The 71,259-nt window shown below is 45.9% G+C and overlaps 2 protein-coding genes and 1 long non-coding RNA gene across 6 annotated transcripts in view; 1 reads left to right on the top strand and 2 right to left on the bottom strand.

Moving 5' to 3' along the window:
* The window catches only part of ELP4 (elongator acetyltransferase complex subunit 4), a 152,455-nt gene extending 147,565 nt beyond the window's left edge, over positions 1-4,890 (top strand). For all 3 annotated transcript variants that reach the window (XM_088653799.1, XM_035117904.3, XM_035117893.3), the window contains one exon: positions 3,053-4,890. In XM_088653799.1, the coding sequence (XP_088509925.1) occupies positions 3,053-3,184 (132 nt within the window). In that variant the 3' untranslated portion in view covers positions 3,185-4,890. The remainder of the gene's footprint in view (positions 1-3,052) is intronic.
* Positions 4,891-16,625: 11,735 nt separating this feature from the next.
* On the bottom strand, positions 16,626-43,984 carry PAX6 (paired box 6). Of its 2 annotated transcripts, XM_035117980.3 has the most exons (11): positions 43,934-43,984; positions 37,871-38,001; positions 36,852-36,893; positions 36,542-36,757; positions 35,412-35,577; positions 25,680-25,838; positions 24,690-24,772; positions 23,753-23,903; positions 23,496-23,611; positions 18,293-18,443; positions 16,626-17,718 (listed from the first exon to the last, which is right to left on the bottom strand). In XM_035117980.3, the coding sequence occupies exons 1-11, from the start codon at positions 43,941-43,943 to the stop codon at positions 17,633-17,635; spliced, it is 1,311 nt and encodes a 436-aa protein (XP_034973871.1). In that variant the 5' UTR covers positions 43,944-43,984; the 3' UTR covers positions 16,626-17,632. The 2 variants fall into 2 exon arrangements, with proteins under 2 accessions (XP_034973871.1, XP_034973878.1); XM_035117987.3 differs by lacking the exon at positions 36,852-36,893.
* Positions 43,985-44,216: 232 nt separating this feature from the next.
* LOC132592701 (uncharacterized) lies at positions 44,217-59,323 on the bottom strand. The gene is made up of 3 exons (XR_009558233.2): positions 59,175-59,323; positions 48,649-48,794; positions 44,217-44,293 (listed from the first exon to the last, which is right to left on the bottom strand). It is a non-coding gene; the product is annotated as an uncharacterized LOC132592701 (long non-coding RNA).
* Between the last annotated feature and the right edge of the window lie 11,936 nt (positions 59,324-71,259).

Genomic DNA, 71,259 nt, shown 5'->3' with positions numbered 1-71,259 from the left:
TCCCATACACTTCATATACCGTAGATGTTAAATAGCATTGGGGACAAGATGGTACCTTGCAGCATGCCATAATGTAACTGCCTGGGAGCCTTATAGGTGTGCAGTGTCACATAATGATCCATTTCCCATAAGATGGAGTTACCTGGGCAACACCCCGATTCCCCACAACTAGCTTGAACCAGCCATGACAGGGAAGGGGCAAAAGGGCATAAAGTCGGCCAAACAGCTACTAGCGCTTTGCCATGTTCTCAGGCCTCAAAAGCTAAAACTGGTTACAACAATGGTGTCCAAATTTTCAAAGAGGTGAGCAATGTTATCCTCAGTGTGTCTTGGGAACTTGTCGTGTAATTTTGTTAACAAATGCGTACTGTTGGTAGCTCTGCTGGACAAGTATTTGAGAATGCAATGGAGGCAGCAAAGTGTGCTTCCTTTGCTGTCCTCACTGCCGTGTAGTAGACACGATTTCATGCTCGAATGCATATTGTGTTATCTTCATGATAAGTTCTACACCAGCCAGCATCCCGTTTGTGTCATGGTCCTTAGTACCTCAGAATGTTGAAGAGCAATGCAAGCTCCAAAGTGCTGAATAGGGAGATTTGGAGCAACTAAGTTCCCTGACACGTTGCCATTCTGTTGTCAATTTTCCTCATAGGAGAGTGCCTCCTGATCATTTTGGCTTCCTTTCCCCCCCCCTAACTCTACAACAGGGGTGAACAGAACTATACACAGTATTCCAAGTGTGCTTGCATCATAGATTTGCATGAAGGGATTACAATATTGGCCATTTTATTTTCAATCCCTTTCCTAATGATCCCTAATGTAGAATTTGTCTTTATCACTGAATCAACATTTTCATTGAGCTACCGACTAGAACCTCAAGATCCTTTTCCTGATCAGTCACTGCCAGTTCCAACCCCTTCAGTATATATGTGAACTTTGGCTATTCCCCCCCCCCCCCGATGTACTTTACATTTAAAACCACATTTTGCCTGCATAGAGCCTAGAGGACTCTTGGTGCTAAAGAAATAAATAGCAGTAGCAATCAATTTCATCATAGTTGTGGCTGTTCATGGGAAGAAGTAGGAAGTGCTTGCAGTAGGAAGCCGTGAACTGCAAATGGGTGAATTAATTATGTGAAACCTGAACCCACAAACATCCCATTTTATAAATACTCTGGATAAAAGTTAATCCTTAAAAAAAGAAAAAGAAAAAAACTACTGGCTTGGAATGCAGCCTGACAACTTGTAATGAGTGCAAATTACAAATCATACACTACTGAGTAGTAGTAGTAGTAGAGAAGCCCAGAAAATGTCTTAAATAGAAGACTATACCAATACAGCTCCAGGATTAATATTTTTGGATTTCAATCTATCTAACATCTTTGCTAAGTTTCCTCATCATTGGTATGAGTTAAACACTATGGTTATTAACAGTTTCAAACAGGCATTTTAAAGTTTAACTTACTTAGGCTGCAATCTTTTACATACAGTACTTACCTAGGAGTAAGTGCCACTGAACTCAATAGGTCTTGCTCCTGAGTAGACATGTAGAGGGTTGCACAACACAGAACGTAACACTCTAGCCCAGGGATAGTCAATGTGGTGCCTAGATGTTGAGGACTACAACTCCCATCATCCATTACTATTGGCCGTGGTAGCTGAGACTTAAGGAAGTGGTAGTCAAACTATCTGGACTGGAGGATACCGTGTTAGCTACCCTTGCAATAAGACTATTAATAAGGCATGAAATGTTTCATTGTTAGCTGAAAACAGTTGTCTCTCTGTTGTGAAGATTATTGTGTTCGTGTTGACTGTTGTGTTAAAAATAACATAATGAGTGGGATTCAGCTCAGCTGTTGCAGACATGCAACAGATATGAAACAGGACTGTGCCCCCCATGCGCCCCCTAAATCTGCTCTGGAGAGCTGGGTGACCCAGAATGGTTTTAGTGATGCACAAGGGTAGAAGGCTGGGGAAAGTCTTGTGGATGAGTAGACCACTTGGTGTATTCCACACAATATGTATAATTAATTTTTGTTCACAGTATATACTTTGGCGAGGATCCAAAGAGCTACTGTAAATGTACCCAGATGCTTAGGCACGCACAACGGGAATTTTGGCCTTTTTTTCATTAAATAACTTGCCTCCATGTTAAGTCACAATCGGCTTTTGAGAGTCCCCTCAGTTTCAAAAGTGGCTTGCCGTGTGGCATCAAAGAGACGCTGTTTCAACAAATGGAAAGCCCCTTAGGCATACGGAACTGTTCAAACTAATTAGTTATTTTTAATGGGAGACAGAAGATGTAGGAGACGAGGTCTCTGGAGATAACAAAATCAATGCAGGAAATGTGAGCTTGGATCAAAGATCTGATTTGGCTCATGGAAACTATTTGTACTAACTCAGTGAAATTTTGGACCTTTTTTTGGAAGACAATTTGCCATTTGGTATAGGAGCAGGAACGTTGTTTGAGAAAAACAAGTCACTGCAAACCTATAAATGTCTACTCAGAAACAAGTCTCATTGAATTCACTAGTGCTTAGCCCCCCCCCCCCACAAATAGCTGCAATCCTATACTAGGTAAGCCCATTGAGTAAGTGGGACTTACTTCTGAATAAACATACCTAGAATTGCATTACAAGGCCACATTTCTGTATGCACCTACCATGGAGTAAGTCCCATTGGATTCAGGAAATTACACATGGGTAAACATGCCTAGGATTGCAGTGTAAATACCCCTTTTGGGGCTCATGGGGGTAATTTTGATTTATTTGGGTCTTGGCCTTTGATTTCTATTTCGGACGTACTGATGAAGAGAGCTGAATTTGATTTGAAAAATTCCAATATCCTGTTGATCAGTATATGAAATATGGTTTTTAAAAACTGTTCTAATATGTATTCGTTATGCTGTAATAGGTATTCACTGGCAGGGAATAGTACTATGTTTTTAAATGTGTAAAATCCAAAGCAAATCTAATTACAACTATGTTCTCTCTCATCTCTCTCTCTTCTCTGTCTCTCTCCTCCCCCGCCCTCCCTGAAATCTCCTGCCATAGCAATTGCATTTGCCTCCAGACTTGTCAGACACAGTGAGCCGCACAAGCAAACAGGATCTGGCAGAATCTGCCAAACTGCTGAGCTCAGGATGTACTGCTATGGCCACAGGCAAGAAGCACCTGGACTTCTAGTGATTTCTACTTAGCAGTTTCACTCCGATTTATATGACACTCTAATTATGACTGTTAATGACTTATGTAAATATTTTTCTTAATGATTGTGACCCAGTAGTCATATATACATACATACACACACACACACACAAACACACTTGCAAGGTGTGTGCCTTAATTTTCCATTCTGTTTTTTTAAAATATTTGCAAACGTTGTATTGGATGTTTCTACAGTTAACAAACACGTCCTATATTTTGATGCCATTTTAATGACATAAAATATGTTGCCATTTTGAAGCTGCAGAATTTTCTGCATAGCTGCCAAGTTATCCCTTTTTTTAAGGGATTTCCCCTTATGCTGAATAGGCTTCCTCGTGAGAAAAGGGAAAACTTGGCAGCTATGATTTTCTGTTGCCATCAACTTTACTGTTATTACTAAAGTTCAGGTAATGAATGAGAAATGGAAAAATTACACTTTGCATGTTAAACACAAGTATTGTATGCTGTATATCAATATTATGTATATTAAATAAAATCATAATTTTTTAAAAGTGGGTTATTTTAATATCAGACAATCATGGCCCTAGAAAAACATCATTAAAAATGACACCTTACTTAGTACCACATATACTGTAAGCATTAAATTTCTGTGTATTTTCCACCTGTTCTGTTATCAGTAATATGATAAAATATTTTTCATGGTGAAATACATTATAGATAATTACTTTGCCTTATGGGCTAATAAATATATTAAATTGCTTGAGTGAAACTTACTAAACATATACAAAGAATTGCTTTTCAATATAGTTCAAAACAGTAATCCTAAACAACTGAAGTCAGCAAAATGAAATTATGTCAGCAGACATTATTCAAGATTGAAATTCAAACTGACAGCTACATTAATGCTAGAAAACCAGGGGAGTGCATTGGAGCTTAGGGAAGACATATCATAGAAAGAAGTGTATGGAGCAGCAGAAAACAAAACCAATTCAGGGTTCCATACTATTCTGTATATACTATTTGTAAACATATGAATTTTTCCCTAGGTAAAATGTATAAATATTTATCAGCAGCAAGATTTGCATATTTGTATTAGAACTAATGTACAAACCATGTGAATAGGTGGCTATCCGGAAATGGTTTTCAAGTGGGACCTGAAAATTACTTTCTATATAGTTCTATTTTGAATTAGCCTTGATAGAACTTTCCACTAAGTTCATTTTGGATTGAAACTTAGGTCTTTAAACTGTCATTTTATAGAGTTGGGCTGAATACAGTAAATGCTTACTGTAATAATGTTAATGTATTTTGATGGGATTAGAACTAAAGTGTTGGTTAAATGATTTACTTTTTATAACGCTGTGAGTAAAATGGAGACATAGCTTTTAAAACTGTCTAATGTGATGAATGTCAATCATTTAAAAAAATCCACTGTACCATAAACACACACTGTATACAGCTTTTATTCTGAATTAGAATAATTGAATCAATGACAGTGATTTGCCAGGATGTCAAATCTATCCATCATATCCTGTCACTACCAGTTTATTTTTCTGATCAAAATCAAAAAGACTACTGTTTTGTCACCCGCTATTTCATTAGAGGTAACAATTGAGTTTTTTTCTCTCTTTTTCAAATATATGTCTGTTTTATTTTTTATTTTTACTATTTCTAAAGACGCAAATCCTTTTAAAAATCTATTCAAAATAAAGTTTCAGAACTGAGCTGTCAGTTTCATAAAGCTAATAGACATCTACATTCTTATACCCATATATCGCTACAGCTTTCAAATCATTTCTCCTTTCGCCTTATATATAATATGAAGCAAAACTTCTCAACACAATTTGAATGGGGACTTGTGCAGATATTCAATAGATCAAATATAAAAGGATTAACACTTTAGTTACTCAGTTATGTTTTTCATGTGAATAAGCTAGGAAATCATATACTATTCATCTATAAATTCTAAAACCTTTAGGCATTATTAAATTAGCTTTTTTACAAGATATTATTATTAATAATTGTAAATGTCCTTAATGGGGTCTAATTTAGTACATAATCTTCCAAATATCATTAAAACATACAACTCCGTGGGTGAGTACAAACTTAAATATAGCATGCATAAATATAAAGTACACTGATAAGAACAGCCTTTGAAATAATAAGATCGAGTTGGCATAGAAACCCAAAGAATATATTTTCAACAGCAAAAAGGAAAGGGGGAGATCATTCAGTGAAATCTATATTAAAAGGTTACAGGTAGGTAGCCGTGTTGGTCTGGATCGAAGTAAAATAAAAAAATTCCTTCAGTAGCACCTTAAAGACCAACTAAGTTTTTATTTTGGTATGAGCTTTCGTGTGCATGCACACTTCTTCAGAAGAAGTGTGCATGCACACGAAAGCTCATGCCAAAATAAAAACTTAGTTGGTCTTTAAGGTGCTACTGAAGGAATTTTTTTATTTTACTCTATATTAAAAGTTGTTGTTGTTTTGTTTCACATGCTCTGTGAAATAAGTGCTGCACCACACACATACCCAGTGTTCTACACCTAAGGTGAAAAACCTATTATTTTACTTCTAGATTATTGTTTAACCAGCAGTAATTTGATTTAGCAGTCATTTTCCTTATCAGGTAAAGGTAAAAGACCCTTGACAGTTAAGTCCAGTCGCAGGTGACTCGGGTTGCGGCGTGCATCTTGCTTTACAGGCTGAGGGAGCTAGCATTTTTCTGGGTCATGTGGCCAGCATGACTAAGCCGCTTCTGGCGAACCAGAGCAGTGCATGGAAATGCCGTTTACCTTCCCACTGGAGCGGTACCTATTTATCTACTTGCACTTTGATGTGCTTTCGAACTGCTAGGTTGGCAGGAGCAGGGACTGAGTAACAGGAGCTCACCCCATCACAGGGATTCGAAACACCGACCTTCTGATCGGCAATCCCAAGAGGCTCTGGTTTAGACCACAGCGCCACCCGCGTCCCTTTATCAAGGAAAACTGAATAGTAAAATGATTACACCCTATTTGATAAATAAACAGATATTCTGTAGGATACATTAAGTAGCAGGACTGTTTCTTCAGATTAAATGAAATAGCTCAAGCTTGGCATGAAGTTTCCTCATTCCATTATGACCATTTCCTAACTGATATGAAACCTTCAACGGTCTAGAGACCTACATTTTACCTATTTAATGTAATTCTTTCCAGGTCCCATAGAGCAAAGGCATAATCCACCCACACAGGTATGGAGCTGTTTATGTGCTGAAAGGTCGGCACTGGGTTGACCAGGGCCTTGTTTCCCTCATTTCCCCTCCCCTTGTAGAATATAGTCTTGCATAGGCAAGAGGGAGAGATGGATTGGCTTCCTGTTCCTAGCAAGTGCATATGTACCTGTGCATACAAAAGGAGGAGAAACAGGGCTCTTACGTCAGTCCCACAGCAAGTGGCTGGGCCTGATCTTCACATGCATGAGGGTGGTAAAATGGAATGCTCTACTTCAGACTGCAGGGGGGTGACATCTTCATTGTTCTCTTGTTGCTGCTGTTTATTTCTACCCTGCCTTTTATGGCAAAACCAAGGCATATTAGAATTGAAACATTAAAATCAATACAGTCATACCTTGGATCCCGAACGCCTTGCAAGTCGAACATTTTGGCTCCCAAACGCTGCAAACCCAGAAGTGAGTGTTCCAGTTTGCGAACGTTCTTTTGGAACCCGTACGTCCGACGTGGCTAATGCAGCTTCCGATTGGCTGCAGGAAGCTCCTGCAGCCAATCGGAAGCCACACCTTGGTTTCCAAACATTTTGGAAGTCGAACGGGCTTCCAGAACAGATTCCGTTCAACTTCTGAGGTACTACTGTACAAGTTTGGGGAACACATTATCCTAGCAAAGTTCTGGAATCATGCACCTGGAGCATAGATAAGACACACACAACCTTAACACCACTTAGCACAGAAACACATCTGATGCATATACAGTACACTGACAGGCATGCACATGCTTACACACAGGTTAATGAAATGGCAAAGTCCTCCACTCAAAATGGTTTGTGTTTTTGTTCCTGACACACCCACACACCAAGAAACAAGCATTCAGAGTATTCACCCATTTTCCAATTGTCATTTAAATCCACCCATGGAACTAGGAAAATAGGAACTAAAGTACTGCCCGTAAGAACCATTCTGTCTACCTTCCCTGGCTTGCCCATGCTTAAATTGTTTGATTCCAATTTATTATAAAAGCATTTCTATAAAAGCATAATATTTAAGATCTCTAAGCAGCATACTTAGACCCAGGGACCCAGGTGGCGCTGTGGTTAAACCACTGAGCCTAGGGCTTGCTGATCAGAAGGTCGGCAGTTCGAATCCCTGTGACGGGGTGAGCTCCCGTTGCTTGGTCCCAGCTCCTGCCAACCTAGCAGTTTGAAAGCACGTCAAAATGCAAGTAGATAAATAGGAACCGCTACAGCGGGAAGGTAAACGGCGTTTCCATGTGCTGCTCTGGTTTGCCAGAAGCGGCTTTGTCATGCTGGCCACATGACCTGGAAGCTATACGCCGGCTCCCTCGGCCAATAATGCGAGATGAGCGCGCAACCCCAGAGTCAGTCACGACTGGACCTAATGGTCAGGGGTCCCTTTACCTGTACCTTTAAGCAGCATACTAAAATCCAAACATAAAAACATTAAAATGGTATCATAAAGCACAGATAAATATATACTATAATGATAGGGTCTTGTGTGTCAGGGAAGGCCTTGACAAGAAAATAAATTTTAACAAACAGCTGAAGTGAATGATGTTTCATGTATGGCAGAGGGAAAGACATTCCAGAGTGCAGGGGCAATTCTGGAAAATACCCATTTTCAAGTGGTATTCCGTGGGCCATAGTACGATGAGTAAAAATCTTCCCTGGTAATGTAAGTCAACTTTAGAAGTCTATACTGGCCTCATCTACAAACTGATTCTACACAGGTTAGATATTGCATCAAGCACCTCACCAGGTCAAGTGGGGTGACCAACTGGGACTCACAACGGATATGAGGAACCTGGTTTGCGGAGTCAGGAGAAGAATGAGTGGAGTGCTTCAAAATACAGCAGCTCTTACTGCTGACAATTGCTGCTTCCTGGCATCCCCAATTACTGCCAAGAGAAGGGGGCGTGAACATGAGGTCAGCAAAGTGCTTCCAGAATTGAACAAGTTGTTCTGATCCCTAACCATAGGCTCCAACTCCTAGAGGGCCAGGTCCCTTCAGCCCCCACAATCAAACATTTGAGGGGATCATAGAATCATAGAGTTGGAAGAGACCACAAGGGCCATCCAGTCCAACCCCCTGCCAAGCAGGAAACACCATCACAGCATTCCTGACAGATGGCTGTCAAGCCTCTGCTTAAAGACCTCCAAAGAAGGAGACTCCACCACACTCCTTGGCAGCAAATTCCACTGCCGAACAGCTCTTACTGTCAGGAAGTTCTTCCTAATGTTTAGGTGGAATTTTCTTTCTTGTAGTTTGAATCCGTTGCTCCGTGTCCGCTTCTCTGGAGCAGCAGAAAACAACCTTTCTCCCTCCTTTATATGACATCCTTTTATATATTTGAACATGGTTATCATATCACCCCTTAACCTTCTCTTCTCCAGGCTAAACATACCCAGCTCCCTAAGCCGTTCCTCATAAGGCATCGTTTCCAGGCCTTTGACCATTTTGGTTGCCCTCTTCTGGACACGTTCCAGCTTATCAGTATCCTTCTTGAACTGTGGTGCCCAGAACTGGACACAATACTCCAGGTGAGGTCTGACCAGAGCAGAATACAGTGGTACTATTACTTCCCTTGATCTAGATGCTATACTCCTATTGATGCAGCCCAGAATTGCATTGGCTTTTTTAGCTGCTGCATCACACTGCTGACTCATGTCAAGTTTGTGGTCAACCAAAACTCCTAGATCCTTTTCACATGTACTCCCATCCTGTATTTGTGCCTTTCATTTTTTTTGCCCAAGTGTAGTACTTTACATTTCTCCTTGTTAAAATTCATCTTGTTTGCTTTGGCCCAGTTGTCTAATCTGTTAAGGTCATTCTGAAGTGTGATCCTGTCCTCTGGGGTGTTAGCCACCCCTCCCAATTTGGTGTCATCTGCAAACTTGCTCAGGATTCCCTCAAGCCCATCATCCAAGTCATTGATAAATTGGGATTGGGAGCCCCAGAGATTATAGACATTGTTACCTTTCTTTTCCATGTTTGGACTTTGTTTCCCAACAAGCGAATTTGGCAAGAGAGCTGGGATTGGTAAAAAAAAAAACAACAACAACAAAAACCTCTGACATCATTTTTTATGGCCCTAATGATTGGAGCAGGGAGAAAGAGAAAAAGAATGCAAACTGCTTGCTCTGCGGGACAGGTTCACAGAGCTAGGATGAGAGAGGAAGCGGCTCTCGGTTACTTATCATTTAAAAAAATTAAACTAGAAGTGCCTGATTCAGATGACTTGGAAGTTAAAGCTCTCCACCTGTTGTTGTTGTTGTTGTTGTTGTTGTTGTTGTTAATAATCCGCCCTTTACCCCAAGGTCCCAGGGCAGGTTACAACAATTAAAACACAGCATTTAAAAGCAATTTAAAACTTACTGTCACAGAAGTGAGGTGGGTCCTAAAAATATGACCAAGCAGGCAAATGCATAATTTTGCAGCTAGCCCTCATTGATTTGGGGCAGAGGACGCAACCCTAAAAACTTGGTTTTGGAGAGAGTTGGGTTCAAGTCCCTTTTTAGCTTTACGAATTCATAGTAGCCCTGGACCAGTTGCTGTTTCTGAGACCAGTCAACCTCACAGAGCTGTTTGGCGGATAAAAAGTAAGGGTGGGAATATACCTTTTCATGAGCACAAGGTTGCTAGCAGCTGCTCACAACAACTTGCCATAATTTAAGCTGTGTTTCCAATAGTCATAGCAGTTTGTTTCTCTTCTCCACCCTGCATACCATCCTTCCTGCCATCCTTTCCTGCCAACTTTTCCGCAGACTAAAAAGCCACTGTTTTCCATATCTTTGTATAGTGGGCTATATTCCAGCCAAATAAAGCACAAGCTGGTTACTGGGAGGTAGTGGGGGGGGGAGGCTGTGGCCCTTTAGATCTTAGAATCTTAGAATTGTAGAAGGGGCCACAAGGGTCATCTGGTTCTACCCCCTGCACTGCAGGCATAGTTCACCCAAAGTGGGGCTCGAACCCAGAACCCTGAGATTAAGAGTCTCATCACCAACTGAGCTATGTTGCAGCTTCAGCTCCCATCAGCCCCACGCCAAAGTCAAGGATGATGGCAGTTGTAGTCCAGTGACAGCTAGAGGCTCACAGGTTTCCCCATCAAAACTTAGCATGGATGTGCACTCATACTCACTTCCTCCAGGCAGGCAAAATAACATTTCAGCCAGGCAAAAGGACTCATGGAGGGTGTAGAGCAGGCCCTTCAGGAGTTGTTGCCTGGAGAAGATGCAGAGCTCACAAAGAATCCTGAGAGACTTGGCCACATTTGGCCTGAGGTTCCAGAGCAATTTTACAGATCAATGAAAAACAATCTAAAATAGATGACATATAAGGAAAGGGGAATGGGGAGGGAGGAGGAAAGGAAGAAGCTCAGGTACTAGTTTTTCCTTATAATGACCAGTTGGGATGGAAACTGTGCAGGGAACTTGATAGAATGAGTGCTGCTAGATGACAGTTGCAGAACAGCCAAAGGCAGCTCTGAGTAGCAATGATAGAATAACCCAGCTTCCTTTCTTTCTCTTTCTGCTCCGCAGTCTGGGGGAATCTTGGCATTTGCTCAGTACCATGTCTGTCTATTTCCAGCATGGCCTGCTTTAAAAATGTTTCAGTCTAAGCCCTGATGTTTAATCCCTAGTTTCATTTCAAGTCACACGGTGTTGTGCATCTTCAAACAGCATTCTTATACATGCATCTTTTGCTCATTGTTTTTCTGCATTCTGACTGCGAACGCAAGAAAAATGTACTAGGGACACAGCTTACGGCCAGATATTCACAGGCACTGTGCGAGAGCATGTAATCACGTGAATGTTTGGTGCACAGTGGCGGCAGCACAGATAGGATTTGTGTGTAGGGCTTACTCCTTAGCCTTTTCTTCTCCTAAAGATAGCCTGAAAGGCTTAAGATTGGAGTTTTCCTTCTCCTGGATGGGCCCCATCTGCCCTTCCATGTAGGGAAGTGTGTGCACATTTCTTACAGTGCCTCTCTGTATTTAGCAATCCTGCTCCTTCTAGTCCTCCTGTATATGAAATACAATTCTACCAGTCCAGAGACGCTGGACTGACCAGCTTGGTACTGTACTGTGCACAGAGATATCCAATGTTTGGGGATGTTCCATATCTGCAGCCTCATAGAATAGAAGAAAAGGCTCTGGGCGGCTTCCAACAAAGATTAAAATACATTAAAATATAACACATTAAAAACTTCCCTAAACAGGGAATGTTTTCTAAATGTCAGGTAGTTGTTTATCTCTTTGACATCTGATGGGAGGGCATTCCACAAGGCGGGCACCCCTACCGAGAAGGCCCTCTGCCTGGTTCCCTGTAGTTTTGTTTCTCGCAGTGAGGGAACCACCAGAAAGCCCTCAGCACTGGACCTCAGTGTCCGGGCAGAATGATGGGGCTGGAGACGCTCCTTCAGGTATACTGGACCCAGGTCGTTTAGGGCCTTAAAGGTCAGCACCAACACTTTGAATTGTGCTCGGAAACGTACTGGGAGCCCAAATGTAGTCCAAAGCTTTCCAAACAATGCTGTTGCTATTTAAAAATCATAACTATTACCCAGTCAATTCATTTAAAAAAATGCCTGTTTCCCACATGCAATCTACAATGCAGTCCTTTGGACTCTTTTCCTTTAAGTATCCAGAACGATTGACTGTCATAGCTGCCAAGTTTTCCCTTTTCTCGCGAGAAAGCCTATTCAGCATAAGGGAAAATCCCTTTAAAAAAGGGATAACTTGGCAGCTATGTTGACTGTGGAAAACTGAGTGTTTCGCTTTTGGAAAAGAGCTTCTTGCCCTACAAGCAACTCAAACAGGTGTAGCAAAACATGTGCCTGTTTTTCTAGGTGAAAGCTATATGGCTATTTAACTCTTGTGAGCATTCCACACAAATAAAAACAGAACCAAGAGGGAGGACAGTGTTAAGTGTATGTCATCATAACACCAAACTGTAAAAAGAGCTTATCCCCAAATTTGCACTAAACCCTGCGGGTGTTGCCTGGAGAAAATTAAATTGCACAACGTGATTGGAAAAGGGCAAATCAATCAAAACAGAGCAGTCACCAGGCCATGTATGTATGTGCCCATCTGAGATAACCTGAGATGTCTGGCTGTTATATTTTGATTGATCTGTCCTTTTTCAATCACATTGTGTTATTGGCGGGCAATTAAATTTCACGAAGGTCTGAAAAGTCACTGGTGGACAGCACTTGTAGATGAGTCTGGAAATGGGTTGCCTTGCTGCACACAACAGGAATCACTTTTTAACACAGCAGATGGGTTAGTCCTCTGCAAAACATGCCCTGGAAGGCCACATTTGAAGCCAAATAAAAGATTGCTCATCTGTAGTCCAATGGAAAAGACTGCCATTTTTTATTATTAAAATGTTATTACTCTTTTGTAAGAAAAAAACCCCTCTCATGTAAACTGATAATTTATACATAATAAATTATGATTTAAAGTATTGATAGCATTCTTGTCAATTACCCAGTTTTCCCAATTCCATTGAGAGAAACAACTCTTTAAGGCAGTTAAACTCCTAAGCAACATTGAAAAGAGAAACTAGCATTTGAGTTGGGTGCAATGCAATTCCACGCTGCATATATTGTGCAAACCCATTTAAGCAAATGATCTGAAGAAAATGCAAAATTTCTGGATGATTGAAAGTTTGGATTAAGGTTTTCATGTGACTTTCTTTTCAGAAGAACGTTTTTCTCAATCAAAGTCATAATCCATGAGAATGGGTTTTCCCATTGACTAATGTATCTTTGTAAGCTGTATTCCTTCATAATTCTGATTTATTTCAATAGCACTTAATCAATGGGGTTACCTGGTACACTTGTCTTTAACAGCCCCTAGACAATTTTTCTTGGAAAAATGTAAACTATGTGGCCTGTTGTTTTATATATATTTTCAGTGCCATCAGCTCTGAACTCCTTCACAGAAAACGTTTCCAGTAATAATACTATTTAAAATCATGAAAAATAAGTTTTAGAAACAGGTCAATTGATTCCACCATTCCTACTATTTTAACAGAATTACATTGACATGGTAGTGGGTAAGAATTTGGCTACTTAAAACTTGAACAGGAGGAATTCTGCTGTAAGCCTGTGGATATTATTGGCATCAAAGCTATGAATACATAATCCAATTGTTTTATTCTCCCTTGCAGAATATTGCCTAGAACGGAACATTTGAAATAAAAGCTACAGCATGAGTGAACGAAAGCTTACACATTTGTTTCTCATCTGTGTGCCTAGAATGTACTATGCCTCAAGGCTCTGTAGGATAACAGCAAATATAAGATGGAAAACACACAACAGGAGATGCACACTGCTGCATCCAATATGTATATAAAAAATGGCATTCTCCCAGAAAATCAATGGCAAAAAAACCCCAAAATTGAATGGAAATGGGTTCAGTGTCACAAACAGATGCAAAAAACACTTAATGGTGGTTAATAAATAAATCAAGCCTGAGTGCAGTTGATCAGGAGCTGCCATTTAGAACACACACTCAAAGCTTTCCTTTTACGAACCGCTTGCCAAAATGTAAAAGTAGTACCAATGCACAGACTTTCTCTCATCGTGCTTTAAACCCTGGAAGTTGTTCTGTGTCCAGTTAGATGCTTGGGTTGCTGCAGAATCTCACATGCCCCTGAGCCAGGAGCCAGGAACTGGCATGCGAGCGCAGGCATGTTGAGATGTTGCAGCCTCTCTCCCTGCCATCCCACTCCCGGCGATAGACCCCTGTCAGGATTCTAGACAGGAGTCCTCCAGCACAACGCTGTGTTCAGCTAGTGTTCTCTAACCCAAGATGCCCTGTGGCTGAGAGAACCGCAGCTTTTCCAAGCAGGCAGCGCTCAGGGGCTCAAGTGGCCTCTCTTCTGCCTAATGAGCAGTGAGCCAAGGACTCTTCCCAGCCTCTCTCCCTTTGACAAGGAAAGGGATCACCAGCCAGTGAGCCATAAATGCCTCCCTTGCTCTTAATAAACTCAGAGAATGTACTGCCACTCTGGTACATGACGATCGTAGATTGCCCCTTGTCCAGGGGTATAAATTGAAGAACAAAGTATCAATGAAATAAAAAATTAGGTAATGCAGATAAGCCTTGTTACTGTATAGATCCAACCTGCAGGAGAAAAACTGAATGCCTGCCTAGGGTAGAAAGAAGCAAAATTATTGGGGGACAAAGGAAAGAAGAAGAAGAAAGCCTTTATCTCTGGCTCTTTTCACTAGCTCCTTTGGGTGAAAGCACCAGGAAGGAGTTTCTTTGTAACTACAGTACTGTATAGGCAAGGATGCTGCCCCACTGAAGTTTTCTCTAACTTGAGCCCTGAAGTTATCTACTATTCTGATGACACGTTCTTAAGATCATTTAACATATGTTACCCCTTAACACATTGTAATAACCTGCAATCAAGATGGTTTAAAACTTAGGGTAGGTTTTCCCACACACACACTTTCACTTTCTATTCAGATCTTCCATGCTGATGACTATAATCTGTTTCAGTGATGCTCTGGGTACAGAACCAGGAGGTGGTAGTTAGATTAATTAACCTGGAATAAAGAGTGTGATCTTGTGATGTGCCCTAGGACATGATTTGGCTCCCATGTTGCTGCAAACGAGTGGGAGTAAAAAAGTATTTTAAAAATTGATCAAAATATTACTTAGGTTGAAAAGGGGTATAGCTGTCTGATTTGGATAAGTGTGAGAGGGGTCATATTCATGCCTATCTGATACGGATATTCATGTTAAGTCATGTACAAGGAAGGGAATTCCTTGGAAGATGGCTGATCCTCAGGAGAGATTATATTGTGTTATGAAGAATCAAGTAAAGCAGAATTCTCCTCTAACCTCCTGCAGTAAACTGAGCTGTTTGAATAGGACTGATTTTCCTGATGCTTGCAATTACATGCATGTCATATTATTTTATGCATAAAATGTGTACTCTCTCTTTTTCTCACCCTCTGAAAAAAACATTAAAAATGATCAGCAGAAATAAACAACTGACTTTTATGCAAAACATCTCTATTAGTTGTGATTCCTAGGCTGGGTTTTCCACACTACCGTATTATAGATATTTCAATTTCAGAAAAGCCACCATGCTCATTTTAAACTCATGGTGTGTGTGTGTGTTTTAATTAAAGCCATATTATTATAGGTTATGCATTCCTGCATTTGTCACGAAAGAAAATTATGCATCTGGATGCTTTTATGGCATCAGCAAATTGTCTCAAAGCAGCCACAGTGTCTCCAACTTATAGAAAAGTAGCATTTGATTATGTTATGGCACACTGAACAGAAGAGAAATGTTATTCTCTGTCTTTTGTGAGTACAGCTTGTGGTGCTTTCGCTTTGATTCCAAATTCCCTGTGCTTTCATACATCATCAGATCTGTTTTTCCTTGCAACATTGCAAGTAACAGCTGGACCACAATGAACCTCCTCCATAGATGTGGGAATGTTTATATTTAGCTGCCAAAGACTAAAGTCCTTCAGCTTTCACTAGCCAGTCACAGTTTGCATTGTTGTTGCCTGTTTATTTTCCTTCTCTCTTTATTTCTTGACATGCACCTCTCCCCCCTCGCCCACACTCATGCAAAGTGCATTGAAATATTAGCCAGGTTAGAAGTTCATTGGGAAATTACACTAAGAATGTGCTTTGAGAAGGCACATAGATTCGTTTCCTCAGAGAGCTTTGCTGTTGTTATAATGCACCAGTTTAACCATTTAAAAGGGAAAAGTCTGAGGCTGCAGTCTTGCAACCAAATATTCCAGCTTAATCCCATTTGATTTAACCTGGATTTATTTGAAGATAGATTACTTTAGGACTGCTGCAGCACTGAAGTAAGTAGAAAATGTTAACCCTTTCTATAAATCCACATTTATGCAGCATAATTCAAAATGCAGACCTTCCTTAAAAGTTAGCTAGATTTCGCCCTATTAAACAACACTTTCCTTGCATACACTTCCATGCAACAGAAAAAACTTTCCTTTTTATAGCTATTATAGAGAGACTTCCATATACAGCTCTGGTGTTCCAGCAATCAGTTAACTTTTCAGCTAAGATTCCAAACCAAGCTATAGAATATATAGAAGTGATTTCTTGAGGACCTCCAATATTTAAAAACAGAAAATAATGTCAAAATAAGACTTGTCTGTATAAAATATATATATATTAAAACCTAACAAGGGAAAAAAATTGGCCACACCACACTATAAGGTTAAAAAGAAAATAGTATAATAAAGGAAATACAAAGGCTTTGGCATGGTTTTTACAATCAACAATGGTTAATTTTGATATGTCGTTGTGAACAACTTCAAAACACTTAAGTTTAAAACTCTTGCAAGCACTTTTAATTGATTAGGAATGAATTCTAGATGCACAAAAATGATTGGACTGTGAACAGTAGTACAACTTCAGCTAAGAACAATTAACTTTTGCTGACCAAAAAAGAAACGTTTGATGCATGAAAATGTGTATAAAACATCTATAGAATATTCTTGTCAAATATAAATGAAATTAACTTTATTATAGAAATCATTCTGGGAGATTTCTAGGGAAGACAAATACTTACATTTTGACATAAAACAAATTGGATTATATCGAAGACACAATCTATCCTTTTCCTATCAAACTTTTCTTCTTTGAAGTTCTCTCTTGATCCTTCGTTTGCACATAAGCATCATCTGTTAATAACCTTTGGAAATCCCAACAGATATTTTTCTTACAGAAATCTAATGCCGTATTGTTCCAGGTTGAATTATATGCAATGGAATGATACAAACTTGGAGCATCAGTCTGAAATCTATGAACAGATTGGTAGAAGTATTCGATATAGCTTGATAAAACTCTTAATTCGTGGCAAAGCTTGTTGATCATGGCTTCCTTTTTAAAAAATAAAATAAAAAACACAACTTCATGACCAACACAAAAGCAAACATCCATTCAGTCTACATTGTTCTTTTTTCATTATAACATACAAATGCCCATTTACAAATAATACATCAAAATGAATAAAAGTTTGGATACCAAAATGAAGATTTGTTCCAACTGATATAATGCCTTCATGTATACAAAGGTCCATGTTAAAGTCTTTCTCCATGTGTTATGCCGTAGGGCACAGTTGCAGTACAGACGTACTCTGAAAGCCGTTCTTCTTTTAGAAAACACAGCCAAACCTCCAACTGTTGTCCATAGAGCCATTTACAAAATCAACACATGGTTTACTGTAATCTTGGCCAATATTGAGACATATCAGGTTCACTGCCGGGAACTTGAACAGGAACTGACACTCCAGGGGAAATAAGACCTTAAAAGATAAAGAAGAAAAATTTTATAGAAACAAACACACATATATTCAGCTTCTCTGTGGCCCCTTATTAAAAAGGGGCTTTCTTCTAAAGCTTCCAGAGCTCTGTTAAAGAAGTCAATAATATCTTTCCCTGTTTGATCATTTCCTAATTTTAGGAAATCAGTTGACCTATTAGAAAATACTTTTTGGCCCCACAGTTAAATATCCAGTCAGTCTGTTCTAACATTTTCAAATTGTAATGGGATGCAGTATTTTATGTTCCATCTTTATCTAGAAGTGCTGAGAGGGGGAAAGATATAAATTGGAAGGAAGAAACAAAACAATGTTCTGTTAATCATTCCTTCCTTCCTTCAAGTGCAGCCCCCCAAAACAAGTCAGGAATGGCTTCCCTATTTTATACACAAAGATTCGAGCCACTATGTTTAAGCAACTGCTACTAGGACTGAGTAACTAACAATCACATTTGGATAGAAAATTAGCAATAACTTTCTGAATAAATTGTTGGGATCAGACTGGCAGGAGAAACAACTCCTTTAAATTACTTTTGACAAAGAAACAAATGGATGCTTACCTGTTGAAGTTGCGCCAGAGGCGCCCATTGGCTGGCTGTTCATATGTGTCTGCATGTGAGGAGGGGTGTATGTATCATAACTCCTCCCATTTACTGACGGACTTGTGGGCAGCATGCAAGAGTAAGAGGAAGTCTGGCTGGGTACCGGGGGCTGGAAGAACAAAGCAATGCTTGTGAATTTCAGCAGCATCATATAGCTCTTGTTTCCTTTTAGAGACAGTAGATACTCTACACAGAAAGAAGTTAAACATTCATATTTAGTGCCTTGTTCCACGGAGTGCTCAGTCTTCACGGTTCCCTCCCCCAAAAGAGGGCAAATGATTCCCCATCTACATTCCATGGTATGCAGAAAGCAGGTCCTTCCACTTTAAGTCTTACTTATTATATACAAAAAGGGGCTACTTTCTTTGAGCACTGTAAGTCCCACACCCACTTCGCTTCCCCAGATTTGAGCACTTTCAGATCTGTCACTGGGTTGGGGAGCTGAGAGTGGAGCATCCTTGCTCAGAAGCATTAACTGTGACTTGGGCTATGTTTTTGTTTATATTGGAATACATGTTAAGGGCACTGAGAAAAACGGCATCTCTCAGAAGTGCCAATCCTAATGATTTTCTCAAATTCAGTAGGAATCATCTATCTGCTTGTTTGTAGCAGGAAATTGGATCAGTTTACCAATCTATAAGCCTTACAGTGAACACCAAAACAAAAACATTTTCTCTCTGGGTCTTGTCCACAAGCTTCCCACAAGTTGTTCTACCATTTGGGAATCACTGGTGCAGAATATAAATAAGGGTGTGCATGAAAGCCACATCACTGAAGACAAATATTGCTTATAAGAACTGACATCACTCTCAGTTTTTGGCAATGTAATGGTTTAGTTCTGACATCCCAGTCCCATTTCTGGGATTCAGTGAATATGTTAGACATCAAGGTGACAAACCACTTATAATCCTATGAGGAATAGCAACTTAAATCTAAATATTTTATCTTAGTTGGGTTATGGATTGGCCTGGTTTTCTCGTTGTTTACCTACATTTATTCAGAACGGCATGGATATAGAAACAGATATAATACAACAGGCCCAATGGTAACCTTAATAATATACAATCCACTAATTTATACCTGTATTTATCCCCAAACTGATTGTTCTTTGGACTGAATTATTTTTTTGGGGGGGAGGGGCTGCTAAAAGTAATTAGGTTCCTAATTCCCATTACCATCCCCTGTGATTTGGATATTTTACTTTCTAATCTCTCTTAGCTCTCTGTCTTTCCTTTGAAAGTACTGCTGTTACAGTTTTGTGGATATTAGGTTACAGTTGCACTCTGACTATCTGTGTAGAAGTGCTGCTTCTTCCTCAGCAATCCACATACAACAGAAATAACAATTGCCTTTATTTTAAGAATATTGTTTTGCTTGCACGACTGTCAGGTTCTTAAAGGACTGCATTTTGAAACATTCTGTATTTATCTTTTATCCAGAATTTATCTTTCATATATTATCTTTGGATTACTTTTGAACTCTTACCAGGCATGCTCAGATTCCCACTCCCAATAATCCTGGGTTCAATTAACAAAGAGTTCCCAACCCAAAATTCAGCTCTGGTCCACAACACAATTCAGATGCACACATGCCAATTAAATAACCAACATAAACCTCTTCCCAACATTTACCTTTACCTTTATGTATTAATATACTAGCTTCAGTTCTAAATTCAAGAGGCATGCCATATATAGATACTGTATTTACTACAAATGTATTTGTATTTGATTGATTGTGGGGGTGGGGGGGTCATAAAGAACATAGCAACCTATTCCATTACAGCCAATTCTACTATGATCTGATTTCTCCAAGCTCCAGTCTGAAATAGCTGTAACAGTCAATGCTTCATGAAAAGCTATGGAAAACCTATAGCTTCTGTATCTTCCTATGAGCTCCATCGCATGTGCACAATAATGATTGGGGACCCTAGTATTGTATTCCCCCCCCCTCAGCCAGCTAGTTATCCACCTGCTTACAAGCAGGAGGGTTGGCAGCTCTGTTCACTTTAACACAGCTATTTAGAACTGCAGGTGCTGTTCACATCCTCCTCTTCCCCCTTGGGGATTTCTAGGGTGCCAATAGCCACAGTGTCTCATCAGCCAAGGTGTAATCCTGCTAGCATTTTAATAAGCCTTTTCTCCTCACCAATGCTATACTAATGAGTTTCTCTGGCTGGGTACACTTTTTTTCTTAAACAGATTCTGAAACTTTTGCTTTATGAATTCAAATCCATGAGCGCCAATTAACTCACTACGCATATTTTTCACAATTTTATCAAGTCCTTTATTCCTCTTTTCCAGTCCAGATGATCACATTCCAGGTTTGGAAAGCTCTTCCCAGTTATTGTGTACCTAACTATCATGTTCCATTGCAACGGTCCTTTTATGTTGGCTCATTCTACAACTTTTAGATCAATGGGTTGTATGCTGCCCTCCTATTCATGGAAGGCTCTTTCATCCAGTGGAGGCTTCCATGAATGGAAAGAAGGGGGAGATGGTTTTTTTTTGCAATTTCCCCTTTTCTCCAGCAGTCCCCAGCACTATCTTCCATGAGGGTACTCAACCATTTTAGGGGAAATTGGAGAAAAGGGGGATATCACAATGCCCCGCCTTCCATTCACAAAAATATCTGCTGGATCAGAGTGCCTTTCTTGAACAAATTAGACACTTTAGAAGCCCTGATTCAGTTGAAATCACATGTGCCCTACTGGAAAAACTAGTCATATACCCCAAGTCTAAACATATTAGCATTCATTCAGAAAAAGTTCGCTGCACTTTTGTTCTATGGAAATCAATCAAGCAATGTATAACATTTTCTTATGATATAGCAGGCATATTCAAAGAGATCCACAACATTTATACACAATGCATCAGACTCATGTAAAGAACTCTCAAACAGATTGAAATCAGTGAGGCAACTGATCACAACTGACTGAAATGCCATGGGGCTTAAGCATGATCAACTCTAACTGGATCAGGACCAACCACCATGATTCAATATAGATTTAATGCATATTTCATTCTGCACAAGACTGTATCCTTTAGGTGGCATTTAGGTCTACTGATTGCCTTGAAAAGTATACAAGATCAGGGTGCCAGTTGTATACCCCAATGGGCAAACTCCCATTAATTACCTGGATGTTCCTAATGCACCCTTTGACTATAATTTTCCTATTGTTCTGGGAACTTTGCCTCTTTGAAATCAGAGTATTATGCAACTTGTATATTTACCAGGAGTGGAATACCCAAGAATATTGACAAGTCTGCCTTTTAGTTGACTCATAGCCTATTAAATTGAGTTCATAAGAGATCCTAGGTATGGTCCCATTCTTTTAATTAATGTTCATCAATTACAAATTAAATTATTCTGGATTAACCACTGTCACATTTTTCTACAGTAAAACATAAGAAGAGTGTGCTGGATCAGACTAATGGCCCATCTAGTTCAGTAACCTGTTATCTCAGTGGCCAATGTATATCAGTGATCATGGACACCATTTAGAATCATGCTGTAGTCAAAAGCAAGTCTTCTTTAAAAAATGTGTGGGAATCTAATAGTGAGTTAATAAACAAGGTTAGTGGGCATTAGAAGGTGTCTAAACTGTCCTTGAACACTACCTGTTGCGAATTAGAAGCAGGTTCCAGCCTTGCTTCCACACAGCAAAAAGTTAGCTGTGGATAGGGTTAATGCTAAGACTCCCAATGCCACTTATGGGGTCAGGATTATGATGCTCAGCAGTGTGGAGATCACTCTAGAGCAACTCAGAGCAACACCACTTAGCCAGCAGCTTCCTGCCATCTTGCCCAATGTTCAATTCAGTTTAGATATTGTAAATCGGGTTTGAAAATCCCCATGTCACACTAATATAGGACTTTTAAAAAAAATGTTTATTGCATATGGCAGTACCAAAGGAACAGTGCTAAAAAGTCCTTTTATTTACTTATTCTGGCCTTCACTCCCAAGCATTACAGTTTTCCCTTGGTTTATTCTCACAAAGGTCCCTGGGATAGTGATTTGCTCAAGGCCACCCTGTGAGCTTCATACTGAATAGGGTTTTGAACCACGTCTAAACACTATCCACCAGTGGTGCTGTCAAGGTATAGCTTTGGGGAGAAAGTGCAGGGTCCCAGTCATCAAAATGAGCAGGAGGACCCACCAAAAATGCCATAGGGCTGGCTTACCACACGTTGAAATAATGCACCTTACCATCTGGAGGTGAGAGGTGGGGGAGGGAGAGAGAGCAAGCCATAATTTCTTCTAAAACTACCTAACTCACACAACTGCTATCCACAACAACCATTCAGTGGCTTCTACAGGATCGTCTTGCCCATACCAAAGGCACAGAGTGGCAAACATAAGAAATCACCAAATTTAGGCATCCCTATGAAAGCTCAGAATGACTAGATTAAACGATTGATGTTTTACTCAGGAGTGACCTGGTTGAAATAAAAAGGAGAAAACTATGCAGCATAGAAGCAAACTCCTAGGGGCCGAGGTCCCTTCACACCCCCCATAAAATATTTGAGGGGGCCAGGCCCCTTGAAAGTTGATGGGCATTGCCATTCAAATGGTGTCTGTCCACCAAGTTTGTGGTTGATTATGCAGGGCAGGACTTACTTATCCCACCCCCCAATATTTTATTCAAGTTGGTACCCCTGCTTTGCAGTGGCCAATTTGGAGGCTGCTTCCTTGGTCCTTTCAGGGTTTCACACCCAAAATTACTCTGATTAATTGTTCTCAAAATACCCTTTGGCTCTCTGTCAGAATCAAGGTGGTTAAAACTTGGCAAAAATGATGTCCTGGTGCCTGTTTGTGGATAAAGTGGAACTTCTGGCCAGCACTGTAGACTGCTAGCATAGAGCCAGGCCTGAGAGCTACTCCAGGTTAATTAGCCCAAGGAAGAAATCTTGATAAGTGGCTCAAGCACCTCCATTAGACTAATAATCCTCAAGGAGCTTCCATGTTGACTTCAAAAATTTGAAGACTTCATAATGGTGTGATAACAGAAATCCCCTTGACCTTTGACAACCACCTCTTTTGGCCTGGAATTGGCATTCTCCACCCCAGAAATCGAATGGGCAAGGCTCTGCCCAGCTCAGAGAGAGAACAAGAAAGTGGGGGAGAAAGAAAGAAAGAGAGCATATTAGTGGATTATACTTACTTGCATAGGCAGGTTGTTAGCCATTGTGAAGCTAGGCATGGGTGGCAAAGCACTGTATGTGTTTGTTAGCGCGGAGTCTGTTCTGCCCAGCATTGAACCTGATGTGAAAGAGGAAACTATAATAGAATAGATAGATAGACAGGATGGACGTATTAGTTTACGCTTCAATCAGATGACTGTATTACTGTACAGAGCGTTCTGTTCTATTGCCCCAAATGGGTGACTGACTGATCGATACATTTCTGAAAGCACATTACCAGGTGTTGTGGGTTGCGGGATTGGTTGGTAGACACTTGTGCTAAAACTACTGCTGATGGGAATGTGGCTGGGGGTGTTGCTGGCTTGTCTTCTCTGATTCCTTAGCTTCTCTTCCCGTCTCCATTTTGCCCTCCTGTTGGAAAACCACACCTGCAAAACGCAAGAGCCTTTCCGTTAGCACTGTGAAAAGAGGGCCGTGTCCTATCATGCATCATTCAGAGCAGATGACCCAGCTACTTCTCTAGAGCTACTCATAGGAAGCCTCTATAAAGACAGAGCCTCACTGCAACCTTTTCTTCATATCTATCTATTATCTATTTCACAAAATGACTGGAGATAAACATGGAACCACTGATCTACAAAGTCATCTGCATGTGTGACTGGCTTTCCACTGGGCAGATTGGAGGCACATCTACTACACACCTGCACACGTGGGTTTTTGTTACAGGGGCAGGCCTTTTCGGGGGGCAGAACCGCAGTTTGCTATGTATTTTTATTGATTTTTATTGATTGGGGGGCAGCTGCCCCTCCCTGCCCCCTCCCTTGTGCCCCTGCCTGCACATATATAGCTATCTAGGCAAGATCCAGATGGAACAACAAGCACTGCTTGGGACTTTCCTGTCCTCATGCATGGGAAGGGCTGTAGCCCAGGAGGAGAGAATCTAGCTTGGAAAGCAGAAGGTCCCAGGTTCAATCTCTGGCATCTCCAGGGAGGATTGGAGAGGCCCCGGCCTGATAGAGGGCTACAATGTGCACAACACTGAGCTAGATGGACCAATGGGCTGACTCGGGATAAGACAGCTTCATATGTTCCTATCAGGCTGCAGATGGACAGCTTTGTTGGAGACTGCGTATTTTCCCCTGAAAACATCAGTGTCCCCCTTTACAGGGTGATGGGAGGGGAGGAAAGAAAACATTACATAGTCACTTGAGTACCTGTATTCTTGCTTCAGGCAAGTCTATTTTGGCAGCTAGTCTCTCTCTGGCAAACACATCAGGATAGTGAGTTCTCTCGAATTCTGGTAGAAAGGAAACGTGGCGGAGTTAGTTTTAAAAACAGATCTCAGAAAGGACGGCCGCTTCCTGCTTTCAGCTGTCTATGTTTGAGTGCACTTTATGCTTTCAATCTTTTATGAGGAATATTTCCACCAAAGTGCTCCTATGATTTTTATTCCTTTTCTTTAAGAAGAGGGAGATGTCATTGTTTAATGATCTCTCTCTCTCTCTCTCTCTCTCTCTCTCTCTCTCTCTCTCTCTCTCTCACACACACACACACACACACACACACATTCTCTCACCCTGCTAGATAAATATGTGATTAATACCAGACTATGCAATTATAGGAGCAGTTTGTTAAGAAGGAATTGACCAGAGTTCCTCTCTGTTTGGATGTATTTAGAGCAGCCAATGTATTAAAAATGAGGGCCTCCTTTTTCCTGTGCTAACTCATTTGAACATGAGTAAGTTAATACATGATAATCTAATCGGATTTCAAGCAATGCGTTTGAAATCTGGGCCTGGAATCGGAGGTGCATCAAAAGAAGCAGAAGGACAACTGTCCTCTGGGGCAACTGGTGATGCCAGGACAGGAACTGAAGCCTCAGGATCCTGAAAGCAGCCCTTCAAGCATATAATGTAACCTGAGAGAAGGGCGAGGTTGGCTACAGTCGGAAGTCTCATCACCATGACTCAGCCAATATGCGCTGCCCACACTGCGGCACTGTGGAGCAGGTGGATTGTCAGTTTAGAATGCTGTCCTTATCATGTCACCTCCAAGCATTTAAGAGATGCCTTTGGTAGGAAAAACATGTGAGATCCTCATCAATGTCCATCAAAGAATTTCTTTGGAACTTGTCAGGATGCCCCAGAAGAGAGCAGAGGGTGTGAAGCCCTTCCCTAGTGTTGACTCGGACACACACAACATACCTTTCTCAAGCGCTTCAATTTGTTCTTGGGTGAAGGAGGTCCGATTTCTTTGCAGCTTCCTTTTCAGCTGAAGCCTCATCTGGGCTTCGTCTGAATCTTCTCCGTTAGAACTGATGGAATTGGTGTTTTCTCCCCCTCCTTCTTGTTGTGGACAACCATCTGCAACAGAATGAGGAGGGCATCCTGAGAAAGACCAAGCTGGACCGCTATGTTCTAGCACAAAAAGTCAGCCATGACCAAGGTTACAACTATCCATCAGCTTACTTGGGGGTGAGATGAGGCCTTGTGATAAATTGTATGAGAAGCCTCTTATTGGTCAAGTTGTTTCTCAATTAAACCAAACATATTTGAGGTCAACGTATGCCCAGACCCAAAACTTGCTGCCACCTGATAGTTCTGCAGTACTTGTATCTCATTGAAGTTACATGAAACTTCCTTGCACATAATCAGTTTGATCCAACTTCTGCTGTGGGACATGGAGCTGTTATACCCAAAGGATGGGCACAAAGTGGGCATCTAAACAAAAGGCAGAGGGGAATCTGCACTTCCAGGCTCTGAGTGTGCATAGCAACACTTGTGGAGTTTCAAACTGAGATTGGTGTAATAGGAATTGGGGATCAGAAGCCCCAGTACTCTATTTTAAATGGTTTGTGGACTAGAGTGAGGGGCTTAAGTCCTTGGTCCATACTGAAGTACATGGACTACTGTGGGACTGGTGATATAAGGACAAGCAATGCCTTATTTAAAAGGTTTATCAGTCTTGAAATCTTGGGTGGGATAGTGGCTGAAGAAAAAGGTCATCCCCCTCCCACTTGCAATACAGAGGAGTTCAAATGAATATGGAACAAAACACAAATTAGTATGTAACAACGGGGGAAATATATCATGTTCAAATAAAGAAGATTCAGCTTATCTAAATAACAACATATTCCCACTGTATGAACTAAAGATTAATAATACATTTTAATTCTATTAATATAAGACATCACTTCTCCCTCCCATACAAATACAACAATCCAATAAAATTATTTCAAGTGGAGATGGTTGTAACTTTTTGAAAATGCCCTGCAAAAGATCCTCTCTGTATGGAATTTATTTACCTATTGCTGCACTTAAAATAGTGCTGTTCAGTATTTCAGATTATCTATAATCAGTAATTCCTATCTAATCAATTAGATGTTGATAGGTTTGCAGAAAATGCTATTAAGAAACCAAACCAAGCTTGTAATCTTTTAAAAAAAATATTTATCTAGTTTTGATTTGAATTCTGCACAGTCAATTTCATTTTAAAGGTTGTGAATTTAGAAGTGCCTGCATTGTTCTGCAGTTTTATTCAACTATTGTATGAGTGTGCATTGCCTTGACACCTATTACAGAGCACAGCTGTAATTATATCATCACCAAGAACAGGCTATAATTGCTGAAAATGGAATTTTATATTTAGATAAAAGGACTGTCCATTCTTTGTAATGTGTTGCACCAGAGAAAAGTAAGATTTCTTTAAAAATTTTAACATGTAATTTTAAAAAGAAATAGTAGCGAGTTTGCTAAGTAGCTAAATATGCTATTCTGCAGCTGAGCGCCTGGCATATCATTTAAGTGGTACATTTTTAATTAGGGCATTTCCAACACTTTTAATGTAATTTCTATCATTAAACAAGAGAAAGTTTTATTGTTTTCACATTGCTGCTGGAGGTAAAGATATGCTCGTGGTCTAGCTGTCTTTCAAAGTGTCTGCAGACACTGAGGGAAAAGGGAAAGGAGGGGGGGAGAAGGGTGTTTTACAAAAGGAATGGACATTTCTGTAGAGGCAAAGGAGAAGTTGTCAGTAAATTAACTCTCCCTTTCCTTTCAGAGAATAATTTGGAGCGTTTTGATGTTGCTAAATGAAAAATAGAAGAAGGGATTCTTTTGATTCTAACACTCTGGACTAGGAAGGAAGCGAGGGAGAAAAGTTATGCTACAAAAAAAAACCAACCAGCAGTTTTCTCTCTCTCCTAAGCCTGGAAATATATATATATATATATTTGTGGGAAATCAACTTTAAAGTAATATCGTTTATAATCGGCTCACAATGGGGCCCAGCCTTCAAAGCCTCAAGAGAATTGTGACAGGATCTGGTAGGGATCTTTTCAAACACTTTGAAATGTTTTAAAACCCCAACTTTCTCCCCCATTTAAACAGTTGGATTCATCTCCAGTGGTCACCATATGGGCGTTTGGAGATCTATTGAGATGACCACCAACACTTGAATAGCGAGGGGGCTGCTTTTCACCAGGACACAATGCCCGCAGAGTAAGGGAAACTATTAAACTCTTGGGGCAAGGAGGAGGGTTGGCAAACTTTCGTGGGCAGAATTTTGAGGACACAATCAGGCAGGCCCAACAAAAGGATTCTCTTGAGGCGTGCAGCGGCCCACATTGTATCACAAGGATCCCAGTCAACAGACTTTTCAGTGAAGTATGTTAACCTTTAGGCACTACTATCATTAATCACTGTCCCCTGGGCTGGGCTACTCAATGCTATTTAGGATTTTTAAAAAACTTTCTATAGGAGCTGAAGAAGAAAGAAAGAACACCCCTAAACCGGTGAATAGGCCAGTTCCATACACTGAGCCTGTTTACTCAACACCAGGAAGGGGGGAAAGAGGTGGGGGTTAGAGGAGAGAACTACTTAGCTAAGATTAGAGAAGCTTCAACTAGCAGAGGAGAGTCCGGGACAAGGGCCCTGTTTTTATTTACTAACTAGAGTTGGTGGCTGGCTTTTTAAGTTAAGGGCACTGCTTGGAGCCTCTTCCAGGAGTCCTCCGTGTTGGAGAAAGGCAGCCCACTCAGATCTTCAGCCCTAATTACTTCTGCGGTTTCTCAGCAAGGCTGATGGGATCTGAGCCCTACATTAGGCCTTGCACGCAGGTTGAGGTACTTGCGGAGGTACTTGAGCGCAATACAGGCAAACACGGGTCGCCTTAGTCAATGATGCACGTGTGAAATTGACAGGGGCCCTAATCCTTTCCTGGATTTAAAGGAAGGGGTACTGTGTACCGTTCAAAACTGAAGCCAATGTGCTTATTTGTAATTCAAAGCACTTCAGGTGAGAGTGCTTGGGCTCACCGGGATTTGCATCGGGTACTTCAGCCCGAGATGAATTCCCTGCTCTGAAATGACTGGGCGTTACGCGCGCGAGATCCAGTCAGGAGGCGCATTTGCTGCGCGGACTTTAGCCGAGGGTCAAAAATGCCTACGTGGTCGGGGATAATTCCTTCCGTGCGATGCAACCTGAACTCATGGGATAAAATGGCCTGAAATCCAAACGCTGCAGCTTATAACCAGTTTTGGAATCAGGCTGTCCAACGCAAGGGAAGCGCTGAGCTCATTTTAAAATATAGCTCAGCGGCACTTAATTCGGAGCAGCCGTTCGCAGGATCGCGGTGCACCAGTTTCCCGGTCAAATCGCATTTCTGGCCACCTGGCTGAAAAGATTATTGGGTTTCAACCGTTTTGTTCCACTGATATCTTATATGAACGAAAGTTAAAATGAAATAAAGAAACTCCAACGGTTTGTGCTTAGCGCGGGACCCAACCAAACCTGCAAGCGGCAACAAAGTCCCAGTGACCCAGGAGGAACAACCTTCGGTATAATCGGAACTTTTTGGGTGGGTGGGAATTGGCTACTTTGTAGTTGTGGCCAAAGGGAGTGCTCGAAAAGCACGCAACACTTTCGGATCTTTCCAACTCCATTCCTTATTGCTGCGCCCTCCCTCGAAGGTGGTGGCAGCGCTGGGCAAAAGCCCAAATCTGCCCGTTTTCGGCGCGCGCCTTTGGAGGGTGCGTCACGTGCGGATGGGTCCGTGCGGGTGCGCAGGAAATTTTCGTCTGCTGAGGCTTGCGGCTTGATCCCCCAGCCCAGCTGCTTGCCAGACCTCTCCAGGGTGGCGGTTTGGGATCCTAAGGGCCCGCGTGGAGTCATTTTTCAGCTCCTCTTTCACCGCTTAGCCAAGGCAGTTTTGGAGAAATGGCAGGAGCCGTTAAAACTAAAGGAACCAGATACAATCCACGAAAAGCAGGGAGAATTTTCTCCTCCTGCAAGGCGAAAATGGCCCCAAAGCAGGATTTGTTTTCTTTTTTTCTTTTTTTCCAGGTTAAGGGGGATTTAAAAACGAAAAAGGAAGCAACCTCAACCCGCTCCTCATCCATTCTCCAGTCAACCTCCACTTCTAATGACCCGCAAAGCCCCATGCATGGATATCAATGGGAGGGTCCCCATTGACTTCAACAGAATGACGATTGCACCCGAAATCAAGAGCTCTTCGTTTTCTTTAAGGAGCACTTATGGCAAAGTTTTCGCTTGTCTTCATTCTGCTGTTTTAAGGCCCTTTTCTCTCCCTGTCCCCCCCCCCGCCCCTCAAAACGGTGTCTGTTAAAACTATTTTAAGTTTTGCTTTGGAAAGACAGATATATGTGTGCGTGTGTGTTTGTTTTTAAGGAAAAGGAAAAAGAAATGCCAGACAATTAAGATATCTTTCTTTCTTTTAAAATGAGTCTTGAAAAAAAGAAGAAGCCTATAAAGGAATGAACTCAATAGTCCGTTCCACCTTCTAGACCTAATCCGTAAGAAAAAGAGAGTGAATATGCTGTCGCTATTATCCTATAGCTAGACCATCTGACGCTGGGTATAGGATTTGTTTTCCAGGAAAGGGAAAAAAAACGGGGGGGGATAAAAGACGCTGGGAAATAAAATCATTCCTTAGTTTCTTAGTGTCTTAATCAGTGAGGCGGAAAACTAGCAGAGAGGGGGGAAAGAAAGAAAGATAGCAAACCGATTGCGGCACCTTTCAGCTGTGGAGCTGGGATCAAAACATTGTAGCATCTGTTGAAAGAGAAAGTGTCTAAATCCTATAGAAGGCTTTAGTCTTATAAGGAGGGGCGAGAGGAGGCGGAGGGGGGGAGATAAGAAACAGTGTCTCAGTGATCCCTAAAACCGCTAAATCACTGGAGAATTTCTCCCGGATAGAGATGTCTCTTTTTGTTCTGTCAGCCCTCATGTATCCATTATTTTATTCACTGCTGCATGGCGTTTATCAGATTGAGACCATATTTGTCCCCCTCTGAGACCTAACCTTGCCTTATGCTTTTGGAGTAATGGACTCTTAAAATCCAGGAACACAGAGGCAGCCCGGCGAGGGGGGGGCACCCGAGTCCCCCGCATGAATATTCCAGGACAGAGGCATTTTATTAATTTTAATTTAGTGGTGCAGAGGCTTTAAGTGCGCGTCTCCCCCCCCCCCAGCGCCTCAGCCAAGGCCTATACGCCCCTTCCCCCGCTTTCCTTGTCCACATTTTTTGAGGTTGACTCAGGGCCAAGAATATAGTAGCATGCCCCCATCCGCAAGCTTTATTCCCATTCATTTGTTTTAACTATATGGCAACTGGTGATTAATGGGGGGTCTCTGAAACCCTGGCACCCCGATCCTATACACGTTGACTGAAAGAAGGAGAGAACCAGTGGGCCTTACTTCCATGTAAATGTGCTTTAGGGAGAGCTCTGGAGAAAACGATCCAGCCACAGTTAAGCACTTTTAAGATTGGAGTCCCATGGGCGTTTAATGGGAAGCTGGACTAATTGTCTAAAACGGGGCTTTTATTCTGAGTAAACCTCTTACCAGCAGATCTCACTGGTGTAGATGGGATGGATTGATCCGTGCGCTCCTATTAAAACCGGTGGGATTTACAAGGGCTTAACAGTGGCTGAATCCTGCCCCTCGTCTCCCTCCACCGGCCCTAGCCAAATGCTTCCTGAAATCCAGCACAAAAACCGAAAACAAAATTCTTTGGATCCAGCGCTCCTGTTTGGGGAATTTGGAGAGCAAACCCACGCCCTGTCCCGCACCGGCTAATCTTTAACCCCAAGGATCTCCCCAGTTTTTCTGCGGGGGAAGGTGCTTGCTTCGGTTTAAATTTTAAAGGATGAGGGTGGGGGCTGCTGTTTCGGGAAACTGTAGAGGAATAAGACATTGCGTCTTTTCCGAAAGGGCTTCACGCCCGATTCCCAATGATTTCTGCGACAGATCTTAGTTCCTTTCAAAACAACAACAACAACAACAACATCTGGGAAGGGAGAGAATCCCGATTTTAAAATAACTAAATACGCGCATGGCGATGAAATGTACCCTCGGTTCAGATATTCGGTTATACAGCAACGGACTTCAAGCAACCTGTTATCTCACTGCAAACACGGACGCACCAGCCGGGGTGTGTGAGAGAGGAGGAAGGAATATTGAGCCCAACAAACAGAGGGTGAGATATCAAAATTGAAACTTCCGACACCCAGAGAGAGAGTTTATTGACTATTCCCCGTCCCCGTCCCCGCCGCCACACACCCGTTTACACTTGGTGGGGCTGCCTATGTTCCTACACTCTGCTTCATTACAATGATCCGCTTTGGTGTAATATCCGATATAACATTCAAATAAAGCCGAATTTCCCAGCTTCTTGTGATCAGGCTCTCTTCTTCCCCCTCTGAAGAGATCTGAAGTATCTGGAACCCTATTAATTGCCAACGATCTCTCTCTCTTACACACACACACACACACACACACACACACACACACACACACGATCTGTAGGCTATATGATCTATTTAAATAATCCTCTTATTTGGAATTGTGACTTGTACGTTGCGAGTCAGGACGAGCTAATCTGCGCCAGTGTGCTCACCCTGATCCTGACAGCAAGTCCCATCCATCTAAGAAGAGCGAAGGTTGGTATTCTAGTCTAGAACATAGGAAGTCAGAGAATCCCGTGTTAGGTGGCTTTAGCGGGGTTGACTAAAGGTTGGGATGCAAGTTCCATTGGAGCCATTCTTAGCACCGGGCTGTTTAGGGCCCTAGCCTGAGGGCCGGATCCTTACACCGGCAACCTTAAAACAGTATCCGCAGAAATCCTGTGGACTGCAGTTCAACGTGTTTCCCAGACAGGATACTGAGTTTTGCAACTAGCTAGACCCTGACTTGGGACTTTGTAAATCATTTTTATCTTCTTCCGGGCAAATGCGCTCAGGATAGTGGCAGTGTCAGCCTGAGATTAGACGTCGTGGGGTTTAACTGCAGAGTTAACACACAACCAGGAAAATTCCCCGTGCAATACCCTCGACGAGCCAGGTGCTGCCCTGGCTCTCTTCCTTATTAATTTCAAATCCAGGGTGGATCGTGCCCGAGGCCGTTTACCGCCATAGCAAAAAAAAAAAAACCGAGCCGGGATGCCAGTGTTGAGAATCTCCTAGCTTTATGAGTCCGAGTTCTAGACACAAAAAGAAATAAAAAAGAAAGGCCGATTTAGCCTTTCTGACATTCAGGGCTAATTTTAATCGCCTGGAATCAAAATTCTTCCATTGCCCTGCAGGAACTGTGACTGAATCTTTGCGCCTGGGACCATCTAAGTTATATATAACGCGGCCTATAGAGGCGTGCAGCTTACAGTTCAGGTAATGGGAAGGCGCTGTTACTCAGGGGAAGGCACTGTTCAACAACCATCCCTGCCTACCCTCTGTCCGCATCCTGAAGCGAAGCTCAGGCGCAGGTTCCTCATGCCTCCATCCTCAAGGAAAGAACCCTTCCTCGCTTCGCGTGTCCCTCTCCTTACTCCAGAACTTCGCAGCTCTAACGAATTGGAAAGACCTGGGTGCTGCTTTAGAGTCCCAGAGGCCGGTGTCCAGTTCTGGAATAAGCCACTAAAAGTCCAGTGGCACTTTGAAAGACTAATATGTTTCATGGCCTCCGTGACTCAGAACAAGTCCCAGGGCAACTGATGCCACCATAAACAGCCTTGAAGGTACCACAAGGCTCTTCTTGGCTGTGGGCTTGTTTTTCGTTCCTTACACCACACGGACGCCAGTCTCCCTTTGGAAGAGGTCGGCAATATCTGGTCTTAAAAGACCTGGGTGCCGGATCAGGTCTCCCAACCCTTCCATCCCTCCCAGGGGCGCACCTACCCAGCCACTCAGAGCACCATTCTGAAAAAGGATGGTTCACTGAAATCAGTGGAACTCAATTCCAACTAAGTGTGGTTAGCTAGGACTGAAGTGTCAAAGGTGCTAACCGGCGGGTGGGGGTGGAGTGGGGGTCTCAGTGAGCAGGCTGGCTCCCCGTCCTCCTCCAGCCCCACGGCATTCTTCCTCCCCAATGGGAGATCTTAGAGTTGGGACGGTAATAGGATGCCCCGAAGCTCTTGTCTTTCCAGGGTCCCTCCTAGACTGCTCCCTTCTCTTAAAACTGACATGTCTAATTGGCAAGCGGTGCCATATCGTGTCCAGAGGTCTCCTGTGGAACATTTCTACAGCTGTCTCCTTCAACTAGACGCTTATTCATGTCGCCTTAATGAGAAACAAAACGATCTCTAATGAGCAATTACATAGCGACAGAATTGTTCCCATAACAAATTCTTGCGTGTGACAGAAACATCCTTTGTACCAGATATTCCGCATATTGTTACTGATTTCTTTCTTTTCTCTCTCTCTCTTTCTCTCATATCTTAACCTCCTTTTCGGGATGGAAAGAAAAAATCAGGTTGTTGGGGAGACACCTTTCCCTAGAGACTAACCAGAGCCAGAGAAAGGTCTCGTGGCCCACCGAGAGGCCGCCTTGGCAAACAAAAACAAACCCGTCGCGATTATTACAGCATCTCCAGGAGCGAAGGAGCGCAACCCGCCCCAGAGCCTCCGCATTAACCTCTCGCCATTCCCTACAACAAACACCTATTAATCTTCCGCGTAAACAGGGCCCCACATTGGCCAAGTGGGAGCACGTCTAGCTGAGGAGTGAAGGCGCCCCTGGATCGGGAGCAAGCGGGCCACAGAAAACCTATCCAGAACCAGCTCCAGCCTGGAGCTTGACCTTTTCAGTGACTCCACGCACGCAACCTGGAGGAAAATCCAAGCGACCCACTTCTCCCCTGCAAAGGCTATTACGTTTGTCCTACCGTCCTAATTCCCTCTACTACCCTTGCAATGAAAGAAAAGACACGCCTAGATAGAAACCAACCAGCTAACCAGAGCTGGAAGAAGCTTCTCTTGCTTCCTCGTCCATCTTTCTAGGTGCTTCCTCCACAGAGTCACAAAATTTGTCAATTACCCTGAAAGCGCAATCTGATACAAGGGTCTTTTCCTCGCAATCCGTCAGCGCTTGAGCGTCTCAGACTCTAAGGAGAGGGTGGTTGTTGGTCTGGTTTGTGAACTAAAGCCCATTTTAATCATCTGCGCGAGTGCTTATAGGGCGTTTTTCGTTCCAATGTGTGTCCAAAGGAAAGGGTAGGGTTGAGGGCTGCCAAAAGGATCGGGTTTAAAATAAAGCTGCTGCCTTTCAAACGCCTCTCAGACCTGTCGCCCTCCTGAGTATTCACACGACACCCAGCCACCCCACCCCACCCCACCGCTGACCACCTCGAGATAGAGGAGGAGGAGGAGGAGGAGGAGGAGGAGGAGGAGGAAGAAGAAGAAGAAGAAGAAGAAGAAGAAGAAGAAGAAGAAGAAGAAGAAGAAGAAGAAGAAGAAGAAGAAGAAGAAGAAGAGGAGATTGCGGAGGAGGTGGAGCCACGAGGCAGACCAGCGTGTCGCGCTTTGCCACTTTGGACTTTGATGGGTCATTAGAGAAATCGGATTGATCAGGGTGGGGTGGGGGAGGGAGGGAGGGAGAGGAGGGAGAAGAGGAGGCGGCTTTCTCTTTCTCTCTATTCTGCTTACCTTGCGTTGGCTGTCCTGGCACAGATGTCCCCGGGTACCACCCCGGCCTCGTGCCCCACGTCCCGGTCTGCCCGTTCAGCATCCTTAGCTTGTCATACATTCCATCTGCCCCCATCTGTTGCTTTTCGCTAGCCAGGTTGCGGAGGACTCTGTTGATCGAAGATACCTGAAAAGGAAGCGACATTCAACGCGCTGGTAGCAAGGAGAGGAGCCGCCTTCGAAACAAAGCGGCGACAACAGCAGGAGCAACCCCACCACCACCCACTAACCACTGGGACGTTGCTGTCAGTCCCAGAGGGATACCGTGTGTGTGTGTGTGTGTGTGTGTGTGTGTGTGTGTGTGTGTGTGTAAAAGAGGACTTAAAAAGAAAGAAAGAAAACCCACCCACCCCCAAATTTATTTACAAAGAAACCGTTCCCACCGATTTCTACGGGAGTCGCTTCCAAACAGGCCACAGATCGAAACCATCGCGACCCTTTTGCTCCAGCACAGCCCCGCAAGACTACTCTGTAGCAAATGGGCTGTGAGAATGGAAGCCGGCTCGCGTGTTCAGCAGGACAAGCGAGGCGGGAGGTGAGAGGGCTGTGGTCGCCCTTGAAAGCCAGGACGTGTCCCCTGCAATGCGTGGGGTTCTCTTGCCAGCCAACGCGTTTAGAGCAGCAATCCTCTGAAAACTATTTAGAACTTAAGCAGGTTGTGCTCAGCAGAGTTCCTTCTTCAGGAGAACTGCACCTTATGGAAAATGCACAACCCGGGCAGAAATGCCCTGTGTTTTTCAACCTAGCAATAAATCCCCCACTGCATTGCTTTGTACATTCACAATTCGCTCGAGGAGAGTTCCCTGTTGGTCCCACCACCTTGGGGGGGGGCGTGTTTAGCCTCCAAAAGCCACCTTGATTTTCGGAGCCCTGTTAGCTCAAAAGCCAAGGATGAGTCCTGAGCAATTTTTAAGGGCATCCCATAAGTTATTCGTGCCAAATGTTGCCCTTACCCAAGGGCGAGGGAGGGGGAAATTGTGGGGGCAGGGGCTCCTGGGTGCTAGAAGATCAAAGAGAAGGGGGGGTTAGCGACAGGTCTCCTGCTATTGTTCTAGGTAAGAGAGAGAGAAAGGATTTATTGATGAACTTACGCTGGGTATATTATCGTTGGTACAGACCCCCTCCGATAGTAATCTGTCTCGGATCTCCCAAGCAAAGATGGAGGGGCACTCCCGTTTATACTGTGCTATTTTGCTTACAACTTCTGGAGTCGCTACTCTCGGTTTGCTACCTCCGATTGCCCGCGGTCGGATGGAGCCAGTTTCGTAATACCTCCCCAGAATTTTACTCACACAGCCATTCGACACCTGCATCAGGGAAGCGGACAGAAAATCACATTATTAATAATTTCAAGACAAAAATAAAATTGTTTAAGTATGCATTAAACAATGACAAGCTTACGTTTTGATTGTCCAGCACTTGGACTTTTGCATCTGCATGGGTCTATAACACAAAAATATACCTTAAATGGTATGAGAACTTACTTAGAGAGGTTTTTCTTTTCTTTTTCTTTCTTTTTCTTTTTTAAAAATATTACATTTGTGGCCCTACACGCTACAAAGGCGAGATTTTTTATTTTTATTTTTATTTAAAACCCACTTTGAAGGGGGAAGGGGGAGAAAAACTGGAGAAAAATGTCAGATATTGGAAGAAATGTTAATATAAACATCATCAGCTCAGTTTCCAAAATACTCAGATTTCGGGAAGAGGGAAGGTTTGGGAAGGTGTGGGTGGGTTATAATACGGGAATGATACTGTATCCCTAAGCCAAATCCCCAGCCAAATTGTTTTCTCAGGAGCTTCTAGGGATAAACAGGCAGCAATTTCAAAAGAAACCAACGTTGCTTATTGCTTATTCACATATACACATATATATACACATACATAAATTTGCATGCAGAAACTTTCAGTTACATGGCGGGGGAAGTGGACAGTTTAACACCCCCCCTGACCTGCACACGCTTGTTTGGAAAGAAGTCCCTTAACCAATCGGTGGGCTCTGCCTTCCAAAGAAGCGTCCTTAGGATCGGGCGCATTGCATCGGTCAGGTCACTCCAGCCAACTAATATTCGCCAATAGAATACAGGCGTACATATGGAAATAAGGCATCAGGTTGTCAAGCAGCCATTGACTTAAGGAAAAAATAGATAGCTCTAACCCCGTGGTTTTGAGAAGCAGATAGATTGATGGTGATTTTTTTTAAATAATCCTTCTCTCTGCCCCTCCCCCCCGCACCAAATAGGCTGGAGAGGGAAGGTTGCAGCTCCAAAATAATACCCTTCCCTCAACCACCCACCCCCAGGATAGGCTGTGTCCGGTTTTTTTTGTTTGTTTGTTTTTTTGCTTTGGTTTGTTCCTTCCTTCCCCAAGCCAGGCTGGCGTAGGGTTGCTGGAGCTGGGAAGGCGAGGCGCATTTTCACCTGCAGGATTCGGGAGATGTCACACGGCCGAGCCCCGCTGTGGGCGAGTTCCACGATTTTCTGTCGGGTTGAATCTGGCAGCGGCCGACCGTTGACAAACACGCCGCCGAGCTGGTTGACGCCGCTGTGACCTGCGTGGTGGGGGGAGGAAAATAAGGACAATGGAAGACTCGGCTACCTGAGCTGGAGAAGGAGGACCTGGGGCGCCCAAGCTCCCTCCTCCCCGGTCAGGTTGTTGCTGCTGCTGCTGCTGCTGCTGCTGCTGAGACAGAGTGGGGGGGGGAAGGGGGTCGGGATGGAGGGGGGGTCGGTGGGGAACAGCGAGATCAACAACCAAACAACCCAAATCAGGCGCTTTTCTGGTTCTGCTTTGGAGTTTGCAAAGAGAAAAGCCCCACTTAGCGCGGGCACAGGCGAGCCAGACCCATGGCTGCGGATCTCAGGTATGAAGACTGTACACAAACACACACAAAAGACGCACACACGTCTCTAGACAAAAGCACTGCAGCCAAGTAGCCACCGTTACTCCAACAACCATCTATTTCACCAGTTGCAAAGCACGTTCTATACAGGAAAGTCATACATACATATATACATACATACATACATACATACATACATGATCATCAAATGAAAATTCCATCACCACAAAGACTTTCTCCCCTTTGAACTGGTCTCCTTCCCTTCCTTCCCCCCCCCCAATCCTCCGCCATCCCCCCTTCTAAGCTCGACGCTGACTCCTTTCTAAGGCTCCATTCACAGTCCCAGCTCTGCCTCTCAAGCCCAGAAGAGCAACATTTGGTTACACACTTTCACTCAGAGACATCCTTTCAGCAGCCTTGGCACCAGCCAGCGAGTGAAGGGCGCACAGCCGACTGTGGGGGAAAGGGGGTGGCTGGGGGTGGGGTGAAGGAAAAACCGTCCCCTCTCTCTTCCATGGGGCGGCGGGGGGCGGAAGATGCCTTTCGAGACGCAGCAGCGCATGGACCCAAAGCAGTCCACAGAAGGTCCACCTCGCCCGCCCACCCCACCACCAAAAGCACAAAACCTGCCTGGATCAGAAACTGACTAAGCCAAAAACAGGCGCCTCCTGCCCTCCGTCTCTCTTAACTCCCTAAATGCTACCAAGATCCTCACACCCCAAATTCCTCGTCTGGAAAAGAAGGCGAGGGAAAAGGGAATGGTTGCTATTATTTTAAAAGGAAAATAAATCGGAGTGGTCTGTTCTGAGCTTTGCGACAGTGCCTAAGCATCCTCCTAGCTACAGCTCACTTGGCCAAAAGCAACGCGAATGGATTTCTTAAAAAAAAAAAAGGTTCGAAAATAATTCCCCAACCTGCAGCTTGAGGCTTTGGAGGCAAAAGGCTCCCTGGAGAAGGTCTGGGCTCTCTCCCTCTCTCCCTCTCTGTGTGTCTCTCTCTGTTCTGCTCTCCTCCTCTCTTTGGAGCCTCCTGCTAAATTGACTCCAGGAGCCTCGGCTTCTTAGCAATAAATAAGCTCCAAATATAGAAGAGGGGGAAAATATGATGAGTCTCTCTGACATTTGTCTTTAAAATAAAACTAGCTGCACGTCAAGTTTGAGCTTAATTTCTGGAAATAGGCGGAAGTCGCCCCGGATCATGCATGGAAGGCTAATTGAAAAGATCAGTTGGAGCACTTGTGGCAGACGTGTCACTTTATGACAGTGCTCCGCTTTTGAAAATTGCATCGTCACGACAAACAGGAGCATGATAAAAACGACCCTTTCTGTCCGGATTTGGGTATCACTCCGACGAGATTGAACTCTACTCGTTTCCCCTTCGAGGGGAAGCGACTTTTTAAGGTAGCCACGGGGCCAGTACGGACACAACCGAGGGGGCGCGCTGCCTCCTCGATAGATCCGAAGTGACATGCGGTTTGGAGAGCGATGGAGGGGAGGGAGGGTGAAGGGGGAGGGGAGGGGTGCGGGGGGGGGGAGAGGCTTGAGCGTAAAAGCTACTAGAGAACCGACCAACGTGTGCGGTTTAAGAAATATAGGGGGGGGGCACAAGGCACAGATCCTCTCTTTTCTCTCTCTGCCTCTCGGATGGACCTGCTCATCTCTCCCCCCCCCCAAATATGTGAAGAAGGGGAGGGAGCTTCCATCTCCGGGTCGCGGAGGTGGGGCGTCAAATGCCCCCCTTTTAATCCTCCCAATCACCACTCCTAGGTTAGGTGGTTCTGGACACATTCCCCTCCCCCACCCAACTCCCTGTTTCTCCCCCTTACCTTCACCCTCCCTCTCCATTGCCCTTCTGGGTTGCTCTCCTCTCCAGTCTCTCAGGGACCCGATCCAGCCTCGGCAAGCCCTTATCAGAGGCCCATCGTTTCTCAAAGGGGGGGTGGGGCGGGGGGGGTGTTTCAGAGAGATGAGCACGTGCTTCATTCTCTCTCACGGAAACCAATGGGACTCCCAATCCCGTGGCTATGATGTTTCCTTGGGGCCTGGGGATCAACGGAGCAAGATCTCCCTCTTCCTCTTTCACTCATAAACACACATGCGACTGTGGACAAGAGGCCCTTTGCACGCAGCCCCGCCAGAAATGTATCTCTGAGCGCGGCCCAACGAGGAATGCCAAACTCCCAAGTTGCGCGTAAAAAGGTTAAGCCTTAATCAATGCCTTAATTTCCCTGGAGAGGGGAGGCAGTTCGAGCCCAGTGGCAACGATTAAGCGCCTCGCCTTTCTGGGGCGAGGCTTCTAATAGGAAAGCATATGGTGTCAATTTGGAGCCCCGGCACCACATACACCCAGGAGTTGTTCGCACAAAGCCTGCAGAGCCGGCGGCGACCTTTGCGCAAAACCCGGGCTTCACCCGGATGGGAGCTCCTCGCTTCACTCCTGCACGGGCTGAAAGGGAGGGGGAGAAAAAAGCGAGCGCCAAGGGCCGGCGTCGAGGCATTTTCCGGCCCTCCGAGGAACACTTTGGGATGAGCTGTGCCTCAAGGCCAAGGACCCCGGCTAGGAGAGAGGAGGGCTTGGCCTCCGTGCCTTTTTCCCTGCTCCACCCTGACCGCGTCTCTTTCTGATCATCGCTAAGGCTTAGCAAACCGTCGGTTTAAGAGATATCCCAGGAGAAGGAAGCAACAGAATGAATACAGGCCTTCCCGGCCGGAAAAGTATACCATCTCGCTGCCACGGTCCGCAACGGGGAAAGAATCCCAGCACACAGGGCAATTTAAAGGCGCACTCGATCCCCACAATCCGGTTTGTATGCTTACCGGTAGAAATGCATCCACCCAGGAGCTGAGGGCAGGGCACCAACCTTCCTGCAAGGACCCCCAAGCCCTTCCTTGGAGGAAATCGAGTGGGGCCTCGGAAAGCCGACGCCAGCTTTGGCTAGGGAATCCCCGCCAAGGATTTCAACGCGACTGGCGGCCAAACGGAGACGAAGAAAGGCCGCCGCCTTGCAGACCCGGCCTCGCTTACTCGGAAGAAAGTCCTGACAGAGTTCAATGGGGCCAACTCCCAAGTAAAGAGAGTGGCAGCTAAAGAAATCCTGGTAATTCGGATCCCGCGCGTAAGGCCAGAATTAAAGGGTAGGCCCAGTCAACTAAACTCTGAAGTACCTTCGCTTTAGGAGGAAATACTTGGCCGGCTTTTGATTTCAAAGGCAGCATCTTTAAACATGACAGAAACTCGATAACGAGCTCAACATCATCTCACGGAAGGGGCATTTTCTGGGCAACCAGGCCCCGTTCCATCCAACCAAAGCTATATACTTTTAAGTCTCTCTTGGCCCCAGCAGGAGAGATTTAAGCACGTGCGGCAACTCTCTGGTGGACTCCTGAGAACTTAAAAGTGCATCCCTTGTGACTGCTGGATTGTCCCATAGCCCATCCGACCTCCCTACACCCAGGAAAGTCGGCGAGACTAAATTTCCCAATCAAAGTCTGCGGGAAGGCGGCTGATATTAGGAAGTGTCACAGGTTTCCTTTCCACCAATATGCTGAAAATCAGTGGAGTTGCCGGTCCAGAGTGCGGGTCAAACTGCCGCAACCTTGCGAGACTTCGCTTGGAAATCGGACAAGGCCCCCTCTGAGAAGGACTGTTTTGTTTGCGAGTTCTACGCAACTGACACCTTCTCCCAGTGGGCTGATCCACTGTGGGTACCGTCCGGCTCGCCCAAACACAAAAAGGGCTGGGGTTGTGGCGGGATTGCGTCGGGTCCCTTGGCTTCTAGAGGAATCTACGTCCAAATAAGGGCGCTTTGTGAGAAGCCGGTTTCATTGGGGATTCCCTCTCGGGAGTGGGGAGAGGATAGCAAGACGGGCCTATGTAGGGCGTCCCTCACACGCAGCCTGACCAAACCAAGTCCTATCGGAAGTCAATCCTACTGTAAGCAAAGGGTCTCCCTTCTATTAATTTGGCATCCAAGCGCACAGCTCTATTAGGAAGCCGTTAAGCAGCCCCTGCCAAGCTGGTCTGGAAGACGATTGAAAGGGACAAAATCTCTCATCTTCCTGAGCTTTCACTAAGTCTTGTGGGTTCAGCTCCAGGGTTCGCTTCCCAGCCCAACCCCCCGGGCCCCAGACCACCACAAGTGACCAACATTTTCTCAGCCAAGGCCTTCAGTCTCGATCGCTTTGACATTCACCCCTCTCTCTCTCTCTCTCTCTCTCTCTCTCTTTTGCAAATCCCCACATTCCTCCAGCCAGAAGAACACAGAACACGGTTAGTGACGTGGGAACTTCTCGCCCGTTTGCAACTTGCTTGGCGGACGATTGTGTGCAATCAAAGGAAGTTCTGGTTTCTTAAAATAAAATTAAAAAATCCGATCGAGGCACAGTTAATTCCAGTTCGAGGTCGCCTTGGCTTCGAAACATGTTAGAACTGATTGCAACGAAACAACCACAGACAGACACGACTGTCCTCTGAATCCGGGTTCGGTGACCCTCGCTTGCCCTGCCTCCTGGACGGCGCTGGAGTTTATTATGTCAACACATCCAAACTGTGAAGCTATTGGGGGGCTCTCCCAACCTTTCCGCTTTGCCAGCCTCTACAAATCTAACAGGATGGATCTATCAGCACCCATCGCCGCAATCCTAAACACGCTTGCACAAATCAGATCGATTTTTAATGAGACTAGCTTCCAGAAAAGTTGCGCTTTCTCACGGGAGCACTAAATTGAGCTGCATTCTCGACGGACTTTCCCGCTGCCACTCAGATTTATTTCAACTGCACCACAACAAACTGCCCCCTTATTGTCACCTCTCGCGCAACCCAGTAGATCTCTCGTCCTGGGTTACAAATCTATTTAAATCCATCTACATTTTTCGCCCCAAGAATTTTCAAATCTTCACAAGCTTCCCTGCGCCAGTACTTTGCGCCAAACATTTAGGTCGTCGAGACTCCATCACCGCGAGATTTTGTGCGGAGAGTCCAACCAAAAGAAGACCAAAGAAAACGATCAGATCATGTCTTCCTTTCCCTTCCCATTCAGAGGACTTTCTTTACATCGACACCCCCCCCAAAAAAACCCCAAACACTCACAAAGAACCGATTTACTCCAGTGGCTGCAGATCCGATCCATGAGCAGTGGGATTCTGGAGTGGTCAATTCCACACTCAATGGGTGGCCAATCGCTCCAGACGCGCCATCCACAAAGCAGCTCGCTCACGCCTCCATCTTCCCAAGCACAGTTACTTGGAAGTAAGTCCCATGGAAACGAGAAGGGCACTTACATCTCCTCCCCAAGTAAGGGTGCTTCGGATCACGGCCTCGGAAATCTCCATTCGGGAAAAGGAGCCCGTCGCTGCACGGTCTCCTGTTGCAAGAATTACCAGCTGCATCTCTCTTAGGCGAAGGACTCAAATGGCAGCCAACAAGCGCTGGGTGTTGTAACTCTCCTAAGCTTCACAACCCCCCTTTTCCAGAAGGAGCCACTTCTGATATGATTAGTATTTTGAAAATGTGAAATTCTATACCTTCCCCCGCCTCTCTACCCCCACCCCACCCCCGCCCAACACACACAAACACTACCCACCCCAATAATACATCGACATCCTCAAGCCGGCAGAGTCGTGAAATAAGGAGAGTCACTTACTGTTCTGCATGGTGGATTGATGGAGCAAGATCCCACGTGGCTCGCGGATAAGATTCTATGAGTAATAAAACAGGCTTTAATCAGGGGAGGGAAGCTCGCGGTCAGGTAGTTGCGCTGCACTTAATGCCCAGGTCTCCAAGGCCTCGTTGCTTTCTGCTGGCCTCCCAAATGATGTCAAATACTATATATAATATTTGACATTATATATATATATATATATATATATATATATATATATATATATATATATATATATATATATATGAAGGTGCTTCCAACTTGCCTGATTTATGAGCGGACTCTCCTCTCTGGCGATTTAACGACTCGCACATCTGCGTAGCGCTTGTTAAAGTCTTCCCGCTAGGATGAGGGGAAAAGTATATTAAAAGTATATTAAGCACTTTTACATTTGCGTTCCCTTACCTCCCCCACCCCACCCCCAGTCATAGCCGCCTCGCATTTGGAGGTGGGGGTGGGAAGAGAAAGGCAGTTCAACAGATTCAGCAACACACACACAGAGAGAGAGAGAGAAAGAGAGAGAGAGAGAGAGAGAGAAGATACCCAAGTTTTTCCCAGCACGCCTTACTGGAGCGCCTCCTGTCCATAGGAAAGAGTTCTGATCTGTGACACCTTTTGTGTCCGTATTTACAAACAGGACCTCGACTTTGGTTGGGCTTGGTTTCGCTGAAGGGAGCCGGCGTGGCGTCCTTGCGCTTGTCTCGGGCTGCACTTTGGGGCCAAAGGACCCTTTCTCTGAAAAGAGGTGGCCAGCAGAGTTTGTTGGCACTTTCTCCCCCTGGGTCACCCCACCCCCGCTGCAACCTTTCCAGGTTGCTTATGGGCAAATCCAAATCTGTTGTATGGGGTCTGGGTGGGCGATTGTGCTGGTGCACTTTTCCTTTTTAAACCACACATGTTTGGGAGTCACTTCACTGTGATGATTCTTTTAGGGGCACTACTAACCATCCTTAAAAAACAAAACCCGAAGAGGGAGAAAGAAGTGGGGAGGCGCTGGTGGGGGAAAGAGAGAAATCCACTTATTGTGATTAACTTCTTTTTTGGTCTTTAGATCTTCCCCTTTTTCACTGTACTGTGACACACGCTGTCTACCTCGCCTCAGTGCTTTAAAAAGTAAGGCCAGGAGGGGGTGAGGGCTGGGAGTACAAAGCCTCCAGAAGGCGAACAATGGCCTCCATTTTACTCCCCTACCCAAACGCCGAGCGCAAGACCCCAGCCAGGCAGCCTCCTCCGGAACGGGCCGCGGCGCAGCCTCCCAACTCCGCGTTCCCAACAACCCCTCCAACTTACAAAGGAGCGGGCGGGGGGGGGGGAGAGACACACAGCGGCCTTCCTCCTCCCTTCTGTAGGGCCCGCCTTGACCCACGCAGCCTGGCCAGCCCCAAGCCCTGCCTTGGGTTGTTTTTGTTTTTAAATCGGCCTTTTGAGAAATAAGACGAGGAATAATGCGACAACAAAAGAAGTTCTGCAGTTCTTGATGTTCTGTGTTGCATGTATTTATTTATTGGGTCCCAGGTCTTTCTTTTTAGGTTCCCAGCCTAGCAGGGGGAAAATAGAAAAGTAATTTCTCGTTATAAATATCTGGAGGTAATTATGTTACTGGTGTGAGTTGTTAGGGGTTGTAAAAAGATACAACAGCGCAGTGGGGTGCTCAATTGGGGTGAGACAATTACAATAAAGAACCTATTCAAGAGGTTTTGCTTTTAAAAAAAGAAGGGGGAGAAGACAGAGAGAGAGAGAGAGAGAGAGGAGGTAAAATAATGAAATAGTGGCAGCCTTCATTTTATTCGCCCCCGAAACCTCCCCCCTTTATTTTTTTGGAAGCTTTAAAAAAATCTCTTCTCTTTCCAGGCTATAATGAATATTAATTTTATTATTTCTACATAGAAAAAGAGGCCTCTTCTTCCGGGTCCAAAATGACTCCGGTATGATTTTTTAAAGTGCCTTTTCCCCAAAGCCATCTACGTTCCATTAAAAGGGGGGAAAATAAAATCAACATGGAACAAGGACTCCTCTCGCAGCGTGAATGAGGCGCGCGGTGGTAAATATTTACTCCTCTTTGGAGAGGCACCTGATTAGCAGCCGAGCCAAGCGCCCTGGACCCTTCTCCGGGAGAAGCCGGTGCCTCCAGTCGCCCAGAGTTTCCAGAAGGCACCCCTTTAACACACCAAACACGTCTGCCGGGACACACGCTTGCACGCAGGACAACCGCTCCAAGACAGAAAGACGCCGAAGCGTGAGAAGCAACGAGAGGGAGAGAGAGAGATTTTCGTACAGGCGCGGGGGGGACTGTTATTGTGAACACTTCCCAGTCTCTACTATACCAACTGGCGAAATTTATTTTAAGGAACTCACTTTGGCACTTATTTGGATGTTAACAAACAAAGACGGCTAGTTGGTTTCAGGCACCAACAAACAAACCAAGGCGTTATTCTGACGAATCCGTGATAGCAAAATTGGGGTGGGTGGGAGTGAAGAGATAAAAAGAGAGAGAGAGAGAGAGATTTGGGCTTTTGAGCTATTTTAATTACAAGGTGGACTGAGCTCTGCAACCCACCAGCAAAACCGACCCTTCTTCCCTTCCCCCACCCGGAAGCGCGATAATGGTGGAGTTCCCCCCTTTGGCAGAAAGTAGCTCCTTTTTACTGATTTTTTTAAAATGAAATTATTCACAAAGAGATGCAGGTAGGCAGAGAGCAGCCTCGACCGAATTTCCCGGTGAGTTTACAAACCCTACGCGAAACGCAACGTCTCCCTATGTCCCGGCTAGGCCTAATCTGCAAATTCCTATTTAAATCTCCAAATCTGGATCTAATCTGATCGTCTTTGAGATTTGATCCTCCCCTCCGCGGCAAACATAATTAGCTATTAAGATGACAAACGTTTACAATCCCGGGCCGAATAAGCAAAAGATAAACGCTAATCCATTGGCGTGGAGACGTTTGCTAAAGGTCACCGGCTATAAAAATTTATTGCCAAAGACCACAATTATTATTTTAGGCCTATAAAGACGCTCAGCCTCCAGCCATAATGAATGGCTTCACTTTCTAGAAGGAACTGCTCGGTGCTCTCGACTGGGCCTGAAAAGTTTATTTGTAAGCCTGGTCGCATCAGGAGTTTCTCCCCTCTTATTTTAAACCCCTGATTTGAAGACGCCAGTGCTTTATTATTCCCTCCCCCCAGTTAGATTAGTTTAAAGAGAGTTAAAGAAAACAGACATAAGTTTATTCTTGCACTCCTGAAGCGATCACTTGTGCAGCCCTTGCCTATGCAAGTTCACTCAGAAATGCTTTTTGTTTCAGTGACATTTATTCTCACGTTAAAGTGTGCGTAAAATCTCAGCCTCAATATATGGCGGTAGAGGTGGAAACTCTGAAGAATCGAGGAGGTGGGGAATGAACTTTTTATGGGGTTGCCCTGCATTTTCCGCGAGTCTGGGCGAAACTTCAAAACATCCACCTAACAAGGAAATGAGATTTCGAAAATCCAAAAACAAACCAAAACAACAGCAGCAGCAACAACAAAAATTGCTACTTGAAAAGGAAGCAGACAACATTCTCTAGCTTAGAAACTTGTGGCGAATGGGGTGGGGGGAGCTTTTGATCGCAGATTCTTTGGAGCGCTAAACTCGGGAGACTTAAACGATCTCGGAGATTTGAGTGAAGTGCTGTAGGGTGGGGGGCGAGTGACAAAGAGCGCAGAGAGAGAAATGTTATTTTTTGTGGCTGTTTTTGTTTAAACAGTTTGTACTTCGAACCAGGTAGTGATCAAGTTAGAAAGTTCTGCACATTCCCAGTCTCGTCGTGGACAAGTTTGGGGAGATCTCGCGGCTGCTTGATTGAGAGTGACAGTCCTTCAGCTCCGCTCAGACCTTCCCGGATACAACTACTGAGACCTGACTTGGCCTAGAATGTGACTCTGTGTGTCGTCGTCCGTCCCCCCCTCCCGCCGGCCCGCGTGTCTCTCTCTTCCCCATTTCCTTAAGGCCGGTTAGTTCGAGGGAAAAAAGAGATATATAGACATAAATAAAGGGAGAAGCGAGATTTGCCTAAACGAAAGTCCCTCATCAACACACACGCGCATACGCACACAGAGCTTCAGCTTGACGGAGATACAAAGCAACCAGGAAAAAGAAGCGGGGGGGGGGAAGACATTGAGCTTGGATCGACCCAGCTTCCCAAGAAAGCAAGTGGCCAAGCAACGCCGTGTGGTCCATAACGCCTTCTTCACAACAACTGCAACAACAAATGCCCCTCATAGGAACCAGGTGTGATGCATTCTCGTGTGTGTGTGTGTGCGCTCAGATGATCCCTACAGCTTTGGGCGTCCCTATCGCACTGTGCCAAACGGAGCAACCCTTTCGTGGGGCTCTGTCTAGCAGAAAGGCCGTGCGAGTCTGCTGCTGTTGCTATCCAAAGAGAGAGAGAGATGTTTTCCCAGAAAACAGGAGCGGGGGTCGGTCCATGAAGGAGGAGGAGGAGGAGAAAGAAGAAGAGGAGAAAGAAGGCTGGAGCGAAAAGGACAAAGTTTGGAAGCCTTTGAGAGTGGCATCTCGCCTAAGATCCTTTCCCGGAATGTAAGAAATGGTGTGTATGTGAGCGAAACGGGGGGGGGGGGAGAGGGATAAAGGGGGGAGGGAGAGACCTGTCTAAATATTAAAATGAACTGAAGCAAGGAGAAGAAACGAGCAGACTCACCTTTCTGAGGCATCCTGTCTTGTTGTCAAAGCTCCTGTCAATAGTTTTAAAAAGCGCCCCTGATTTGAAATGATGGTGCCTTAAAAAGGGTTGCCAGTAAAAGAGTTTTTCTCCACTGAAGCTGCTGGTTGTGTGATCTTGAGTTCCTGGGAAGGAGACAGAGATTGACAATAAAATGGGCTGTCACTGACTGGAGAGGGAGAAAGAAAGAGGATGTGAGCGAAGTAGGGGGGAGAAAGGGAGGGAGAGAGGGAGAGACAGAGCACACCTATGCTGATTGGTGATGGTTCAAGTGTATTAATGTATGTGTGCGCCTGGTCTCTGCCTCGCCTCCCCTGCTCCCCACTGGCCCATTAGCAAAGCCTGACCTCTGTCATCATCTTCCAGCAAAACACTTCCTCCCTGCGCCTGAACCAGAGCGGGAAATGAGGCTGAGCCAGGGCTCGCTTTTCAAACCCACTAATCACTCCACGCATGCAAATGCTCCGCTCGCTCCCACACAAAATATTGCTTTATGCAAAGCAACGCCATTGCCTCCTAGCTGCCGATTGGACGCTCACTCGCACTGCCTGGTTCAATTGGCCCATTTGTTTGAATATGAATGCACTGGCTTCTCTCTCTCTCTCTTCTCTCTCTCTCTCCTGCTCCCCCCCAGCTCCCCGCTCCTCCTCGCTTAGATTCCGCCGACCTCTCTCTCTCCCCCGTACACTCGCCCCCCCATCTCCAGCACTCTTTGCCCTGAGTTCCTTTTCCACCATCCCTGGGCTCAAATGCGAGGCTCCGGGACGCACGGTGAGCGGACAGGCACCCTCCGCTGCTGGTTTCGTGTTTTTTTGGGGGGGGGCACAATGTTTTCCTTGTTAGGGTTCAGTCATGTCTCCCGGCTGAACTTTTATTTTTATTTTTTGCCTCTGCCTCCTTCCCCACCTCAGAGATCCCCTCTGTTCGCCCCATTTCCTCCGAGATAGGGCCTGGAGTGAGTAAATAAATAACGTCTTTCGGAAAAATAAAAACTAGGACTGCCCTTTGCTTTCCAAGGCGATCTAGGTTTCTGCGGGTGTGTGTGTGTGTGTGTGTTTGAGGGGTGGGATGGGAGAGACAAAAAGTGGGGGGGGGGACCATTTGCATTTAAACAGTTCGCTCCCAGCAGACAATGGAGATAAGGAAAAAATAACATTCAAATGGTAACGACATAAATATTTGGGAGACAGGCGCTTTGTCAACTGGGAATCGCCTGGAGGTAGCCAAGTCCACAGTTGGGTGTGTGAGTATTTCCCCCTCCCCTCCCCCCTCCTTTCCTCTCCCCCCCTTTCCTCTCTCCTCCAAATGTGATGGAGAAAGGAAACTCTCTCTCTCTCCCCGCTGCCTGGAAAGTGCAGAGCAAATACACACTTTACTTTGTGTATTGAGGACTTTCGTGAAGGGGCCTGAAGAGTCCTTTCCCAAACACCCAAACTTCTTCCACGTGCCGTTTGTTGACTAAGTGCTGTTGTGTTTCTCTCTCCCCCCCCCCACCTCTCTCTAGCAGACACTCCAAGGAGGGGGAGAAAGAGAGGAGGGAGGAGTGCTAAAATATCTCCACCACAAGGGTCGGCTTGTGTGTGTGTGTGTTGGAGAGGGGGGGTTGCGTGTTGCTCTCACCAGATTTAGCTCACTCATGTGCGCAGGGCGATTCTCCCTCCCTCCCTCTCTTTCTCTCCTGCCAGGGAAATCAGGGGCCGAAGGAAAGCAAATGACTTTGCTTCTCTGACCACACACCACCACAAGTTCATTTGTTGAATGGCGGAGTATTAAGACACACCTCAGTACACTCCAAAGCAACCCCTCCGCGCCTGCATTTAAGGTGACACTGGCAGCACCAGTTTGAGCTCAGGGTGTTCCGATCGTTTATGGCGAGTGGTCTGAGAGGCGGGGAGTGGGGAGGGGTAGGGGAGATGAACTTCTGCACAAAGAGGGAGGGGGAAAGGAGGAGAGAGGGAGTGGGCAGGGAGGCGACGGGGGGGGGGAGGAGGAGGAAAGGAGGCAAAAAGCACCAGGAATTCCAAGAGGCAAAAAAGTGGGGGAGGGTTTCTGGTGGGGGTGGGTGGGACACGAACGCGCCAAGCATAAAATGAAGTCGTAGCCCCGCATACACTTGACTTCTCTTGACATGTGAAAAGTGCTAAAAGTCAGAGCTCATCAATAAAGTGGCTGGCGATTGAATGAGGGCCCTGACAACCATTGCATTCTTCAATAAAGTACAATGAGGAGACAAACGACTCTGCCAAGGAGTTTGCATGGGAGTGAAAGGACGCCTCAATAGGAGCTGGATAATGGGCTGCCAGGCCGTCATGCACTGTCATCTCCAGCCCTGCAGAGAAGCTACCGCGGCCCCTAATAGCACAAAATGGGCTCTTAAGAGACTACCGGGCGATTCCTCTCTGGGATGCGTGTGGATCTCTCTCTCGCTCTCGGTGTCCCCCTCCCTCTCTCCCTCCTTCTTCATCTTCTTGCAAACTCCTTCCTTCTTGTGCCAATTTGCCTTGATGCTGATTACCACTAATATGTGTGGCTGCGCTTTTATGCATCTTGCTTTCTATTTTCTATTTTCTTTTTTTTCTTTTTTAGGGGAGAGAGAGGATTCTGCAGCAAAGAAAGGCTGTTAAAATCAGGACTTTCTCCTCGGTCCCCTCTTTTTTTCAGGCCTCCGGTTCCAAAGTTTTTGGTGCCTTTTTTTGCAGCAAATGGGAAAGAGTCAGAGAGAATTGCCCAGCCTAGCTGGGAGGGTTGAAACATTCTTCTGCAAACGCCACTCAAGAAGACCAGTCTCTCTCTCTCTCTCTCTCTCTCTCTCTCTCTCTCTCTCTCTCTCTCTCTCTCTCTCTCTCTCTCTCTGTCCTCCCTCCCTCCTCCCTCCCTCTCTTTCTTCTTTCCTTTGCTGATCCAGATTTTTCCCCACCCGGGCATTACCCCCCCCCCCTTTATGTGTTTCTCTATCCCACATTGCAGTCCGCATCGATAACCCAGGCCACTTCAGTTTGCTGAAGGAAAGAGATCCGGTGGGCTGGACAAATCATTTACCTCCAGCTACAATAGTTCAGGCCTAAAGCGAACTGCACCCCCCCTCCACCCTTGCTGGAAATATCCTTTTTATTTCAATGTAATCGGAGCCGAATAACTATGATGGAAAGCTGGGGTGAAAAAAACAACCACACGGGGACATTCTAATAGGATTCCCCTTAAAAGGTAGGTAGGAAACTTGAGAATTCTCTTAGCTAGGATGCTGCTACTGATAGAGGTATAGGGCTCTGTGTGTGTGGTGTTTGGACGATTTTAGTTCTGTGTTTAAATTTATTATCCTTTCATTTTGCCCTACTGTTATTATTTTTGAAGTGTCTCCCATACATTGGAACCCTGCTAATTTCTGCAAAGTCCCCGCTATCAATGGCTAAATCTTACACGGCAGTCCTGCTCCATTCAACTCCATGGGAATTTAGCTGTTGACTTCAGCGGGCGCAAGCTTTTTCAAAGTGCGCCAAAGGAGATCTTTGCAGAGAGATCAAAATGGGAAGAAAACATAGATTACCAAGCCAATGTCTCGCTTGCCTCGCGGGTTTCACCGCAAAGAGTTGCCGCTGCGGGATAGTTTAGCAAAGTGTCTTGAAAGGACCCCGCTCCTTCAAGTTAGTCCTCTGCAAAAACTTTTTTTCTTTTCTTTTCTTCCGTTCGTCTAACAAAACTCTCCCTCTTAAAAAAAATCGCAGAGAGAATAAGAATAATAAAAATAATCCCCGAGATCCTGGGGATTTTTGTTTTGTTTAATGTGGCTTCTAGTCCTCTGAAAATCAGACGAATCTTTTCTCTCTTTTTTTGTCCAACAAACTTTTTTTAAAAAAATAATTCCATCAAGTGGAAACGCAAAAAAGGGCAAAACAGCAGGGTAGAAAGCTGGGGAAAATAGAATAAAATGAAGAACTCATGACGCTTGTTTTTAGGGGACGGACGGACAGGTCCAGATCTTCAGGCAAATTTCATTTTTACAACCATTCAATTAGCTTTCGTTTGGATTACCACCTCTTTATATGCTGCTCCTTCAGAATAAAGAAGCCGTAATCTTGTTGCTATTTCCCCCAGGGCACAGTGGGCCTTGTGCCCCTTCCCTCTCCACCCCCCCCGCTAGTTTTGTTTTGTTTGTTTTTTAACTGGGGGGGTAATGAGGGGAGGGAAATGGTGAATAATCTGACGTCATTGCAGAGATGGGAATGAAGGAGAGAGGAAGTAAGTCTGGGAAGAAAAGAAGAAGGGGGGAGGAGAGAGAAAAAAGTGCCACAAAAGGTGAAGAAGAAAAAGATTGGGTGCCTCGCTTTGCTGCTGATTTATCAGGACGTTGGAGACGGGAGGCCGAGGGCGGGCGAGGGAGCCTCCGAAGCAAGGAAAGCAAAAGTTGAAAGGGAAGGAGGGGCGGGGAGAGGGAGGGAGGGAGGAGGAAGACAGGAGCGAAGCGGAGGGCCTGTATGACAATGTGCATGTGTGAAAGAGAAAGAGGAGAGGAAGAGGACAAGGCGTGTAGAATGGGGGTGTGAGAAAAGAAAGTGGGATTTCTGCGAAGACGTGGAAAGGCGAGAAAAGGGGAGGAGGGGCAGAGCAGGGCCGGGCCGGGCGAAGTGTGTGTGTGTGTGTGTGTGTGTGTGTGTGTGTGTGTGTTTTAAAGAGCCAGGGAGAAAAGTGTAAAAATTGTGTGAGAAAAAAAGCACAACTTGGAATGAGTCCTGGAGTAGAGTAAAGGAGGCGGGGCAGAGGGGGGGAAATGGGACCAGGCGCGCTTGCTTAGGAGTAGGCGCCGTGGAAGGAAGAAGCCTGCTTCGGATCCGGCTGGGAGAATTGAGATGGAAGAAGGCGCACGTGTGGGAGATCCGGGCGAGGGGAGCAGGTTCTCACGTGCAGCGAGAGCACACGTCTGCCAGGGAAGAGATGCCCTTTGCCGAGCTCAGGGCAGGCTCAGCTTGCTCTCGCAAGCAGCGTCTGGGGGCGAGCGCTGCCAGCGATAACCCCGGGAGCCTTTGAAATACGTAGTAGGCCTACCTGCTCTCCAACGACCGGGGGGGGGGGGGGGGAGTCCTTGCCAAGTTGAGCCACAACTCGAAGGGCGCCATTTTAACTCTAGGTTGCTCTGTTTTGTTTTGTTTTTTATACAACACCCCAAGTTGGTGTTTTCTTTTCGTTTTTTAAAAAAAGCACGTTCTGGATTCCCCCAGATATATATAAACAGGCGTAAACAAAACAGGAGAAACCCCAAACTCCTCTGCCCTGTTACTTTTTTATAGTCTTTTGTCAGCAGCTTTGAACTTGAGAATTAACTTGCTTAAAGTGGCAGGCACACGATGGAGCAAGGGGGGATGCGGTCGCGAGTGGGGTGGCAAGCTCAAGCGTCCTTCTTGGGGGGGGGGGGTAAGGGATGATTACCCCCACCAGTTTTGCATGTGAAATGGAAATGAGGAATGAACGCGCCAGGGTAGACTGGCTGCGGGGGGAAAGAAATGGCCCTTTTCTCCAGGGATTTCTCTTGACCACAGGAGGGAAAATAAAAGCTGGACAGAGAATCAAATGCATTTGATGCTTCACCAGGTTGGCACCTTAGCACCTTGCCCACCAGAGCTGGAGGGATCGCCACAGCAGAGGACTTGAGAAGCAAGGGTCCGGATCCCAAGTGGATTTCTAAGTAGACACGTGCTCTCCACGTAGATTCGGAAATGTCATCGTGGATAGATGGGGGGAGGAGCTTATTTACTCCCCAAAGATGCGCACCTAGGATGGCAGCTTGCACCTTTTCTAACTTGGCAAGAACGAACACCAGACGAGCAGCAACAGCAACGAAGAGTCTTGTGGCATCTGAAAGCCAAACAGATTTATTGTGGCATAAGCTCTGTGTGGAGGGGAGCCAACGGAGTCTGATGCACGACGTGTTTGTCTGTAAACTGAGTGCTAACTGAGGATAACACTTCCTGCCTCTGAGGAAGAGGGATCTGCACCACCAAAGCTTATGCCTCGGTCCGTCTGTTAGGCTTTATTTCGAAGGTGCCACTTCCTGTTTTTACTACAACAGAGTCTGGCTCATTCTTCTGAGCGTCTGGTGGATTCAGAGTGGAGTGATCAGAAATGTCTTGAGCAGTTAGGAATACTCCTGCGGTGGGAAATAACTTGAGGGATTCCGGTTTATATCTTTTCTTTTTCTTTTCTTTTTGGGACGGAATGGGGAGAATAGGATGAATTCTCCCTCGCCTTATGTACCCGTGTGAGGTACGTTAGTCACTCTGCCTTTGGATTAAACTTCTCTTTACCTTGAATTGGAATATTGTGTGTGTGCGCGCGCGCCTGTGTGAAGGGCACAGATGTTTAGTAAGTGGATTCAAAATCACACTCGGAAAGTTAATATTAAGATGAGAGAATTACAACTGAAAAATTATAATCCTTTGCAGTTTAAAAAAAACCCAAACCCTTACACCCCCTTAAAAGAAACAGCAAACATCTCTACTACTTTTTCACAGAAAGCAAACATATCAAGGAAATGTGACTAAATTAGATTCATTCTCCCGATACTGCCATTGATTGCAGAAGTAGGTATTTATTTGTCAGGGACAAATAATAATAAAAAAATCTCCCCTTCTCCCCTTCTCCGCTTCCTTAGGAACAGGAGTCGCACAGTTCAGTGCTCCTGGATCGTCTTGTTGTATTAATATCTGGCTCGCGAACCTCCTTTTTTTAATACCCAGAAAAATGCTTAAAGTCCTCTTGTCCACTTCAGTCTCCCACTGAAGAGATACACAAACCCTGACGTGTTAGACTACAATGCGTTTGCCTCGCGGACACCGAATGCCGAGTCGGATATGGAGAAAGAGCGCTTGAAACCTCTAATGCGCCGGACATTGAGTTAAATGGAGCTTTGGCGAGTTTAGGAGCAATCTGCAAAAAGTTTGGAATCGATTTAACCTCTTTTACGTCGGGCGTTTTGCAAGAAGGCGCAACCTTTTGTGTGGAAGGATTAAAAAAAAAAAGGCGAAGGGGAGGGGACAAGAAAAGGACTCAATTTATGGACTCTGAAAGAAAAGGCAACATCCATGTTTTTTCCCCTCCTTCATCCAGGAAAGGTTTGATATTTATCTTGGTCTAGTAGATTTTTCGAAGGGACTTGCTGGAAAGGTCTCCCCCCCCCCAAAAAAAAAGTAGAAAGGGAGCGGGGACTCGCCGGCAAAGCGCATCCTGACGGGCTTTTTAAACACTATTGATTGGGACAAGCTGTTCCAAACCCCAGTAACAGTTAATCTGCCTGTTAATCAAGGCGCTAAGGAGCTCAATGCGAGTTTTATTAGCGACTAGAGAACACAGCGGCAGAAAGGATCAAAAGACTCACCCCCTTGATATTTGTCAAGACAGACTCCCCCTCAAAAAATATATTTTCAATTACAGAGCAATTCTTAGCTTATCATCGCCCCCTAACAGAAACACGCAGATGGTTTCACAAACGCTGCCAGAGAAACAACTGCAGCGAGAGCCTCAGAACTGCAGACTCCGAAAACCTCGCGCCGGACCCAACCCGGCACTGCGCGCCTAGAAAGGAGCACTCGCTCACCTCAAAGCGAAAACAGTGCCATTATTTCTCTCCATCTCCCCCGCTGCCTTTCTCTTTACCACCGGAATTCGAGAGAGAGTGGAAGGCAACACCTGAAAAGCCTATGCCAATTTAAACCATCCTTTCTTCCTCACGTTTCTCTCCCCCCACCCCCTTGTGCCTGTTTGCGAAGGCACTTTGGAGTGGGTTTGCAGGCAAAACGGACGGAAAGAATTTGCTATGTTCCCCAACACCACCTCACTCAGGTTTTTTTAATTAAAAATATTTTTTTAAAATAATAACGATCCTGAAGGGGAAAAGTTGAATGTGGGGTTGTTGTTGTTTTTTGTTCTTTTTAATGGACTGGCCCAACGCTCATTCAATAAAGGTAAAAGTGGAGAAATATTATCGCGTCTGCGAAAATCAACATTTTGATCTTGTCATTTTTAATGCGAACCGATGGTGCTGGATGTCAACGAGATATGCGTATAAAAGACTATGTGGTCAGAGGTAATTATGTCACAGCTTTTTCTCGTCGTGACAGCTGGATAAACACAATCTCCAATAAACATCTCTAATTAGGGAGGAGGACCTGCGAGGCTGGGTGTCTGATTTATTACTCACCCAGAATGTCCATTTACCGGTGGAGATTAAAGTGGGCTCCCCCCTTTTTTTGGTGCCAAAGTACCTTAAGGGATTTGGTGTAGGAGCTGAGGGGCTGGGAAGGCGAAGTCTTACGGCTTGATCCAGGAGAGTGAATGGAAAAGAGAGAGAAAGAGAGAGAGGGAGGGGAGAGCCATTATCCTACTAATCCCCTTTTTCTAATTAAGTACAAAGAAGGAGAAGGAGAAGGAAGAATCTAAAACATAATTTACCTGCCTTGGGCTGCAATCCTAAACGCCCTATTTTCAGCCGTTTGAATTTACTCTCAAGCAACCATGCGCGCAGGATACAGAGTTTTACTTCTCAGGAAGTGCGGTGCTGATTTCTCCCGGCGCAGTTCAAGCTCTGTTTACTCAGGAGCAAGTCCTACCGGTTGAAACATAACTTTTCCTTACAAATAATGGGTGCCTAAGATTGGAGTTTAGATTGTGCGGCTGAAGTTGCGTTTCTGAACTTAAATGCACCCTACAATTTCCCTTGCTTTCTCTTCCACTAACAAACGAACCATCCAGAGTTAAGCAAAAACAAAAACACAACGAGAGGCTCCACCAGGCACCAACCAGGGTATTTCCGCACACCTTTTCAGTCGTTTGAGCAACCTAATGGAAAAGAAAACCATCACCACGCCGCAACCTCAAAGGAAGTTAAACGCGCGGATCCAGGAAGCAGTTCCCAAAGCAAAAAGGTTGAGACAGTTAACCCGACGGCAACAGATGACAGGCGCAACAGAAAATAGAAAGCACTTCTCTCTCTCTCTCTCCACCCCTTCTTAATGCACCGACTGCATTTTTATGCAAACCAGGAATACTTAGCAGTATACGTTTACATACAGCCTAGCATTAAACATATCACCTGGAAACAAATCCTATTTCTAAGGGACTGCCTTGAAAACACGGAGGTTTCCAGCTAAGGCCCCAAAGCTCCTTTACTCTGGAGTAAGTCTTACTGGGCCCATTTACCTGTGCTTAGAAAAGAACGTCAGTTTTAACTCCAGCGGAAGACGTATCGATTTCGGATTTCGGCTGAGGTGGTTTGTGGATCGGGCGCGAAAAAGCGCGCTTCGCAGGTTGCCTTAGTAAAAGATTCGTTACCCCCTCCCGCTCATTTTTTCCTTGGTACAGCTTCAGTCTGGGAACAATGATCTAGCAGAGACATTACCTTGCTGGAAACGTGGGGACGCCCTAGAGTTAGTGAGTGCCCCAACGGACAGCCCCTCCCGGCTCGCCTAAGCACAGAAGTCGCAGCGAGCAGAGCCATCCAGGACGGGGAGGGAGTGATGTGGATATGCGCCGGTTCACAAACAGACCCCAATTGGCAAGTGGTTACCAGGCACGTGAGTGAACTGACCGGAGAGTGCAGCAGGACTCCGGGTCAGACTGGGGGAAGAAGAAAAAAAAACACCCAGCCCTAAACTCCGCAAAACCCCGAAAGATCCACCGGACCCGAGGATCTGTCTGCACCAAACTCCCCCGACGTCTCTGAGTTGCAGAGTCCCTTCTGAAGTGCCCAGAAGCTCAAGGCGAGCCGGGCGTGCGTAATCCGAAGCCCCTTTTCGTTCTACCTCAGTGGAAATCGTTAATTATTAGGTCTTCCCAAGGAAAGCTCAAATCACACGGTCTGGGGATTGAAAATGCTACCCAAGTATGCGAGCCGCATTCTTTCGTTCCCTTGCCTGAACTCGGGAGCGCCCTAGCGAGGGCTGGAGGCCGTGGGCGAGTTCAAGGACCAACTTCTTCCTCCTCTCTCAACCCACCCCCCGCGCACCCACCCCACACATCTCCAAACCGGTGGCTGCGAGCACATGAGCCGGTGTTTCCATACAAGGCGCCTCGGTTGTCCAAGCGGGGAGAGGTCAGAGCTGCTCCAAGCCTCGCGTCTGCCTAGCCACGCCAAAGCCCAACTCTTTGCCCCGCGCCCTCTTCCTCCCTCCCACCTGTTGGCACTGCGCTTTCCGTGCGCGCCCCGTCGAACCTGGCAGTTGGTCACGAGCCAGCGTGACCCCCTTTTATGCCGCTTGTAATTAACACTCCGCACAAGGCTGAGAGGGGGGGGGAGATAGCAGGGGGGGCGGAAATAAGAGTTTGCTTTTTTTTTTAAAAAAAAAAGATCCTGGGCTTGGTAATGGAAACGAGGTCAGAGAGAGAGAGAACGCGAAAGGAAGAAAAAGAAATCTAGACGAGGCAGAGAAGGAAGGGGAGAAACAAACGCAGCGGCAATTGTTTCAGGAGGAATCCGGCAACTCCCCCCGACGCCTGGATAAAGAGCATCAAATGTTTACCTGTTAGACAGAGGGCAGGCAGAGGCTCATGATCCGCGGGTTCCCAATTGCGCCTCTGAGAGTCGGTAACTGGCAGGTTTGATCGCCAATTTCTACATAAGAATCTGCCACACAGTTTAAATGTCAACGACAATAAAAAAGAGGGTGCCTGGCTTTGCACTAACTTTCCCTTAATATCAGCGCCAGCGCCTCTCCCATTGGCTGGGCTGCCCCGGTGACGTCACGGCGGACAGTAGTTAGAGCTGAGCTCATAAGAAATTTTAGACAACAAGAAGCTCACCGGGGCCGGGAGATAATTCACCTTCCCGTGACCACTGGAGGGGCTGAGAGGCGAGGCGCACGCGGACGTGGGCCAGCCATGCTGGCTTGTTCGCTCCTGCCTGCCTATCTACCTCTATCCATCCACCCGAAAAAGAAAAAGAAATATGTTTCATTATAAATAGATCCCACTATCAAACAAGGTCCTCCTGGCTGATCCATAGAAGCGGCTCTACCATAATATCTGGTCTGTGGAGTGTTGTCCAAAGGACGGCCCTTGCAGTAATAATAATAATAATAATAATAATAACAATTCTTTAAAACAACACAGCGATGATTTGTGATTCTGAGTGTTCTTTTGCCTTTGTATTCCTCTTGGATCCTCATACTACGACTGCCCTTCACTTCCCCCCCCGGTCTTTCACCCGCACAAAAGGAAGATCTTTTCTCCTTTTTCTTTCCTTCTGTGTATACAGGAAAATCCGCAGGTTTAATTATGACGCAGCATCTTCAGCACCACGGGCGCAGAGATGTCCCTGGACTGTTTTTTAAAGTTCTGGAGAAGAGCTACCAGGTGGAGCAGAGCCGCCGACTCTCAGTGACCGTCCAAAGTCGAAGCCTGGGTCTTTCTACCTGAGGCTCCAGATCACACACACAAAACCCCCACTCTGCCCACGGCTCAGTTATCAATAAAATCAACCTTTATCACTTGGTTCCTAGGTTTCTGTTTATGGAAGGGCTCCAGTCAGGGGGAAAATCCAATTTGTACTTTTGGATGGCTACCTGGGTTGTAGCACTGGCGAAGACGAGGCTTATACGGTATATTCGCACCCAAGCGAATGCTGCTTTCAGAGGGGTCTGGATCTAAATTTTATTTTATAAGTGTGTAAAGCTGTCCAGTTATTAAAAGTCGATAATTAAAACAAATTGAAAGAGAAATTCAAACTGCGCGTGGACTTTCATTTCAAATCATTGAACACCTCAAACACTTAGGTGTGAGAGTTGAGTTGATGTTTTGTGGAGGTTTTCTTCCAAGCTCGATTCAAAAGAAGACCAGTGGGTCCTTCCTATCTATCTTTTCTCCCCTCCCCACCTTTCTCTAATCAATTTTTAAAACGAAGGGCGTTCGTTTTAAAGTTAAGCCCCAAGTTAAGTGCCGCTTATTTCAATGGAAGAATAGCGCCCTCGCTCATCTCTCCTTCCCACAGAAATGAATGGGACCTAGACCATAGCGCTGTTTTTCATTTCAGAGGGCTGACACAACCTTTTCAGAGACCAGGCCGCATCGCGCCTTTTTGGCCCAGAGGGTGTTAGAATAATCATCAACATCTTGCTTTAAGGTCCCTTTCTTACAACGGCACCGAACATGTCCCCTTTTCCTCAAAGTTCGAGGGAAAACGACGTTTTCTACAGGCAGCTAATAGTGTTCCCTCGACCAGCAATGTTTTCTGAAGGGCAGGGAAGCTACCCCCTGCTCACACCTTTGATGACACAATCCACTGACTGGATAGTTCTCCTGAGTAAACAATGAGAGTTGGGAAGGTGAGTTATGTTCCGAAGGAACCCACGAGATTTAAGAGAAAACGGTGGAGATCTTCTTTCCTTTGAAACCGGGGCAGAGTTCTCTCTGCAGGCAACATCAAGCAGGTAACGTGGTCTGGGATGGGGAGGGGGGGAAGGGTCAGAATAGTTTTAGTCGCATAGTAACCCCCCCCACACACACTTGTGGGTGTCCCCTCGACGCCTTCATCCTTAAAGACAGAAACACCAGGACCAGTGGGATGGGGGAACACACTTGTCGGAGTGAATACATTTGTTTGTCAGGAAAGAAGCGCGCACGCCCGAAAGTCGCTGTAGCTTTGATTGAACCGCGCGTCCGTCTCTCGGGAGCTGGCAAAGGTTTCTCTGGGCTTTGTTTGCGGCGGATCCCTTAAAAGGGAGGCGTTGGGGAGAAGTCGTCCTTGATGCACCCACACATCTAGAAATACCCGTCGGGGAGACCGCCCACCGCCGAGAAAGGATAGCTTATCTTTCTACATGATTTTCAGGAGCTGCCTTGCTCCCCACTTCTCCTTCTTAGGGACCGTCTCCCCGTTGGTACACTTATGGCTGCGACCCCCACCATACTTACCCAGGAACAAGTCCCGCTAAAACCCATTTAACTTCTGAATGAATAAATGGAGAATCGGGATGCAAGCCAGAGAGTCCGATCTTGATCTAACAGGCAAGGCGAGGGAGGGCTGTCTACCACCCGCACCCCCCAGCTTCGTTCAGCTCCCTGGTGCATATACATATATGCATACGTGTGTGTGTGTGTGTGTGTGTGTGTGTGTACATGTATATGCGCGCGCACCCACCCACCCACCCACCCCTGACCTAGAACTTATGCCTGACGCTCTAAACTGCTTCAGAGCTTTGTGACACTTCTTTGGGGTTTTCTGTTAGGGATTAGTCGGGTTCCTTATAAGGAAGTCTATCTCCCAACGTTACATAAAGATTTCCAGAGCAGAAAAAGGAATGAAGAAAGGACACGCAGCCGATCCAAGCCAAAGCACCAGCAATCTGTTCTGAATGCAACGCAGTTCAGATCGGATCGCAGCTGCAGGGGGATTTCGAATTGGCCAGCGGCGAACCCTTAGGCCTTCCTGCCAGCGCCCTGAGATGCCCAATGCACCTTTTCACACGTGCTCTTTGGGCTGCGGGTGGCGGCGGAAGGTGCTACCCTAAGAATGTTTGGGAGCGAATCCTGCCGAGCTGGTGGGGATTTCTGTCCTGCTATAAAGGCCGGGGTGGAGGCTGGGCTCAGTGGTACAGGCAGCCCATGGGCCGCCAGGATCAATCCCTCGCATCCCGGGTTGATCACATATTGCTGGGAGAAGGACCCTTGAACATATCGATTATGTTGGGACTGGAAAGAAGTTCGTGTGGGTTGGGCGAAACTTCATTTGACGAATGCGCTTCGATTTAGGAGTGGTGTAGGTGCACGCACATAGAATTGTAGAGTTGGAAGGGACTCCAAGGGTCATCTAGTCCAAAGCCCTGCAATGCTAAACCAGACTGCAGCTTCAGGGCAAATGCGGCCGAATAGAAAGCCAACCCGTCAGGTGCACGGAAGGTCAGCCCGTGGCGCTTCTGTTTCGGGATCAGGCTAAGAGGGCGATCCTATAGTTAGGACAAAGGCCACGAAGTCCTTTTGGGGACTAAGGGGAAAGGGAACCGCCTGAACCTCTCCTCTCTCCCCAGTCTTCAAAGGCGCGCACGTGAAAACGCCGGCGGGTCTCAGTGGAGTTCAATTTGTCGAAGAGAGAGGTGTTCCCGAGTAAGAGTGGAGACGGAGCGTCCTCTGGGCTACTCTGACCCGCTTGGCTTTGCGTGCTGTGGGGTGGGGAGGGGGTTGGGAGGACGGTCCTGCTTCTTCTTCCCTTCTCACCCCCCATGACCCGCTCCCTGCCTCTTATTACAGGCTCCTCTTCTCCTCCCTCCCCCCAGAGCCAAGGCTTTTCTCCGACGGCCCTGCGGCAGGTCAGGTTGGCCTAGAAGGGGCAGCAGCAGCAGCAGCGCCGCCGCCGCCCTGTCTCTTGAGTCTCTTGACGCGGGCAGGGAGGGAGGGAGGGAGGGAGCCGTGGCCAAGGGCTTGTCAGGCGAGAAAGTGTGTTTGCCTGATTGTTTGGAGTTGCTGCCATTAAGGGAGCCGGGCTCCCTGCAACCCAGCAGGGTTCTCCAAGGAAGCGCTGGAAACGCCACGGCTCCCGCCTGCTTATCTGGCTGTCAATAAAAGGAGATGGCTCCGAAAAGCAGGGCCAGGTGCTGCCTTGCCTTCTCTCCAAGCGGCGCGGCTCTTCAGAAACTGATCAGGCGTGAAGCCAAGTCTGCTTGGCCAGGCCTTCGGAGCGAGCAGACAAACAGTCCCCCGGCCAACGCCCGAGTGTTGCCCGGATTGCCTTCCGAGCTCCGGGGGCGGCGTGTGTGTGTGTGTGTGTGTGTGTGTGTGTGTGTGTGAGTGAGAGAGAGAGAGAGAGAGAGAGAATTAAACATAAAAAGGCAGTCAGGACACACAAGCGCACGCGCACACACACACACACAGTGATAAACGCCGCAGCTTGGCTGGATGATCCGGATCTGAAAAGGGAAACCAGTCTGTAGGCACGATCTGGATGCTGGGCTGGGGCGCGCGCGCGCGAAACCCCCCCCCCCAATCTTTCGGACAGCGCAGCCACCTCCATCGGATCAGATGGCAGTTTAATTACACGCTTGCCTTTTCCTCGCTCTTTCCCCCCTCGAACAAATTTTCAGGCGAGCATAATCTCAGTCACTCCGCATCTCTGCGGCGTGGAGTGACATGGCTTTGGGAGGAGACCCCCTCCCCTCCGTTTCTTCCAGGCATCAGTTGGGTAGCCCCTTAAGCCCCTTCTAAATTAAAACAGGAGTAAACAAAGAGGTGCATCTGTGTCTAAGATGTGTGTGTTTTTGAGAGAGAGAGAGAGAGAGAGAGAGAGATCTGAAATCCCCGTCATCATTTCCTAACTTATTCGGGAAAGAGAGAGAGGAAGAAATCCCACAAACTTCAAAGTGAGCATAAACATCACCTGAAGTGGTAATGTTTGGGTCTGGAATACGTGTGTGTGTTTGTGTAGAGGTAGAGATCGCCCCTCTCTCCCAGCTTCGCAGGTCGTTCACCTTGCTGGAATCGTCGTCCAAGGATCTAAAAAGCTGTCGTCGTGTAAACGCGGACGGGAACTTCCCTTTTCTCTCTCAGAGTAACATTAAGGGGAAATTAACATGCCGTCGAGGTAGATAAGGCGCTAATGAGGGCGCTGAGCTGGCAAGGAGCGGAGCCCTGCCTTCAATGGAGGCGTTTTGCCGCTCAGACTTTCTGATGGGCAGGAGGCTCGAAAGCTGTGAAGCCACTTTGAATGGGATGCAGGCAAGAGGCAACAATAATGTGTTACAAATTTATAAGCATTATACATATTTGATTTACACAGTGATAGGAAGCCTCTCTCTCTCTCTCTCTCTCTCTCTCTCTCTACCAGGATGGCCCAAACCCCCGTGTGTTCGCTTAGATGGAGCAATTCGCAACACACACACACACACACACACACACACGGGCACACACACACGCGCTGTAATAATGAGGTTTAATTCTCTACCCAAGCAGAACTTGAGCAATAATAATAAGCACATCAGAACAATTTGTTTACTGTGGCATCGCACAGACGGCAAAATAAGGTCCGAGAAGGAATAGCTGCTAGAAAAGGGTGTTTATTGTTTTTTATATATATATATAAAAAGAGGAGGAGGAAAAAAAAATTAAATAAAACAAGCTAGGGACTAACCTAAATTTCCCAGAGGAGGGAAAAATCTTGCGAGCAGAAAAGTGACTTGAATCGAAGGCAAAAGGGGGAAATGCTTCGGTAGAAGGGATTTGGTGCTCTTGCTCAAGGTATGTTTTTTTTCCCCAAATTAGTCGATTACTTAGTAAATGCTTTTCCTTGGGTTTCATTGGACTTTGATTTCAGAACTGGGGGGGGGGCGACCTCAAACCCCCTCCCTGCTGTCTTCTGGTCTTTAGTTTTTCTCGCACACATTTCCATTTCAGAGATGAATGTCTTGTTGTTGGTTTTTTATCTGTCCCTTACCTACCTGCCTTTCAGGCTAACTTTTAAGATGATTTAAACCGATGTAAGCAAAGCTGTGTCTGCAACAAGAGAAATGGGTTGTCATCGGATAGATCATGCCTAGGTGGGCTTGCCCGTGTTGACGTGGGATCCAGCTCGGATTCAAATCGATAACAAAAGCCCTCCTTGACTGCACCTGGTCAGGGCAGGTATAGGTGACATCAAGAATCCGGCGGCAAGCCCTGGCTATTGCCTGGTTAGGCAAGCTGAGAAATAATTCTCTTCCTGGGTCTCATGATACCTTGTTAACCAGCTCTCCCTCCTCATACCCTCCGAAAACATTGCCTGGCATTTTTCAGTACTTGCAAATCACAGTATTGCCCGACACCCCTGTCCTCATCGCATGATGGGAAGGCAAGTCCAGCCCCTTTGATATCTGCCGGACCGGCTCTCATATGTTTTGCCGATCAGGCGGTAAAAAGGCTGCAAGGTCTAACAGACACCTTTCCTGGGGAGCATGTCCCGTTGAACTCATTGGGACTGGCTTCTGAGTAAACATGTCCAGGTTGGTTCCCTCTGCAAATGAAAGCAACCCCCTTGGAATTGGATGACCAGACTTTCCAGTCGGGAGGCGAAATTTTTCAGGGGGCTTCGACTGTTGCGAGCCAAAGGCAGAATCTCAGGCATTGCCAGAAGGCTTGTGCCATAGCGCTCAAGTTTTGCAGAACAGAAAGATCCAAAAGCTACACGCAACGCTGTCATTCTGACAAGGACGGAAGGTTTGCAGCGCCCTGATTTTCCCTTTCTAGTTTGTCAGGCGCTCCTAGGAAAGGAAGGTAGGTAGGTAGGTAGGTAGGTAGGTAGGTAGATAGATCGATCGATCGATCCTGGGAAATTCCTTGTAAGGTTTGAAAAGAAGAAAGGGGAAAAAGTTCCAAAGAGCCATAGTGTGATCCTATTGATTTCAGAAGTAAAAGTACAGCCTTAATTTAAGATAGTCTGGGGAGGGGAAGGTAAGGAAAAAAATATGGGGGAGGGGGAGATGGATCCGACTCCCCTAAGCTGGGTTTTCCTTCTCTCTCCCCTGCCCCCTTCAGGATTCTTAATGGTATTAATTTGGCTCCGACATGATCCCGGCTTGTCTTGCATTATTCGCCCCCCCTCCCCCCTCCTATAAAACATTTTCATAATAAGCGTGATGCTGGCCAATGTTGTTTGATTTGTTTTTCTACCCCTCATCTCCGAGCTCCCTCCCCCTTTCCTTTTTTCTCCCCCGACTGAGACATTAGCTGAATTCCCTGGGGGTGATTGGATGCAGCTCGCTGAAAGTCGACAGGCACGTCCTGGATGTTAGAAATTCACTTTTCCTCGACGTGACAAGGCTGAGTTCGATCTACAATTGTATTTGAAAGGGCAACGAGCGGAAAGATCTCCCATCATTAAAGCTTCTCCTCTCCTTTAGCGAAATAACAAGATACTTCATTTGCACACAAACACTCCCTTTTAAAAAAAATAAATAAAAATAAAGACAGAAGACGCCACCTCGACTCTCGATAAGTCTAATAATGATAAGTCTTGCTGCATAAAGGAAGGACATTGAAAGAAAAAGTGGGGTGTCCAGGATCCCCGCCCTCCACAAACGTATCCGAGCTTCCCCAAAGCGCCCATGTGATCCAGTTGACTTTTTTACTTTAAATCTTGAATAAGATGTGAGTTGCAACAAGGGGATTTGCACTTACTCCCTGACCCTTGTAATTGGATTAAATATAGACTGAGACGTACAAAAACAGACCAAGATTGACACCTGCCAACTGGGCTTCCTTATGATTGATTGTGATGCTTCGTGCTGGCAACAATAATGAAACAAATTGTATGGATAAAAACGGCGCGTTTGTCATTTCCGTGCCATAAGAGGCAGCGTGGCTGGCAAGCTGTTCGCTGACAGCCCAGAGCGGAGCGGGCACGTTGTGCAGGAGAGCTCAGGCCAGCGAGGCCAGCCGCTGACGGCAAATGATCCCTTGTCACAACCTCCTTAAATCGCCCCCCCCTCCCCAAAGTTTGCCCATTAACATATAGATTGCTCGGGCGAGAGAGAGGAGGGCTTCCAAAAGTTACCACGCGCGGAGCAAGTCGCCGAGGAAAATCTCGGAGCGCGGAGAGGCTGGTCTCCAACATGGCTCCTTGCGCGCGTCGGAGGAAGCAGAGGCGGCCGAAAAGTCGCTCCTCCTTCGCTTCCGTGGGGTGGGCGGCGGCGGGGCATTTCCCCGAGGCAGCAACGGGGCACTGGCCTTGCTGGGGTTGGGAGAAGGCGCAGGACAGCCACGGGGAAGGGAGGCGCCTGGAGGAGCCCCGAAGGTCCCCTCTCTCCGCAGGACCAGGCCGAGGCCCCTGCGCCTCCCGAATGATCCCGCCGAGTCTTGGAGGCGGGAAGGAAAGGGCGCTGCTGCCTCTCCTCTCCTGGCTCAGGCCCCCCGCGCCCATAGCGAGCCGCTCGCGGGCCGCAAGTTCGTGAGAGAGATCGGGGTTCCTTCTCGCCGGCAGAAGCGAAGTGGCGCCGATTTCGCGGCGGGGAACCGATTGGGAAATGGAGGCGCCTAAAATCTCGTGGCTGAAGCGGCAGCTCAGGGCTTCGCTTCGGCAGGGAGAGGCGCCGGGGCGCAAGGCCGGGGAGGCCCTGCTGCTGGGCCTGGAAGCGCCTCGGCCTCAACCAACCTGTGGCGGACGGCGGCCTCTTACTGGGTGTCTCCTAATTTCTGCCTCCCAAACGCCAGAGGGAATCCTACTGAGGCCCTTCCCCAGTCCAACAAGTGGTCCCTATTTCAAACGACAACATACCAAGGGACTACAACTCCCATGATCCCTGAGCTTTGCCCTTGCTGGGTGGGCTGATTGGAATTGTAGTTCGCCGGGTCCGAAGGTTGCCACGTGGGCTTCTCCAGCCATAAGTACTCTTCCTGCAAGCTATTTATTCACGATTCTTAACACCACCCTGATATTGCTTCATTCACCTGCAGTGCGGGAAACCGAAGGTGCGGCTTTTAGCCGGGCCCATAAAGTGGCTCTTTTGTTCACAAGAGCATAGGAGATGCCTTTGACTGCCCAGATCTCCCCATGTCTCTTGAAACTGCAACCTCTAGTCCCGAGGCCTGAGCGAGAGTCTCTTGCTTTGCACCTTTGGCAGCGGCGTGCGATTAGAAACGGTGCAAAGCTTTTAATCGGTCGTCTGAGAGGGATACTGTACTTTTAAACTCCTCGCCAGCTCACTGATGCTTTTTTTCCTGCGGCCTGCTAACGTACAGTGGCAGCGAGGGTCGTGGCTCCGATGGCAGAGCATCTGTGTTGCATGCAGAAGGCCCGGGAATGGCGCCTGGTCTGGAAAAACCTGCAGAGCCGCTGCCAGCCGGTGTAAGCAGTGCTGAGCTAGATGAGCCACTGTCTCTTATATGTTCCTGTGATCTTGAATAAGGCTTTTAGCTTACTATAAGCTACTGTTCCATATTAAAACTTATCATTGGGCACACTTGGCCGAGTGAAGTTGATCTTCATGGCTCTAAATCAGGCATCCCCAAACTGCGGCCCTCCAGATGTTTGGCCTACAACTCCCATGATCCCTAGCTAACAGGACCAGTGGTCAGGGATGATGGGAATTGTAGTCCAAAACATCTGGAGGGCCAAAGTTTGGAGATGCCTGCTCTAAATCTTCATGGCCTTTCCCTCGGCCTACAAAGTTCTGTTTGTTTTGCGTTACACACACACACACACACACACACACACACACACACACACACACCAAGTGACACTGGTATGGAAAAGGGAGACATTCATGGTCCGATTAAATAGCAATGTGCATGACATTACACCTCTAGCCAATAACTATGCAGACAATAAAGTACAAAATGCCTTTTCTTCCCTGAATGAAACAGGAATGGACTTTACGGATCCTAAAAAGGTAATGCCAGACTCCATCTCCTGCTCTTCTATGGTGTGGGCTACAATTTGAAGGGACTCTTCCAATGCTAATCAGCAGCCCACATCACGGTTGAGTGAAATGGGGAGTCCTTCAGAGGTTGTCGGTGGAAGAGGGCAGCAAAAAGAGGACCAGTAATGGGGTAAACTGGGTGCTTTTGTGGCCTATGGGAGAAGGAAGAATTAGTTTGAGCTACATGGTGGAGAAGCGTTTTAGTGGCTGCAGTTACTGCGAAGGGGATGAAACTGATGATGATTCCCATTAGGAAGTAGGTTCAGCTGAAATTCATGGGACTCATTTTTGTGATGTCCTGGGCAGTAAATCGCTCTGAGGCCTATTGGTTTGATGTCTGAGGGGAAAACATGGACCAATGGCTTCAGATTACTGTACAAGAAAGGAGATTCTGACTCAGCATCAGGAAGAGCTGTTTGACAGTGGAACGGACTTCCAGGAGAGGTGGTGGGCTCTCCTTCCTTGGAGGTTTTTAAGCAGAGGCTGGATGGCCATCCATCATGTATGATCTAGTTAAGATTTCTACATTGCAAGGGTTGGGCTACATGACCCCCAGGAGCCCTTGCAGCTCTACGGTTCCATTAGTCTATGATTCTATGATCATGTACACAGAGTGGACAAATATATGACCCCTTGGCCAGCTAATGACACCCACTGCTTCCTGCGGTGCTGTTTGGAAGGCTGCCCACAACATTGGGCCAATTTCAAACATACATGTAAATAAGTTGATTTCTCTATACTGTATTTGGCTCAACCTTGATTGGCACTGGACTGGATATCAAGGCCGCTGCCATCATTAGGCCATATTGGCAGCTGCCTAGGGCATAGGCCTCAGAGGGGTGCAATACAGGCCTTTGAGGGACACAGTTTTATGCAGATTAGATTTGTTAGACCTTACACACTTTTAAAAATATTTTGCTTTTATATTTTGACGAATATTATCGTTTCTACATGACATCTGCTTTTGAAAATTAAGGTTAATTTTTTGGGGGTGTATGTGTAAGTAATTAACCTTGCAAAATAGCCAGGCCCCAATGCTGGGTGATAGGAGAAAGTCTTGCTCTCGGGGTTAGATCTGTGATGGTGCATTTACCTAGTCAAAATCACTGGATGCCTCCATCTAATGGACATACATGTGTGAAGGAGCCAGTGCTAATGACACCTAGCTCACTTTACGGTCTCGAGGCATGTCATTTGATTGCATCCTTCCTGGTGCCCTCCAGATCTGTTGGATCACAACCCATCCATCATCCTTGGTCACTGGCCAGGCTGGATGATCTGATGGGCTGCAATTGGAGGAAGGCTGGACTACTGGGATGACTACATATTTGGGTTTTGGAAGTCTGTTTCTTATTTTATTCACTATAGATCCACTTGGCTGGATTTCTTGATTTTTTTATTCTTTCCAGCAAAGACTTAGGAGATAAATCTGCAGCCCAGTTTGCTTGAAAGCAGCTACTTGGAAGTGAACTTTCTTGTCAGGAGTGGGTGGGATGGGGATAAGGAATGCAGCCAAATGGAGGGATTCCCTAGCCACCACACTCCTCAGTGGGAAAAGACATTGGTCAATGATCACAAAAAGCTCAAATCCAGCCAAAGGACTCCAGATATCTGCCAACATAGGAAGCAGTGCTTCTGCAGGCCTAGTTAGGATCTGTCCTTTGTCAAGAGCCAGAATTGTTCAGCTGGGGGAAAATACCCTTTAAAAATACTGTCTTATCACCCTCTCACTCCAATCAATCTAATTTTAGTTTATAAAGCATAAAAGAAGTATATTTGGTGCATATTTCTTGCTGCTTACCTATCATGGGAACAGACAAGCTACGAGATTCACCCTATCCCCAAACAGCAAAAATTGACCTTTCCAGTTCTATGTAATTGCTACCAAGCTCATTCCTAGAAATTAAAATTCTGAAAGTGATTTGAATTCTGGTAAAGTAAGAGAAGGGGGTGGAGGAGAAGGAGGGAAAAATAAAAAATAAAAAAGCAAAACAAGAGAGGGACAAAACCGAAGTTCCATCGAATTAGTTTTAGTCCGCCTGCTCTCCCCAGTGACTGCATCTATTAGCATTATAATCTCAAACACCATTTTTTATGTAACACTATTGTTAGTAAATCAACTCCTCAGGTCCACAGAGACGCTGACCCCTGGCAATTCAGTGAAAGTGTAATTATCTCCCCGAATCTTGGACAGATTTAAGAGATTACATTGCAACTAAATCTATATCAA

Source organism: Zootoca vivipara, chromosome 1, assembly GCF_965207765.1.
Source record: "Zootoca vivipara chromosome 1, rZooViv2.hap1.1, whole genome shotgun sequence".
Taxonomy (NCBI): domain Eukaryota; kingdom Metazoa; phylum Chordata; class Lepidosauria; order Squamata; family Lacertidae; genus Zootoca; species Zootoca vivipara.
The sequence above is the reverse complement of the archived record's forward strand: the minus strand, read 5'-3'. Positions and strand labels throughout refer to the sequence as shown.

Bases quoted from the DNA above. Each gene is read 5' to 3' on its own strand.
- PAX6 (XM_035117980.3), bottom strand. The intron at 36,894-37,870 runs GTGAAAATGCGC...TTTGTGTTATAG, and splicing joins ACATCTCCCGAATCCTGCAG to ACCCATGCAGATGCAAAAGT. The intron at 18,444-23,495 runs GTAAGTATAATC...TTGTTCTTCCAG, and splicing joins CTAACAACCTGCCTATGCAA to CCCCCGGTACCCAGCCAGAC.